The sequence below is a fragment of the Macrotis lagotis genome, chromosome 6 (genome assembly GCF_037893015.1).
Source record: "Macrotis lagotis isolate mMagLag1 chromosome 6, bilby.v1.9.chrom.fasta, whole genome shotgun sequence".
NCBI classification, from domain to species: Eukaryota; Metazoa; Chordata; class Mammalia; order Peramelemorphia; family Peramelidae; genus Macrotis; species Macrotis lagotis.
In genome coordinates, this window is record NC_133663.1 from 169229600 (window position 1) to 169301688 (window position 72089).

General features: G+C 34.2%; 2 protein-coding genes across 7 annotated transcripts; both read left to right on the top strand.

Annotated features, from left to right (window-relative positions):
• The first annotated feature begins 387 nt into the window (after positions 1-387).
• Positions 388-27562, top strand: ERCC5 (ERCC excision repair 5, endonuclease). 4 transcript variants are annotated; one of them, XM_074191994.1, is made up of 16 exons: positions 388-538; positions 1009-1619; positions 4246-4421; positions 4877-4992; positions 5758-5844; positions 7434-7494; positions 9275-9418; positions 10092-10299; positions 10733-11896; positions 13026-13282; positions 14500-14619; positions 15863-16076; positions 16785-16929; positions 19577-19777; positions 21223-21307; positions 26586-27561. In XM_074191994.1, the coding sequence occupies exons 2-16, from the start codon at positions 1532-1534 to the stop codon at positions 27174-27176; spliced, it is 3657 nt and encodes a 1218-aa protein (XP_074048095.1). In that variant the 5' UTR covers positions 388-538; positions 1009-1531; the 3' UTR covers positions 27177-27561. The 4 variants fall into 4 exon arrangements, with proteins under 4 accessions (XP_074048095.1, XP_074048096.1, XP_074048094.1 ...); XM_074191993.1 differs by lacking the exon at positions 388-538 and having other exon boundaries at positions 609-1619; XM_074191996.1 differs by lacking the exons at positions 388-538; positions 1009-1619 and adding an exon at positions 4701-4783 and having other exon boundaries at positions 4336-4421; positions 26586-27562.
• Positions 27563-33841: 6279 nt separating this feature from the next.
• On the top strand, positions 33842-58268 carry LOC141491255 (protein-lysine methyltransferase METTL21E-like). 3 transcript variants are annotated; one of them, XM_074192002.1, is made up of 6 exons: positions 33842-33941; positions 34159-34240; positions 35198-35272; positions 49901-50067; positions 51401-51518; positions 53311-58268. In XM_074192002.1, the coding sequence occupies exons 3-6, from the start codon at positions 35206-35208 to the stop codon at positions 53712-53714; spliced, it is 756 nt and encodes a 251-aa protein (XP_074048103.1). In that variant the 5' UTR covers positions 33842-33941; positions 34159-34240; positions 35198-35205; the 3' UTR covers positions 53715-58268. The 3 variants fall into 3 exon arrangements, with proteins under 3 accessions (XP_074048103.1, XP_074048104.1, XP_074048102.1); XM_074192003.1 differs by lacking the exon at positions 34159-34240; XM_074192001.1 differs by lacking the exons at positions 33842-33941; positions 34159-34240 and having other exon boundaries at positions 34693-35272.
• Positions 58269-72089: the final 13821 nt, after the last annotated feature.

Here is a 72089-nt window from a genome sequence, read left to right on the forward strand (position 1 = left end):
TAAAAATATTTAACCGCTATCTTTTTTTGTTTTTACAATCAGCTTTTTTTTTCAAAACATTATTCGAGGGTGGCAAGGTGGCCCAGTGGATAAAGCACCGGCCTTGGAGTCAGGAGTACCTGGGTTCAAATCCAGCCTCAGACACTTAATAATTACCTGGCTGTGTGGCCTTGGGCAAGCCACTTAACCCCATTTGCCTTGCAAAAACCCCATCATTCGGAGCCATTCCTTTTAGGAGGAAAAGCTTTTTTTTTTCAATAAGTTATCATCAGAATATTAATGAACATGCTTATAAAGATCCTTTTGTGATAAGTATTAAAAACTTAAGCTACCCCTCTTTTTTAAGTTTTTAAATTTTATTTACGTTTTTTGAAGCTGCCCTCTTTAAAAGAGTGCTACAAGGAGGCGTTTAAAGGAACCACGCATTCCTTCGGACACGTTGCTGTCCTACAAGACTGGTGGCAGCCAGCAGAGGCTGGTGAGGGACGGGAGTGAAACAGGCGAAAAGGAAATAAGAGCCTGCGAGAAAGGTTAAGAGGTAAAAGTTCCGGTTCGGAGGGCGGGTGGGGGAGGGGAAGGGGAAGCGAGGAGTAGGTGGGACGGTTTTGAAATAACTGAAGAAAGAAAAGGTAAAGGTGGGGGAGGAGAATAAAGGCGTCCAGGCTCGGAAATGGGTCTTTTGAGGAATGCGGAGTCATATTGGCTTGGCACTCCAGCGAAGCCCGGAAGTAATTCAGGACTTGAACACTCAGTGGCAACCGGAAGGCGGGATTAGGGGAAAAATCCATACTAGATGCGACGCAAATGCGAGGCGCGCTCCGAATAGAGCATCCGCCCTGGAGTCAGGAGTACCTGAGTTCGCATCCGGTCATAATACTCACTTAGTAATTACCTAGCTGTGTGGCCTTGGGCAAGCCGCTTAAACCCATTGCCTTGCAAAAATCCTTTTTAATAAAAAAAAAAGAGAGAGGTGTGCTCGGTACTTCTTCCGGAAGTTTCCATTTGTAGGACGTCCTCTCTCGTATCTCTGCGTGAAGAAATGCATCCTGTGACGGCAGGTGGCGATTGGAGAAGGGGGAGTATTAAGGCGGGACTTCCGTTCTGAAAGGAAAAGGGAGTGACTTCTTGAGGAAGCCGGAAGTTCTGAGCCGAAGTCGGGTTTCTGACGCCCCACCTTGCAAGGTGAGCTGCTGGGGACACCTGGTGGTCGTTTAATCCTTCTCGAGCCTTTATGAATAGTTCAACCGGACAGTGAGGAGTTAAATTAGGACTCAATTTGCGACGCGGAACACACAAAAAAAAAACAGCTTTTTTTTTCCTCCCGAGAAGCCGGGAGTAACTCCTAAGTTAGGAATGTGCCCGGAGGTCAGTTCCTGTTGGGCCCTGCCTCTCCCTCCCGCTCCAGGAGGCCGGCCCCTGAGGACGCCTTGACATGCCCGAAGGGAGCGCACACCACAGAGCCTCAAACATCCAAAACGCGTTCTTGGGAAAAGAGACTTGCAGAAAGGCGATTTGAGAAAAGGCAGGCGCAATGGGAGTCCAGGGGCTTTGGAAGCTGCTCGAGTGCTCGGGAAGGCAGATAAACCCAGAATCGCTGGAAGGAAAAATTCTTGCTGTTGGTATCCTTAAAGTTATCCGTGTGCTTTTGTGAGGCAGGGAATGCTTTCGTGGACTCCCAGCCCCGCCACTACACCATTTATTTACTTATAGTGTTTTTTTTTCTTTTTTGGCAAGGCAAACGGGGTTAAGTGGCTTGCCCAAGGCCACACAACTACGTAATTATTAAGTGTATGAGGTACATCATTTATAAAATGAGAAGTTTAGAGTAGGTCTTTCAGATCTTTTCCAAACACAAAATCCTACAATTCTGTTGTATCCTACTCTATAGGATACTTCATAACACATTATGTGTCTGACACATAATGAATGCTTAACGTGCGAAATGTTTTTTTTATCCCTTAGACAAATGATAAATGATGAATGGCATTTTTGACTTAGCATTAAAAGCATTCTTTACATCCCAATAACCAGATTTGCGCTTTCATTTTGCTATCATATTCAAAACTTCCTCAGCTTAAAAGTGAGGAAAAAAGAGACATAGTGAAGTCAAGTGCCTTGTCCTAGGTTACACATATTGTAAGTGGAAGAAAGCTGCTTTTAAATTTCATCCCTCTAAATCTAGATTCAGAATTCTTTTCACTGTACCAACATATTGCATGATTTCCCATTTTCTCAGTTCATCTCTATTGAATCATAGGATCGTTACACTACAGTTGGAAAGGACAACAGGAGCTTACCTAAAGCTATTTGAACTCCCACATTTTAGAGATGAAGAAAATGAGGCTCAGGGAGATTAAGTGACTACATAATGCCAAACATAATGTCAGAGGTAAAATTTGAACCCAGGCCTTCCCTCTAGAGTCACAGCTTTCCTTCCAAAATATGGGAGGGGAGAGATAATATTAGCTCATTTATTTTAAAAGCAAGGCTTTTGTGTAAATTGAGACTGAAAGAGGTGAAATGTATATTGTTGCCATATCCAGTAGTATTTTTCATTAGAACTGCAGACTCCTTGAGGGAAACTTCCTTAAACTTCCAAAAATGGTAAATGAAGGCACTATTCTTTATTGTCATTCAATTAGAAAACTAACTTGACTATTTGGGAATGCTTATCTTGCATTTTAGTTCACTTGGACAGGTCATTGTATAAAACAGGAGAAAAAAACATAAAAGAGTACACTTTGATTCTCTGAGCAATAAATTGTCACATTAAGAATAAAATTTAAAAAACTAGTTTACTCAAATTATTAATCTTTGAATCGAATTTGGAACTCCAAAGTTCCCCTATGAAAGGAATAACCAGTTTTACCAAATTAAATCCACAGTTTGCAGTAACCAAGAGGCTTTGGTAAAAGTCGCAAAGAGGCAGTTTTAGACTCAGTATAACTCCAACTGGAATTATTCAAGAATGACCCTAAGATGTAATACCTTCTTACTGGATATCTTCCATGTACCAACTGGATGAACCATTTGATGAAGAACTTAAAAGAGAAACAAAATGAATTCTGAAGAACTTTAAGATTTTGTGATTTAATTCTATTTCTAGTGACTTAGATGACCCTAAGCATGCTTTTTAAAATCTTACCAGTCATCAGCATGTGATTTGTGTAGTAGATGTTTGTTTTGTCCAGTTCTTGGCACAGGGGAAGCTCTTCTGTACATCTAGAGTAGGGTATATATATATATATATATATATATATATATATATATATATATATATGCATATATATATATATATATATATATATATGTAGGGAGTTTTTAGGGAGGTCTATTACCTCAGTTGTGAGAGCTTGCTGAGCTCTTTTCAGGGCTGCTTATCTACCTTTGGTATCCACCTATCACTCAACTCTCACCTGTGGCTCCGAGAAACTAGCATGTATGACTACACCCCAGTAAAACTGTCAAACCTGTCTGTGAGTTAGGGGAAATGTGATGATTTTCCTGGTAGAATGGGTGGGTGAGAAAAATTTGTTTCAGTGGCCATGAAGTGTCTAGAGCAGGTACTTTGGAGGGTTCAGAGCTTGGTTAGTTATTGAAGACTCCAAAGTTGTCCATGCATCCTGGGCCAATGCATTATCTTCACTTTGGTCCTTACACTGGGTTTTGTTGACTGTTGAAAAAGAGTGCACCTATTTTGCACAAAGGTGCCTTTGTGCAATTCTGCCTCATTTAAATCAAATTTATCCTTGAGTCAGAATTTCACATTACAATGTTATTGATCCTCTTCAAAAATGTTAATTTTGGGGCAGCTAGGTGGCACAGTGAATAGAGCACCGGCCCTGGCGACCCTGGCGTCAGGAGTACTTGAGTTCAAATCCAGCCTCAGATACTTAATAATTACCTAGCTGTGTGACCTTGGGCAAGCCACTTAACTCCATTGCCTTGCAAAAAAAAAAAGTTAATATTTTTGTCTTTGTAATAAGTTGTGCTTTGTTATTTATTTACAGAAACACAAAGTAAGTTTAAAAACATTATTCTATAATAATGTAAATTAATTGATTAAAATTAGGCTTTTGTGTTCTGCTTTCACAAATGATTTAAAAAGCAAAAGGCCAAGTAGAGTTAGATGATTTTTGTATTTAAAATAATTATAAATATACGTTCATATTGTAGGTGATGTCATTGAATGTCAAGTATATATTTCAAAATTATAAAAGTGTTTTCCATTGATGATTCTTATAGATATTAGCATTTGGTTGAATCAGGCACTTAAAGGAGTCAGGGACAAACATGGAAATTCAATAGAAAATGCCCATCTTCTTACTTTGTTTCATCGACTTTGCAAGCTGTTATTTTTTAGAATTCGTCCAGTTTTTGTTTTTGATGGAGAAGCACCACTATTAAAGAAACAGACTTTGGTATGTGCAATTTCTTTTTTTAATCTCTATCTTTCTTAATTCCCGTGACGTCCATTTCCATCTATCATATCCTCTTGGGGGTGGCCATATCTCTAGACTTCATTATTACTTGTAATTGCTTGTAGAAGTCTAAGACTGTGGAATTCTCTTTTCTGATCACAGATCCATATCTATTTCTCTCACTACTTTACTTTTCTTAAACTTGCTCTTCTTCTTAACCATAAGTTTCATAAACTGTACCAACTCTCTCTTTCTTGCCTTATTCTTTCCTCCATTTAGAGTCAATAAAAGTGGTTGGCAGTCGTGGAAAAAAGCAGTGCATTGTTCTGATGAAAAATCAGAACCACCAAAATCACAACAAAGTAATATAATGGATTTTTCTTGTGTTTTTTGGAATGTTACTGAAAGCATTTCAGAGCCAATTTGTTCTCTGCCATAAAATTATCTCTTTGTAGGCTAAGAGAAGACAAAGAAAAGATTTGGCATCCACTGACTCCAAAAAAACTACAGAAAAACTTTTGAAGACATTCTTAAAAAGACAAGCTATCAAAACTGCTTTGAGAGGCAAAAGGTAAAATTTTTAATGTGTATGAAATTATGTAATATCATTAGCTGGCTGTCCACTTAATCTTACTTCAACTCCCAACTTGTAGCAGACAGAAATCTTATATTTGGGCCACAGCACAGTATAGTGGGTATAATGAGTAAGAAAAGCTGGGTTTTAGGGTTCCCCTACTGCAGGTCACTTAATCTCTTTTAATCTATTTCATCATATGCCACATGGAAGTAAAAATTATTATTGGGCTTATTTAAGTTTGTTTTTAGGCACCAAATGAGATTCTTTAGAAGAAATTTAATATAACATTTAACATAACATTTAAAACCACATTATTGGTTATCTGCCAAATTTCTTGTTGTGAGGGACCTTGGACCTTCCAGGGTGGTGGATATAAAGAAGAAAGGAAACCAATACTTATTAAATACTCACTCTCTGACCAATACTCTGCTCAGTTCTGGGAATATAAATATAAGCAAAAAGAAATACAAAAAGATGGAAGTGTAGCAGTGCTGTTCTCAGTACTCTGTATCAGTTTTTCTCTTGTTTCCCAGAGCAATAGCAGAAAAGAAAATAGCTTGAAATATTGTTTTAAAGAGTAAATATACTTTGGTTTCATAAGTAGTAGCAATAGGCATATTAGATCTTTCATGGGAGAAATTGGTTACTTTTTTAACTCGTCAAGAGAAATGAAAGTAAGGATATAGTATGATTAGAAAGATGGTTTTTTGAATTTAAGGTTCTAGTTTTTTTTAAATCTCTTTAAATATTTTCTTTAAGAGATGAATTGCTTCCTAGTCTTACCCAAGTTCAAAGAGAAGATGACATCTATGTTTTGCCTTCCTTACAAGAGGAGGAGAAAAATAGGTAAACAATTTTTTAATTTTAAAAAATAAAAGTTATAACTAATGTTTCAGTCATAACAGTTTTAACCTTAATCTCTACCAGACAAAACCAAATGAGAATTAACATTCTTTTTAGAACTATATTTACAAGGTAAGTCCTTTAGAAAATTTTCTGTTGTTATTTGTAATACACTATTTGTTTTCTTAGTGGAAGACTTTCTTATTCTTTGATTGGAAAATACTTAATTTTTATGATTGATGTTTAACAGACTATGCTCACAATTAAGAAGACTTCTCACAAAAAGGATTACTGCCTTGTAATCTGAATTTCAATAGAAATGATTTGTGATTTATTTTATTTAATTTTTTAAACAAAGTTTCCAAATTTTAGGAAATTTTTGAGAATATGTGTCATAGTATTTATTTAGAATTGGATTAAAGTGTTTAAATTATTAAAATGCAGTGAATGTACAGTATGTGAAAACATTTAACAGAATAACATACTCTGAAAATCTGTTTTATATCCCCTTGTGTGAGAAAACAACTATCTCATGATTTCTTGCGTATAAGAATTTTAATTGTTCTACGGTATTTCAGAACTTGTTGACCTGATAAGTTGTCATCTTATTGTGATTATCCCAAAATTTATAAATCATTTTGGCAGATTTTCTCTTTTCCCTCTTCCTCTCATATACATCACCATTCTTTCACAATGTTTCTTTTGTCCATATCCTCCTTTTCTTTACCATTGCCATCTTCTTAAATCCAGACTTATACTTTTTCAGAAATGGTTCTTCCTGTCATGCAATCAACCACATTCCTCAGTCAGAATTTTTATATTGTCACTCATTCTGCTCAAAAATCCTTAAATAACCCTTCATTGCCAATAAAATTAAAACTTTTTACCCTGGTATTCTTGAATTTCTGCAATCTGATCCCATACTGCAGACTGTTTTCCTAAAATTATCAGATAAAATTGATAACTATAGGCACAGTACTTCAGCCAGACTTGTGGCCTCACTAACCCCCCCCACCTCTGCATCTATCTCTATCTCTGTCTCTATCTCTATCATCTCTATCTCTATCTCTATCTCTATCTCTATCTGTCTCTACATCTACATCATCTACATCTATATCATCTATATCTATCATCTATCAATCATCTATCATCTATCATCTGTCCTCTACATCTACATCTAATCTTGTGTGTTCTGTCCCTAGTTTCTTGGTTCTGTGTTCTTTGTTCCTGGAATACCCCTTCTCCTTTTCAAATCCTACTCACTCTTCAAGCCTCACTTAGTTCCATGAAACCTTCCCTTCCTCTATTATGTATACTATTTATATTTTCACTCAGTTATAAATGCTATCTTGACTTCAGTGTGTTTCTTGCATTGTTTCTTAGTTCTTACATTTCTAACTTTTCATATCCTATCTCTTCCAAATAGATTATAAAGTCTTTGAGGACATGTATCATGTATACTTTGTGTTGTCCACATCATATAGTACAGTATTATCTATATAATTGCTCACAAGTACTTATACTTAGTGTGTTTATAGAAAATATTAATATATATTAAAATTTCCATCCTTGTTTGTTAATTGAAATTTTAGTTCAGAAGAGGAGGATGAAAAGGAATGGCAAATAAGAATGAGTCAAAAACAAGCATTACAGGTAATCAAAAATACCCTTCAAAAACTAGAAATTTTTTTTATTGGAATGGAAAAATAAGCAACATATATGACATGTATTTGTAAAAAATGTATTTTTAAAATTAAAACATACTTTTTCTTGTCTGTTTGGAACAATGTATAAAGTGACAGAATTATTTGCAGTTGAATTTACTCCCAAATTTATTAGACAGAGGTATTAACATTCTTTGGTAGTATAATTGTCTTTTGTTGTCAATAATTCAAGGATTTATGATTTTATCATTGTGCATATTCATTTCACTTTATGTAGATTGTGAATACATTGTAGATTATAAGTTTTCTTTCTGAGTTAAAATACATAGTTTTCTTTAGCTTCTGTGGCTGAAAAAAAATCATCGTTTGGGAGTCAGTTTTATTTGTAGTCACTTATATTATTTCTTGGACTACAAACATAGAGTTCATTATCAAATCCTTTTCCAACTTTGTAGGCCTTATGAAAATTTGTGTTTCCCTGGCATAGTTTTTCATCAGTCTGGACCTCTTGACTAGTAGGGAAGCTATGAATTACAAGCTTAATTATTGCATGGCATTTCATTCTGGGTGTAATTACAATTTTCTGTCTCTCATAAGAAAGATTTTAAAAATTGAGAGAAATATGATTAGAGGAGGTAGATTGTTTCTGTAGGAACATAGATTTTATAGTCCATATGTTCTATTGATATCCATGCAGTGTTGAGAAATAGAGACAAGTCCCAGTATACTGGGGAGATACCTTTTGGAGGATTTATTGGAGGACTTGTAACCTTAGGAACTGTATTGCTTGTTCTGGTTTTCTTTGGATGTCTTACATTGTCTTCAACATAATATAAATGGTTCATTGAAAATATTTGCCTCATCCTGTATCTGAATCCTTCATTTTTTGTTCTCAGAAGAAGTTAACATGTATCCTCACTTGTGCTCCAGAATTGTGGTTGGTTATTGCGTTGACATTGTTTTGAAGTCTTTCAAAATTATTTTTCTTTATAATATTGTATAAATTGTTCTTCTGGTTCTAAAGAACTGATATTATAACATAAACTTTTTGTCTCTCACTTCACTTAGTAATTTTCTTTGCCCACGGTTGACCTTAGTGATTGTTTGTTTTGTTTTTTAATATTTACAAAAAGTGCTATGTTTAATAGTGCCAGGAAAATACTCATTCACATGTATGTCCATGTGTCTACATGCTTGCATGTACATACATCAGAGGCAACATGACATAAAGACCTGGGTTAAGGTTGTCAGTTTGATTCTCTATTGTATGATCAAAGGCAAGTTACTTTTTTTTTAGGGTTTTTTTTTTTTTGTCAGACAAACAGGGTTAAGTGACTTGCTCAAGACCACACAGCTAGGTAATTACTAAGTATCTGAGACCGAATCTGAACTCAGGTACTCCTGACTCCAGGGCCGGTGCTCTATCCACTGCGCCACCTAGTTGCCCCAGCAAGTTACTTTTTAAAGGCCCAGGAATCTGTTTAAGACTAACTTATATTTAAGTGACTGATCTCCATTGGAGGAGGAAATTTCTATGCTGTGAATTCTCCATATTGTTGGAGCTAGTGGTTTGAATCACTCTTGTTAAGATCCACCCCTTATGTATCTGTTTATATATACTGTATATGCTCCTCCTCAGTTTGAGTGCAAAACAAAAGTTTTCATTCTAATTTATTTTTGTTATTTTTATATGTTAAGAAAATCATTTTGTAGATGGACAGTATTTTATAGATATTTAATTTCACAGCATTATATTTTAATACATATAGGAAGAGTTCTTTCATAATCCTCATGCAATAGACATTGAATCTGAAGACTTCAGCTGTCTGCCACCAGAAATGAAGCATGAAATCTTGACTGATATGAAGGAATTTACTAAGCGAAGAAGAACATTATTTGAAGCAATGCCTGAGGTAAAATATATAGTCTATTCATTCTTTGAATAATTTTATCTTTGCCTAAAAAGAAATTAAATATATCTTATATGAAAATTCCCATCTAGCACACTTAGAATATTCCTGAAGTTAAATTGGCTGTCAGGAATTTCCCCTCACTCAAAAGTCTTTAAATAATAGATAGATGGCTACTTGCTGGGCATGTCATGTGAGGGATTCTTCTTGATCGGGTATAAGTTGGACTAGATGGTTCCCAAAATCCCTTCCAACTCTGAAATTCTTTGATTCTGAAAGAAAACCATTTTTATGCCTAAAGTTAAATTTTCAAAAGCCTCATTGATTATAATACATATTTAAGAATTTTTTTGTCTAGTTCTTACTATTTTTAATGTTTTAAAAATAAATTTGTAACCTTTCATGGAGTCATAGGAGAATAGATTTAGTTCTAGAATCATTTGATGGAATTTAATCCTATCCCTTCATTTCATAGAGAGTTTTGGACTTACTCGGTCAGCTGGGTAGTGTGGGCCAGAATGTCTTTATTCTTTTTCCTTGTTTTTATCCAGATTTAATTTTTAGTAATTTAGTGAAATAACATCATTTACAGAAAAATATCACCTATGATATTTATTGGATTTTGGGGAAATGCAGTCATATTGTCCCTGTTTAAATTTTTTTATTTTGCTTTAAGGAGTCCAATGACTTTTCAACATATCAACTCAAAGGCTTGCTTAAAAAAAACAACTTGAATCGACACATAGAAAATGTACAAAAAGAGATGAATCAACAGCATTCGGGTGAGATTCAAAGACAATATGAAAATGAAGGCGGTTTTATGAAGGTGGTGGAATCAAGAAAAGTAATTTCTGAGGATACTTCTCATTACATCTTGATAAAAGGTATCAGTTTTAAGTTCATAATTTGATGACAAGCTGAAATTTTAACAACAAAATCTATCTTTCATCAGTGAATTCTGTAAATTATAGTCCAGGAGAGTAAGATTGGTGAACTTAATGAATTCTTATCTGCTTCACAACAAAATTAGTAAAGCTGTTAATGGGTTCAATTCAACAAACATGTATAACTTAAACTATACAGAAAGAGCACAGAGTAGTTGAGATTTAAAAGCATACTTATGACTAAGCTACTGCTTTTCTTATTGATGTCTCCTTTGAAGTCACTGAATGTGGAATTCAGATGTTAATTGCTATTTTCATGAACTTAGATGCTGAAATTAACTCCGATAAACTCCTGTTTTTATTTATGTTAAATTATGTTGTAACATTGTGACAATCAATACATATTAAAAATCTCTCAACTTTTTTTTTTAAGGCAGTCAAGCTAAGAAAACTGAAGATATGGATACTAAATCCAGTCTTCCTTCTTCTAGTAAAATGTATAGTCCACATCCTTTTGATGCAAAATCATCATCTTCATTTGAGAAGCTGAAGATAGAGAAAGACTCATATACTGATGCTGCAGCCCCTCCTTCCCCAAGGACTCTATTAGCTATCCAGACTGCCATGATGGAAAGTAGTTCAGAAGAAGAACTGGGGAATGAAAATGAAAAGCAGTTCAGCATGAAAAAAACACATGCATCTCCTGTAATAGATGAAGGCTCTGTATCACCTAGAACTCTATTAGCAATTCAAGGAGTTCTTGATGATGATGATGATGATGATGTGAAAGCAAATGATAGGAAAACCTCTCAGAATGAAGTGTCAGAAGTTAAAGAGATTCTTATAAATAGTTCTGAAGAGGAAGATGAGTGCTTTAAAGTTAGAGAAAACAAAGGAATACAATTTGCAACAGTGTCTCATTCAGAAAATGTGATATTTGCACAAGGTGATGATTGTAACATAAAGAATGAATACACATCTGTACCTGTATCTCATTCATCAAATTCTGTGCTTTTTGGAAAGGAAGAATCTGTTGTTATAGAAGAACCAGCATCACTAAGTCATTCAGCAAATATGGTTTTGGGGCCAAATGTTAAATCTACTTTTAAGGATGTAAAAGAATTAATTCTTACAACTCCTTCAGAGAGCATAGTTAGCATAGATAGCAGTGAATCTGGGGTTGAAGAAAGGAAAGACCCCAAAGTGACAATTCAGTTGACAAGTACAGTTTTTGTATCTGAAGATAAAGAAAAATCCATGATTCCTGAATTAGAAAAGAGTATTTTCATATCCCCAAATAAATATGAGTCCTCTGTTTTGGCTATTTCTAGTGATAAGGAAATACAGTCTAAAAAAAATCAGTCTTCTGAAATTGAAACTAACTTTTTTCAAGAAGTGAATGACTTACAATCAGTAAATGCCCCTTTGATGGGAGTAAGTCATCTTCTTGCTACAGATAAAACTATAGAAAGCTGCAAGTCCAGTAAACATGAGAATTTAGATGATGAAAAGAATGAATCTTTATCTCAAGATTTAATTTCAACACCAGAGACTGTGTCATTGACACAAATGAACTCAGAAGAGAGTGAATCTGATGGTAGGTGGGAATTTTTTTTTAACCTTTAAGTTTTTAGTAGGAGGCATGAAAACATGTTGAAATAAACATCTGATTTAATTCAAGTTCACATTGCTTGATAATGTTAATTCAGTTCAACATACTTATTAACAGTGTACTAGACCCTGGCAATATGACGTGTACAGATAAGTGAATATAAAGTAATTTGAGAGAAAGAACAGGCAGCAGGTGTTGTAAACACAATATACAAATACACCATGCATTTATTAAGTACTACATGGGTCAGGCATTATACTAATCACTTAGGGATGTTGCCTGAGCTGGTCTTTGAAGGTAGAGGCATGGAGGATAATGTTCCAGGCCTAGGGTTAGCCTGTGACATCTGATGAATAGCTAGTAAGCCAATTTTGGGAACTTGGAGTGTGTGGAGGGCAAGAACTTTGAAAAGCTAAATTGGAGCTGGTTTCCTTCTCTGGAGGAAATTAAAAGAAAGCAGTGCTAGTTAGCTTTAAAAATTTTCTGTCTACATAGTACTAAAATTACTATTTGAGAAAATTAAATGAAATATTTTTTAAATGATCTTTTAAAATATTTCATTCCAGTTTGCAAAAAGACAAATTGATACAGTCTTTCTTATTAGTATTAATGTTTTTCCCTTAAACTTTTACTATTAAAATGCAATTCTTGCTTTTCATTAGTGGATATGTGATTTAAATGCTAACTATTAAAAAAAAAGATAAGTTTTTCATAGTAGTACCAAAGGGCAACTTAATGTAACAAGTGATAGAGATGATCATAAATGATAAAATTAGGCAATTTTAATTACTTGAAAATGAAAAGCTTTTTTATGAATAGAATCAATAGTAAAGGGAAGGAGGCCTTCAAATGGAGAAAAAAAAATCTTTTCATTAGATATTTCTTAAATATCTTATCCAAGACATGTAGGGAGGTAATTTAAATGGAAGACCATTTTCCATTCAATAAGTGGTTAAAGATATGAAAAAAGAAAAGAATTGCAAATTATTAACAATTGAATCAAAATATCAGTTTTTTAAAGAAAAAACTTTTGAGGAAAACTTTTACAAGTACTTAAAATTGTTTCAATTGTCAAATATTAATGTTGAAAAAAATTACCCTCATTTTGGAACAGGTAGTTTCATTGAAGTAGACAGTGAAAATAGTAGTGATGAACTTCAGACTGACTTACATGAAGTATTCAGGCCTCTCACTGAACATGGGGAAAAGTCTGTTACTGAAGAGAAGGCTACAAACAATGAGAGCAAAGGAGCAGTTGGGACTACTGAAAACCTGCTAAGTCCTGAAAGCATGGAATCTGTCAAGCTACCAAAGGAAGGGACTGAAAAAGAAAAAGATGAGATGATCAATGAATGGCAAGATATAAATTTGGTAAATAGTTTACTATTAAAATGAGCTTCAAGTAAGTAATTGGTTGGTTTTCAAAGATTTATTGGATCAGCACAGCATGCTTCATTTCTTTTTGCTGATCATTCTCTTTCAGGTAATCATGATATTACTGATAGATTCTACATTTCCTTTATTTCTGTGCTTTACTTAGTGAAGAAGTGCCAAAAGTATTGATTTTATTCTGGAAGTCCAATTGTAATTCTTTATCAGGAGAAAAAAACATGTTAGTAATTGTGAGGATTAAAGATGTCCAACTTACAATAAAAGAGACTAAGGCAGCACTCTGAACTAGTGGCACTTTATTAAAGGATCCCTCTAATGAAGTGACCTCAGATCTTTCTCACAATTTGAGGTGTCCCCCTTCTTCTTTTTTATTCTTATTTTTTTAAACCCCCCCTTCTTCTGTGACCTTGTTTTTATAGAGTTTGATATGCCCAAAATGTAAAAGAGTCATGATGAAATACAGAATATCATTGATTGATAGACCTTGGGTCATAGGTTAGGTGAAGTATGGACCTCTCTAGTAAGTGGTTATAAGATGGTCCCTGGCTCATGCTGGACAAGAAAAGAGAGGTCTGGAGTTATAAAAATAAATTGGAGGACTTTCTTTGTAATTGAGCCACCTCTACCACACTTGGCTTGGTCACCATGAAAAGGAAAAATAAGGGTAGAGGACCTCTGGTTAGCTTCTTGTGATTAAGTAAGTGAACTCCCAATTTTCAGCTCATAACTCTAGGCCCTTATATACAGAAACTATAATCACTATCCCTAAAGAATCATATAAATTGATTAATACTTATTGGAATAGAGTTGGAGTCCCAATGAATTATTTCTCACATAATTTCAGTGAAAAAATAATAACTAACTTTTATATAATGATTATTATATGCCAGGCACCATACTCAGCATGTCACAATTGTTAGATTTTATATAGTGCTCCAAGGTTTGGAAAACACTTTTTAAATTTTATTTTATTCTCAGAACAACCTTAGGAGACCAGTGCTTTTATGATCTCTATTTTGCAAATGCAGAACCTGAGGCAGACAGAGGTTATGTGAACTGGTATTGGGTCAGCTATTATGTGTCTGAGACTGGATTTAACCTCTGCCTTCCTTTCTCCAGGTCTAACATTCTATGCATTGAACCATCTAGTTATATTAAGTTAGACTTATATTACCTAAAATATAATTCACATGCAGGAGGAACTGGAAGCTGTGGAGAACAATCTTTTAGTTGAACAGAATTCACTGAAAGCTCAAAAACAGCAACAAGAACGGATTGCTGCAACTGTAACAGGACAGATGTTCTTGGAAAGTCAGGTAGGTTTATTCTATTGGATATTTTTGCTTCAATCAATAACCATTTATTTAATATATTCCACTTGCCATTCACTGTGCTGGGTGCTGGAGATAAAAAAACATAAAGATGAGTCAGTCCCTGTTCTCAAAGAGTTTATATTCTACTTTTACAATACATAGGAAGATGGATAGAGAAATGTTCTTTGCATAGTTATAGGCGTGGTGAGTGAAGCCATAATGCAATGGATTGCCTTGCCCTATTTAGTAACAGTGAACAGTATTGATTTCAGTGTTTCCTCAGCAGGAGTTGAAAAGCTGGGATGGGGTTCTAATACAGTGTGAAGGCAGATAGTTAGATATCTATGCTGGCAAGGCCTTGGTATCTTGGTTGTTAGTGAGATAAGGCATTTTCTGGAAGTCTGGAACTGACTAATAATGATTTGTGTTTCAACACTGTACCAAGGAAATTTGACTACAGGATATTTTAAAGCTTAAGTATGTTGGTGAAACCTAGAAATGTAGAGCCATGTGGCTCAGGGAAGTGAAATTATCCTAAATCACAGTGGAAAACATTATAGCAGATAAAGTTTTTTAGCCCTGCTGCATCCTTAAAAAAATAAAAAAAAATAAACTGATATTTGTTTTTAAAATTTCTCTTATAAAATGTATTTTAAAAATTTTCACATTTCCCTTTGAAAAACAAAAAAAGTTATTGCTAACTTTTTTCTTTGCATAATCCTTATTGATGATAGAAGTTTCTAAAGTTGAGGCCTTGGAATGAGTCCTAAAGAACCTTAACTTCTTCCTAAGAAGAGTGGAATGATTGCTCCTATTCCACCCATGACTCTCATAGTTAGGATTGTCTTCAGTACAATTACAATATTCTTTTCACCACTTTTTGCTCCTGCTGTCTTTTGTGCCACTACCTTAGACTTGAACTCCATTGGAGATTATTAACTAACCTAATCCAATTACCCAAAGCAGCTATACAAACAAAATTGTTTTATAACATGATTATTGATATAGTAGTACATGTATATGATTTATAAATAAGTAAATATTGGAAGTATGTACTCAAAGTTTTTTTTTTTTTGCTGATAAAGGTACACAATCAAAAATGTTCAGAGGCAAGTAGTATAGATTTCCAGCATTTTTCAGAAGACGTAGTTTGGGAAATTGCATTAAATCAACTCTTAAAATAAAAATGAGCTCAAAGCAATTAGTATGTTTTTAAATGTCTCTATTGCATTCTTAATCTCAATAGGAACTTCTACGGTTATTTGGCATTCCTTACATTGAGGCTCCTATGGAGGCAGAGGCCCAGTGTGCCATTTTGGACTTAACTGATCAGACATCTGGAACAATCACTGATGATAGTGATATCTGGCTTTTTGGAGCTCGGCATGTGTATAAAAACTTCTTTAGTAAAGACAAATTTGTAGAATATTATCAGTATGTAGACTTTCACAACCAACTAGGTAAGATCTTAAAGGGTTATGTTTACTTATTTATTTGTTCAAACTCATTAAACACTTGTAAAATATCTATTCTTTGTATTGCACTGACAGTGTTCAAATGCTGAGACTATTGATTTATTTATTTTTGTAAGAGCTTAAAAAAGGTCCCTAGAGATAAGAATTGTACACCATATTGCTTTCCAAAAAAGTCTTCAAGTTTTTTAATGTAATTTACTTTCTGGGGACTGATGTGGCAATGTATGTTCATGGTGGCATTGTATGAATGTTAATGGTGGCATTGTATGAATAAACTTTCATATACCTTTACCCACAATCATAATGTTAGGAACTAGATTTAAGAAAAAATTGGAAAATGAAAATATTTAGTCTTAATTCAGTCTAAATAATTCACTGGTTAGATAGTAGGGATCTTGTTTAGAAAATTCACAGTTAGACCTAGGCAAAAGCCAGAGATTCTAGGATGAGGGAAACAGGTTAGTTATATTAATTCTATTAGACCAATGAATCCTGTATCTCTGGAACTGGCATACCAGGAATTGATAGTTAAAACTTTTCTTAAATAATCTAAAAATAATTATTTGTTCAGTAGCTTCTGTTTTAAAATTATGAATAGATTGTTATCTTAAAGAAATATGACTACTTAGCAGAGTGTCTTGCATATAGTAAGTGATCAAAAATGTTAATTGATTGATTGTTCTTATCCTACAGGATTAGATCGGAGCAAGCTGATTAATTTGGCCTATTTGCTTGGAAGTGATTACACAGAAGGAATACCAACTGTTGGCTGTGTAACAGCCATGGAAATTCTCAATGAATTTCCTGGACGTGGCTTGGAGCCTCTCTTAAAATTTTCGTGAGTCATTATTTAGTGTACTCTTTTTTTTTAAATAAAAGGCATATATGGATCCTTTTATTGGTGATTTTTAACTAAGAAGAGACAGAGGGAGCATTGAGAATAGAAGTGTAAAATGAAATCCTAAAAGATTTCTATTATCCAGAGGCAAGAGGAGGTGATTTAGTTTAGATTTAAGGTCCCAAAAAGGCATTATTTATGTCATTCTGCATATATGTGTGAATTTGAGGGACAGAGTGATGGAGGCTGGATAAAGGGTGAACCAATTTTCTTTTTCTGAGGAATAGAACCAACATTTTTTTATCCTGAGGAATATCACACTGCAAAAATTAGGCTCTGATATATAAAACATTAAGGAATTTTTCTTTCCTTACTCTTTCTTTCCTTTTGCTGCATATCATTGGGGGAGCCATTGTGTTTGGTGGTATTATTTAACTTCTCTTATGCCTCTAGTTTTTAGAGCAGTATTAGATCTCTGCAGCACACGGAATCAATTGTAATCTTAAGATTTGTACTTGGTAGCCATTTGTACTCAGCTATTTTTAAAGATCCATGACTAATGTCACTTCATATCAACTCTCACCTTGCCCGAGTCAGCCTTTAAAACATATTAAACTTTTTTGGATTATTAGAAATAAAAATTGAACTTGAAAGTTTTGACTAGTAGACCTCAGATTTATTACTTAAATAAAGAGTATTAGCCTTGATAATCTCTAATACCTCATCCAGATCTAAGATTCTAGAGTGCTGTGTCCTCCACAGCAGTTTTTGTTTTCACTGTGTCTCCTACTGATTATCTATGGCATACTTCCATTACCATTTTGGAACACTTCTTCAGTATGGCGTAATGTAAAGATCATTGGATTTAGAATCAAAAAGCCCTAGAATCAAGTTCTAGCTCTAATATGCTGATGTAGGTCTAGTTGTTATAGGTGGATAACAATTTCTCTCAATTTTTAATTCTATGAAATTGGAATAATTATATGTCTTATCTCAGTATTTTTGTGAAGAAAGCATGTTATAAGCATTAAAATGAAATATAAACATTTCTTTTGCTATTAATATTTTGTATTTTTACTGAGAATTCTAACATTTCATCACTATAGATAATGGATTAATTATGATTGTGTGTCATTGAATGTGTCTTGTTATTCCATGAGTGTCCTGTTTTTACTTAAGTAAATACCTTTTAAGATATTCTGTAAAGAACTTTAAAGATATTTTCCATCTGATATGTTCAAATTTTTATGTCCTATTTTAATTTTCCAGTTTTTCCTAAAATTGTTAATCTAATAGATAGATAGATAGCTTAGAAGTTCACTAATTATCTTGTAATGTGATCTTGACAGGATGGTTATTGACTCCAAATCATTTGTTACTTGGTTTACCCTCAATTCCTTCTTAGCAGGGCATCTGTTTAGAGTTGAACTACACTTAAAGCAGCTGGAATCTTGCTTACATCACAATTTTCTGACTTAGTTATTTGAGAAAATTTTACTATCAACAGTAGGTTGTACTAAGAATATAAGGATTTTTTGGTTCTGTTTTCAAGTTTTTTACCTATATTAATTTGTATCTATAACTTTAGTTTCAATTTCACCTAAATAGATACATTTTAGTACCATAATTTTATCTTTAAGTGAATTTAATTTCCTTTTACAAAGGAATATAATAATTGTTTATAGTTACCTTAGTTTAGTCTTTAGTTTCATAATTTACCAGATTTAAAAAAAATAAAATCACATACTTAAGAGCTTGGAGGGATTGTAGAAATCATTTAGGCCACTTTTATCATTTTATTGATGAAAGGGGTAAGGGAATTTGCAAAAGGCCACAGAAGCCGTAAATAACTATGCCAGGCTTCAGGCCAGGCCCTCAGACCCCAAAGACGGAGGCCTCTTTGTACTATACCATACTGCTTCCACACAGTTCCCTTCTTTCCTCCCTTGTTATTTCTAAAACAGGGATTACATTTTATGAATGGTTACATTTTTATTTATGGGTATGAGCTAAATTTCATTAATGAATTTAAATATATGTTATCTTATTTCTGATTGAAAATCCCTTAAGCATGTAGCATATTAATGGAAACTTGTGTATGAAGTTGTCAGATCACATAGACTGTTATGTTTCTACTAAAGACATAGATTGGCAGAGAGAGAGAGATAATTTGCAAAGTGATTAAAAGATGATTTTAGATTTTCCTATAAGTTAACAAATACTTTTAATTCCTATCTGGTACTTATCTTGTCTTTGGGATGTAAGCACTTTTGTTTTCAAGAAAAAAAAGAGCTAGACAAATGTTGCCTCTTTTTTTTAGTCCTCACCTTGCTACAGAGAGTAAAATGTAGATGCTTTTTAAGTACTACTTAAATCTGAGATGGCAAAATGACACCTCCTGTATATAAATACAGTTTTTGTCTTTTCCCTTAGTTTTGGGGGAGGAGAATAAATATATTATGAATGTGGAAATATTTATATATATAATGAGTATTTTATTTCTTGCCTTCTCAGTAGGTGGGGGAGAGAGGGTTAAATGAGGTAGAGAATTTGAACTGTAGAAAAAAATAAAATTTTAAAAATGCTAATAAAAATGTTATGATTTATTGAGTGTTTTATGGATAGTGTTTTTTTCTTTATGCTTCAGAGAGTGGTGGAATGAAGCTCAAAAGAGTAAGAAAATAAGACCCAATCCACGTGACACTAAGGTGAAAAAGAAATTGCGACAATTAAAACTTTCTCCTGGTTTCCCTAACCCAGCTGTTGCAGAAGCTTACCTGAAGCCTGTGGTGGATGACTCAAAGGGAGCATTCTTATGGGGAAAACCAGATCTTGAAAAAATTAGAGAATATCCTTTTGCTGCTTAAATAAAGGAACAGTGAATCAAATTTTAATTGAATTTTATTGAATTTTATTATTTTATTTTATTTTATGATATTAGCTATTTTGAATCCATAGAAGTGAATCTTAAATTGGATATTTCTTTGAATTTTTACTTAACATTCCAATATTACTGCATAATAGGTGCCTTCCTTTTAAAAATTGGAAATGATATTAAGGTTGTAGATATGATTTATGCTTTCTTAGGCCAAGTATGATTTATTCTAAAAGGGTAGAAAAGAATGCTAATTTTGTTCGTGTTATTTCCAATGCACCTCCCTGAGCACAGCAATAGTGATAAATTTAGGATTGTACAAGTTACATGATTGTAATGATATTAGGAAGGAAATAGTATCAGATGTCTATATTGAACCCCTCTGGCTTATTTATTTCTTATTTTTGCTAGGCATTGAGAGTGTTCATAGAATTATAAGAATTATAATTCATATAACTATATAATTATAATTATAATTATGACTTAGAAATGAAAGTATTCTTAGAATATCATCTAGGTCAACCTTTTCCTGAAGTCCAGAGAGTAAAATGACTTGCCCAAGGGCTATCTGGTTAGTAAATACCAGAATTAGAATTTGAATCTTGGACTTCTGATTGTGAACCTCACTCATGTACATTTTATGGTTCAAGGTTACCCTTCATATTTAGTGCTTTACCTACTGTTAAGTGAGTCACTTAGAGCAAAGACATGAAAAAAATTTATGGATAACTACATGTTTAAATTAAACATGGATATCTATTCCATGTTTAGTGAATTTTCAGTGTCAGCCTAATGGCTACAGACCCAATGAAATAGGATGGAAAGAATTATAAGAAGTTATATTATTCATTTTATTATCAATTATAAAGAATATGATCATTATTCATTTTATTAATCAGAGTTGTACAAGCAACAAAATTGTCAACAATTTGGTCTCCCTAGCATATCATTTGTATTTACAAAACTTGCTTGGGTGTTGTTAAAAGAAGCATTTCTCAAGGAATTCTAGAAATTCAAAGGAAGCTTATTATCAACCTTTGATTTTTAATTCCTTAGAGAAAGATTGGTATGAATCCTTCATTCTTTGTAGAGATTTGTTTTGTTTTGCTTTCCTTTCATGGAAAAATTTGTATTTTGAAATGGTTTTTATGCAGTTGGATTTGTTTTATCTGAAAGAGTATTAAGTAGAAAATGATACCAAATACTTTATATGTTGTCATACTTAATTGACATATATTTTTTGACCTTACTATTGTAGTTAAAATATGCATTTTAAAATATAATTGTAATTTCTTAATTTCTTAATATTTGACATTTTAAAATATAATTTTGATTTGATATTGTAGCGGTTCCTTTTGATCACCTTGTTGTAAACAACTTTTTTTAGAAAAAGAATTTAAAACCTTAACAACCTGCATGTTTTGTCAGCGTTATTTTGGTTGGAACAGAACAAAGACGGATGAATCTTTGTTACCAGTACTAAAACAGCTGAATATTCATCAGGTAATGATTATAGTGGACTGTTTGACTGTTTTATAACTATGAGTGGGAAGTTCAATTGAGTCCTCAGAAATTATATTAGTTTTCTAATTGATAAAAATATCAAATTACTATTTTACATTATTTCTTTGATTACTTGAGGCAATATTGCATAGAGGATAGAGTTGGACTTGGAGCCAGGAAGATTTTCCTGCTTCCAATATATCCTAAATGATCTTGGACAAGTCATTTATAATGTTGCAGCACTAATTTTCAGTTCTTAATCTTTCAGTATCAAAGCTCAGGATAAGATTAAAATGTAATTGGGTAATGTGTGACAAAATGGATAAAATACAGTACAACATATATAATGTTAATTTGCAGTTTTCTAAGTCAGTTTCTCATTTGGAATCCATTTCTATTTGAGTTTGACGCTGGCTGCTCTAGGCAACTCTCTAAGACTGTAAGTTGCAGAGAAGGTAGAGACCCACTTTGAAGTATTGGAATTTTCCTCACCCAGGACTTCCATTTATCAGTGAATTCACATCATATACTGTTAAAAATTAGGAATGCATTGTATTAAGAACATATTGGAAAACCTGCAATTGATGACCTTCATGACCAACCTTACACAAAATTGGGAATTTTATTGCATTTTTCTGTTATTTTTTTTTAAGATTCTCCTTTGTATTCATTCATCATGTTAGTGACTTAGTGTATTGACTTGCCCAGGTGTATTTGTAGTTATAATGCCATAAGATTTATAATTCAAATATGCCTTTTTGATCATCTAATTCAGTCCTCTGATTTTAAAGATGATCAAAAAGGCATATTTGAATTATAAATCTTATGGCATTATAACTACAAATACACCTGGGCAAGCCCCAGAGAAGCAGAAAGAGAACAATTTATAATCTACTTCCTGAGAAGGGGAGATTTTTGTGCAGCAGGGCATCCTATCAGTTTCCCCTAATATCTGTATATGGATAATGGATTTTTTAAAAAAAGCACAAAAAAAAGCTTATGAGTTTAACTTGGCCTCTATACCATTTAAGGAACTATTAATCAAAGGTGATGCTTTCTATCTTAAAACTTTGTAATTTATCTTTATTTAAAATCAAACTATTATTGTGGCTTGATTTATTTAGATCTTATTTTCTTTAATTATCTTTTTTAAAAGGTATTTTTAACATTCATTTTTTTAAAATTGTGAAACAAATTTTCTTTCTCCCATCCTTCCCTCATTTGTTGAGAACACAAGCATTATGAATGAAAAGCAATGCAAAAATTTCCATATTAATTATGTTGCCCCCCCACCCCAAAGCAAGAAAAAATAAAGAGAGTGAAAAAATATAGTATGATTTTACACTCAGTTCAGTATTTCTCTTTCTGGAGGTCAATTGTATTTTTCATCAGGATCCTTTGAAATTGTTTTGGATTAATGCCTTGATCAGAGTAACTAAGTCTTTAATGGTTGAGCATTGTTTGACTTTTACTATTACTATGTACAGTGTTCTTCTGGTTCTGTTCACTTCAGTTTGAGTCAGTTCATATAAGTGTTCCTAGACTTTTCTGAGACCACCCAGTTTATCATTTCTTATAAAACAATAGTTTTCCATTACAATTATACACCATAGCTTGTTTGGTCATTCTCCAATTTATGAGCATTTTCTCAATTTCCAATACTTTACCTTTACAAAAAAGAGGTGCTATAAATAATTTTGTATATAAATCCATTTCTGTTTTCTTTGATCTTTTTGGAATATGGACCTAGTAGTGAAGGTGTTTCTGGGTCAAAGGGAATACATAATTTTGTGGTATTTTGGACATAGCTCCAAATTACTCTCCAGAATGTTGCACCAGTTTACAACTCTTCATTGGTATTCCAGTTTTCCACATTTCTTCCAGCATTTATCATTTTCTTTTTCTGTCAGATTAGCTAATCTGATAGCTGTGAAATGGTAACTCAGAAATGTTCTAATTTATATTTCTTTAAGTCAGTAGTGATTTAGGGCAGTTTTTATTGACTATAGATTAATTTCTTTTTCTGAAAACTGTTCATATCTTTGACTGTTAATTGGGGAATGATTCATATTCTTACAAATTTGACTCATTTCTCTATATATTTGAGAAACAAGACCTAAATCAGAGAAATTTGATGAAAAATCCCCCCCCCCCCCAGTTTCCTGTTTTCCTTCTAATATTGGCTGCAATGGTTTGTTTGTGTAAAACTTTTAAAATTTAATCAAAGGCATCCATTTTACTTCTTATGATGTACTCTGTCTTTTGTTTGGTCATAAGTTCTTCCTTCATCCATAGGTATTTTTCCCCCCATGCTCACCTTATTTATTTATGATATCACTCTTTATATCATTTACCTATTTTGACTTTATTTTTGTATATGATATGAGATGAAATGTTGGCCTGTCTGGTTTCTGTCAAATTATTTTCAAGTTTCCCAGCAATTCTTGTCAGATGATGAGTTCTTAACCCAAAGGCTTGAATCGTTGGGTTTATCAAACACTAGGTTACACTTATTTCTGTGTTTTTATACCTAATCTTTTTTACTAATCCATGTCTATTTCTTTGCTAGGACCAAATTGATTTGATGATTACTGCTTTGTTATATAGTTTGAAATCTGATCTTGTTAGACCACCTTCCTTCATATTTTTTCATGATTTCCTTGATATTTTTGACTTTTTTGATCTTCCAGAGGAATTTTATTATTATTTTTTCTAGTTTTATAAAATATTGGTAGTTTGATTGGTGTTGCACTGAACAAGTTTTAGAATAGAATTGTCATTTTTATTTTATTGGCTCAGCCTACTCATAAGTAGTTAACATTTCTATATTTTTTTTGATCTGTATTTATTTGTATGCAAAGTGTTTTATTATCTCCCTGAGTTTGTCTTGGCAAATAAATTCCTAAATATTTTATAATGTCTGCTGCTATTTTTAATGTATTTTCTTTTTCTATTTATTGATGCTAGACTTCACAAATACTAATGCTAATGATCTATGAGGGTATATTTTATATCCTACAATTTTACTAAAGTTGTTAATTATTTCAAAGTGTTTATAATTGATTCTCTAGGGTTCTCTAGTACACCATCTTATCTTCTGTGAAGATTGATAATTTGTTTCTTCATTACTTATTTTAATTTCTTCAGTGTCTTTTTCTTGTCAGTATTTGAGCTGGCATTTCTAATACAATATAGAATGATAGTGAATATCCTTACTTAATTCCTGAATGTATTGGGAAGACTTCTAGCTTATCCCCATCACAGACAATACTTGCTCTTGGTTTTTGATAAATATTACTGTTTATCATTTTAACAAGACTCCATTTATTTTTATCCTTTATTGTGCTTTTAATTGAAATAAGTGTTATATTTTGTCAGAAGCCTTTTCTGTATCTATTGATAAAATCATGTAATGTTTACTATTTTTGTTAATGATGTGTTCAGTTATAATTTTCATAATATTGAACCAACCCTGCATTCCTGGTTTAAATCCTACCTGGCCATAATATATTATCTTTATATAGTCTCCTTGCTAGTTATTTTATTTAAAATTTTTACATCAATGTTCATTAGGGAAATTGGGCTATATTTTTCTTTCTCTATTTTTGCTCTCTGATTTAGGTATAAAATTATATTCGTGTCATAAAAGGAATATGGTAATACTCTTTCTCTGCCTATTTTTTCCACATAGTTTATATAGTATTGAGAGTTCCTTAAGGAACATTTGAATGTTTGTTAGAGTTCTCTTGTAAAACCATTTGGACCTATGGATTTTTTTCATAGAGAATTCATTTATGGCTTGTTCAATTTTTTTTTTCTAAAATGTTTAAGTATTCTATTTCCTCTTCTACTTAGCAGGGCAGTTTGTGTTTTTGTAAATGTTCATCCATTTCACTTAGATTGTTAGATTTATTGGCATATAATTGGGCAAACCCAACTCCCAATATATGCTTTAATTTCATCTTCATTGGTGGTACATTCACCCTTTTGTTTTTTGATACTCATAATTTGGTGGTTTTCTTTTAAAAAAAACAATAAAATTTATTACTTCAATTTTTTTTGCCCAATTTTTTTAATGTCTTTGATTTTTAGACTTCCCATTTTGGTGTTTAATTGAAGGGTTTTTTTTTCTAGTTCTTTTATTTGCATGCCACATTTATTTATCTACTCTTTCTCTATTTTATTGATGTAAGTTTAGAGATATAAATTTCCCCCCTAAGTACTGTTTTGGTAGAATCCCACAAATTTCGGTATGTCGTCTGAGGGTTGTTATATTTTGATGAAATTGTTGATTGTTTCTTTGGTTTGTTCTTTGACCCATTCATTCTCTAGGATTAGATTTAGATTCTAATTAATTTACTATTACATCATTGTTTGAAAAGGGTGCATTTAATATTTCTGCTTTTGTTTATGAAGTTTTTATGCCCAAAGACATGGTCATTTTGGTGAAGGTACCATGTACAGCTATCACAAAGGTTTATGCCTTTCCTTTTTCATTCATTTTTCTCCAGAGGTCTATTATATCCAAGTTGTCTAAAAGCAGCCACTGGGGCCAGATCCTACTACCAATCAGCATAAGAGCTTTGACCTGATTTTTTTCTTACATAGGCAAGTTCTCACTTCCTTGGAAGTCTGGAGGCCTTCCTTTCCCAGGGAGTTATTTTATTGGTGCTGACTTAATGCAGATACACTATTGGTTTAATCTACTGCAATTCAGAAATTCCTAGTTCAAGCAGTCCAATGGCCTCAGTCTCCCTGGTAGCAAGGATTTACAGGCCTATGTTACCACGTCTGGTGGCAATATTTATTTTTTTAAAATCAGCAATCAAGAGAATTCACAGAGAAACAATATAACCAATATAAATTGTTCCCAAAGGATATTTAGCTCTTTTTCTTTTGAGGAGGATTACTATGGCTTTAGAAAATGTGTTTCTCGGTAATGCTTGAGATGTTATCCAAAGAAACAGTGAATAGGAATACATCTGGTAGATGATGTGTATATAAACAAAGGTCTTAATTAGCAGAGTCAGTGCAGGTGCTGTCAGTAAAACCTAGAAAGTAAGGTTTTTTTTTTTTTTTGATAATCAGGAAGACCTAGAAAATAAGATCTACATTAGATATCTACCTATGATAGAATTGACTTCTTTGAAAGGCAACAAATTATTATTTTCTGAAATAGTAATCAGGTGTGATTCACTGGTGTTCACATTATCTTTCTTTAGTATAGATAATCATAAACTTCACCTTCTCTGATTTGTTTTTGTTTCTTCTTTTATAGACACAGCTCCACATTGATTCTTTCTTTAGGCTGATACAGCATGAGAGGCAACATGTTAAAGGAATTAAGAGCCAGAGACTCAACAGAGCTGTGACATGTATGCTCAGGAAAGAAAGGGAAGAAGAAGCTGGTGAAATAGAAGCAGCTACTGCTGCCATGGAGAGAGAATTTAAATCGCTTGAAAAAACAGAAGACAAAAATGGGGAAAAAAATATAGAAAATAAATTGGAAAAATCTCACAATTTAAAAAGAAAAGTGCATTCCGGTGCCAATCAGGAAAATAAATGTGGTGGAGGTGGTTTTGTTGGGGAAACCTATTTCTCACAATCAATTGATATATCTTTAGGGGAGGATTCTGAAAGTACATCTTCAGATAAAATCAAGAGGGGAAAACCTAGTAAGCAATCAAATATCTCTTCAAGTTTTAAGGAGATAGCACAACATAATCCTGAGAAGAATGAAGAAGGGACTAGCAGTTCTAGTGATGAAGATGGAAAGGGAACACAAATGGTTATGGTGACTGCCAGATCTGTGTTTGAAAAAAAAAAAGGGAAACAAAGAAATACAAGGGGGAAGAAAAGAAAAACATAAAAAATCATAGCTATCAGTTTTTAGCAATGAAAATCATATTAGGGAATATATAATGGACTGGTTTTATAGTCAAGATGAGCTGGATTTCAATCCTGTCTGACAGACACATGTTGACCATGACTCTAGGTGAGTCACTTGGTGTCCCAGGCAGCTATTTAAGACTCAAGTTTTAGAATAGTTGTTACTCTGTGTTGGTACAGTAATTTTCTTTACCAGAAGTTACTTATGCTCATGAAGTCACAGGTCTAGATTGATCTATCTATCCATGTGTGTATATATATACATATATATATGTATGTATATATATGTATATACATATATATATATGTGTGTGTATGTATTTATAGAGAAATCAAGTGTAATAAAATTTTCTAATGAATTTGTTAGAGAAAAATAAAATTCATCAAACTAATCTGCGTTGAAAAGTTTTGTTTTTATATTTTTTGATTTAGATCTTAAAATCTTCCATGGTTTTGTTATATGCTTTTTATAGGTCAATAGGTCTATAGCCTCTAGACATTTTTTTTGTCTCACAGAATTTTTAACTTTATAACATTGTCGTTCCATGCTTACATTCATCTGAATATTCTCACTCTCACATATGAAATATGTTAACCTTAACCTGAATTCACATTTTTTTTTTGATTGTCATTCTAGGATGGGGGTTGAAGAAGAGATCCTTAACAGTTGTGAAAAATAGGATACTTTTCCCCACTTGTCAGTTAGATTAGAAGGACAGAAGGAAGTCCACTATTGGATATTATTTGTAAACTTTTGATTGCAATAAATGCTGTAAAAAAGTCCTTATTCATTGTATATCATCCTGGTCACTTGAATGTACCACCATTTTTTGGTACTATGATGGTGGCTTACACCTATTTAGTACTTTTATTTTGAGAGTGCTTTACCAACATTTCATTTGATGAAGAAACTGAGGTTCAAAGAAGCCTAGGATCTTTTAAGTGTCTCCAACAAGAGTCAAATATGGTTCTGCACTTCTAAGTCCAGTTCTCTATTCACAGTTTTCATGGTGGGCAATGATAAATGGGGTGTGTGACTGAGGACTATATAAGTGATTACGGCTATATTGTTTAGCATCTTATCAATAACTTTGGCAAATAATATAAATTTTCAGATTTTTTTTTTTTTTTAGCTGGGAGGAATAGCTAATATGTTGTTCAGGATAAAGTATTTGAAGAGGCTAGCATGGAACATCAACAACAACCAAAATTAGTATGAAATTTAGTAGTGATAAATACAAAGTCCTGAACTTGACTTCAAAATGTTAACTGTACAAGCACAGTTTGGTAGCATATTTTACATTTTAGTTTTTTTTAAAACTCGAGTTTAATTTTAATTCAAGAGAATCAAAACATTCACGTGTTCTGTGTAACTACCTCATTGAGTTCCTATGTCTTTTCATTGTTCCTTACTCTTGGTGACTTACACCACCCCACAATTCCTGAAATGGACTCGTACTCATATTCTCCATTGAAGTTTCTGATTCTGATTTAGGAACTACCTCTTTTACTCAGTCTTCTTTAAGCCTAATTTTAACACTCCCATTGAATACAGACTGTAGCTTAAATTTATCAGCACTTTGCCTAGGCCTCATTTTTTAATAATTGTATATACATCTTCAACTTCCACCATTTCCCTCTACTTCTATTCACATGTTGCTGAACAAAGATGGAAAAATTCAAAATCATGTTGACTGGGTCTACTATAATTTCTATTATATAATCTTTATGATGGTTAGTACTGAAGTAAGACAACCTTTTTGTTAGGTGGTACAGTGATTAAAGAGCCTGATGTTAGGAAGACCTGAGTTCCAAGGGTCTCAGACACCAGCTTTGTGATTCTGAGTAAAACACAGCCTCTGTTTGCTTTGGTTTCCCTGTCTGTAACCTGGAGATTGTAACTGCACCTATCTCCTAGGGTTGTGAGGATCAAATGAAATACTTGTGAAGTGCAGAAATGCTTAGCAGTGGAACATATTCTGTGTGTGTGTGTGTGTGTGTGTGTGTGTGTTTGTGTGTGTGTATTATATATATATGTATATATGTTTATATGTAATTATTTTTTTAATGTTAGCTATTATTATTGATTAGCTTCCCTCCTCACTCAGGGAGTATTTCAAACCTTTTCATTCCTTCCCCCAACTTTTATCCCCACCCTTTTCATTGAGGATCTCAACTTATACTTCACTGAAAAACACTGAGGATGGGGCAGCTAGGTGGCACAGTGACTAGAGCACGGGCCCTGAAGTTGGGAAGGGCCTGAGTTCAAATCCAGCCTCAGACACTTAATAATTACCTGTGTGACCTTGGACAAGTCACTTAATCCAGTTTCCTTGTAAACCCCCCCCCAAAATAACTTTTTAATAATAATGATGCCATAACCAAAGTGCAATGAAGCAACAAGTGTTGACATTTAAAAAAAAACACTGAGTACATTCACTGAGAATTGCCTCTTTTCTTTTCCTGATTCATATCACTTAGATATCCTCCATCCCTCTCTCGTATGAAGATATAGTCATTCTCTTAGGTAAGGCAAGCCCTTCAATATGTACTCTTGATTCCATTCCTTCCCATCTTTTTCAGCATATCGTCCTCTCATCTTCATTGTCTTTACTTTCTAATCTCTTCCTATCTGCTGCCCATGGACTTATATATTCATATTTCTCCCAGACTTTATAGAACTTCAATTTATTTACCACCCCACTTCCAAGCTACCATCTTTTATATCTCTTCTTGCTATATTTGTTAAAAGAACTGTCTTCACTTCTTTCACTTTTAAGCCTTCTACAACTAAAAGCCCTTTCCTCAAAAATTACTAATAATATCTTAATTACCTTTTTTTCAATTTTCACCCTTTTTGACCCCTGTGCAACCCAGGACACACTGTCAATCTCATCTCTTGGATTCTTTTCTCTCCAGGTTTGCTTGACATTGTCTTCTCCTGGTTCTACTCTGGCCCATTTGTTGTTCCTCACATAAAGTACTCCAACCTCCTCCATTTCTAGGGCTGTAGCTCCTCAGTTTGGCCACTTAGCTTCTCTAGCTTTCTATGAGTTTCAGATCTAATCCCATGTTCTGCAAAGGGCAGTTTCCATTCCCAGCTCCCACTACTAGTACCTTCCTTCTGTTATTACCTTCTATTTATACTTTGTTTAGTTATCTTTCCATCTCTTTCTTCTATATGTCTGTCTAGCAATCTATCTGTCCATCTGTCTGTCTCTGTTTTCCAAGGTGTGTTCTCTCTCTCTCTCTCTCTCTCTCTCTCTCTCTCTCTCAATATCCATCATCTAACTAATCTATACATCTGCCTCTATTTTCTTTTTACCTGTTTTTCTATTTGTATATCTATTTGTCTGTCCATGTATCTATCCAACATCTAGCTATCTAGCTGTCCAGTCTCTCTACCTAGTATGTAGGTAGTTATACATAATTATTGCATGTTGTCTCCATTAATATATGTGAGCTATTTGAGGGTAGGAACTGTATTTTTACCTTTTTAAAATATCTCCCCTAGATATTAGCCTAGAACCTGGCAAATAGGAAACATGAAAAGAGTATATAAATGACTGACTTACTGAGTCTTTTAACTTTTCAAATACCTTCTAGGAGACTACTATTTGTTTGGAGAGATTTTTACCAGTATCATTTTCACAGCAAACCTGTTGGGGCTTCTCAAAATAGAAAATTGCAGCATTATGGTTATTAGAATCTAGAAGCTAAAACTACTCTAAATGCTATGAAAACTAAGTGGAGTTATTAACCATATTAAGTTAAATCCATCTCTTCCTGTCTTCTGAAGTACCCTGTAGATTTCTTAAGCCCTCTGTAAGTGGCATTTTTTTCTTCTCCATAAATGACCACAGACTTTTACCTTTAATAAATTCCCCAACAGAGAAAATCTTTGTTTAATTCTGGGGTCTGTTAGATAATACTGTAATTCTCTTTCTCAAATTTCTTGAATAAAAAATTATCAACTGGAGAGTGTATTATCCAATTTGATCACCAGGTGGCAACATTATCAAACAAGTCGCAAATGTGATCATCAACTGTGCTTGCACAGGCTGCTTCCCAAAAGGCTGCATTATTCCCATTACACACTAGAGAGTGCTCACCTCCAAGCTTTGAAGATTGCTTAGAGGCCACAGGACTGCTCTACTGGCATCATTCAAAATTTATCAGAGAAAGAGATTGACTATTTGAAATGTGACCACTGTGAAAATCTTCACAAGCCTCTCTCAGGGACATTGACAACCTGATTCACTGACTCTAATGATCAAGTTTTTTGTGACTAGGTGAATCATTAAAATACCATAGAGTGAATAATGGTATAAGATGCTATATAGAATAACTAAAGAAAGTGCTTCACTGCCACCCACTCTTCAGAAGAAAAAAATATTCATGATGCACTTTAAAATTTTTAATCTGCATTATTAACATTTTCACATTTCTTAAATCTAGAAACAATGCAGTAAATCTACAAAACAATAGATCAAACCCTGATTTGTGACATTTGCTAATTTTTGAAGTGCAAATGTGCATACTGAATTATTTAACTTTTGGTTCTCTAGACCTAGTTTGGACTGTCTCTAATGTACTCCCGTCACTTCTCTCCTCCCAACTCTCCCTAGGATTTGGAGAGAAGAATTAGGGGAAGCAGTTACAAGGGTGATAGGATGGTGAAAAGGAATCTTGCCAAGATTATGCAAATTTAAAAAATAGATGAAGTCCTAGTATGGAGTGATCTTTTACTGATCTCTTATGGAAACTGTCAACCCCATTCAGTTTTTTTCTTTGCCGATTGCCTTTGATCCATCTCATCCGATCCAAGTCCTCTGCCTCATGCACTCCAATATCACCTACCATAGTTCTCCAGAATCTGCTTATGAGTCATTGAACTAAGACAGCATCAATATAATCTTAGCAGCATCAAACAACAAATGCTGGCCACAAATGGCCAAACATAGCAAACTTTGCCACTAGTAGCATGGAAAGAATTTTCTGGAATAATAGGCCATAAATCTCTTTAAGATTAAAGAGAAAGCATATTTGGCGTCTGGATGATTTTATGTTGCTTCCCTTTCCCCCCTGGTGTCCCACTGATCTCTGTGATTCAGAACTTCTGGGTGGAGAAGTATATACCTATTAATTATGGTATCACAGTTCCAATCACTCATACCCACCACCCACTGTCAGCAGTCATATCATCTTATCATATCATCTAGAGTCTACAAAACTCCCTCTTTCAGCTCTTGCCTCCTTTCTTTTTCTGCTGTCCCCACCTTAGTTCAGGCCCCCATTAGCTGTCATCTGGTCTCTTAGAATAGTTTCCTAATTAGTCTGCCCAACTCTAATTTCTGTCCTTTTCAATCTATCATTCATTCATCTGGCAATGCCCTTTTACAGTAAAGATCTTCTCAGATCATTTCCTTATTCAAAAACCTTTAGTGAATACTCTCTTTAAGTATTGTATTAAGTGCTAGGACACAAAAAGAAAAGTAGAACAATCTTTGCTTTTAAGGAGCTCACAATCTAAAAGGAGAAGACAAAAACCAGTAATTTCATCAATGGATGATGGCTTGTGAGGTCTGTTATGGAAGCAAGACTGATAGTCTCAGGGTGTTGTTGCCTTATTTGTTAAATGATATCCTATTGCCTAACTCACTATATCTATCTATCTATCTATCTATCTATCTATCTATCTATCTATCTATCTATCTATCTATCTATCTATCTACACATATCTATATATACCTGTATTATGTAGGCAGCTAGTGGCACAGTGGATAAAGTATCAGGCCTGGAGTCAGAAAGAATCATTTACCTGAGTTTAAATCTGGCTTCAGACACTTAACCAGCTGTGTGGAATCTGACCAAGGCACTTAACCCTGTTTGCCTCAATTTCTTCATTTGTAAAAGGAACTGGAAAAGGAAATAGTAAAGTGCTCTAGTATCTTTGCCAAGAAAACCCCAAATAGGGGTCAGGTAGATTTCATGTGACTGAAACAAATGAACAATAACAAATATAAAGATTCCATATACATTTATATATCTCGTGACAACATGTTTGATATATAGAAGTATGTTCTGTGGAAAGAACACTGGCTAATTTAGTCAGAGTATATTGGTTCAAATTCCACGTTTGCTACTTAATATTTGAGTGACCTTGAGCTACCTTTCTGGGTCTCAATCTGAGTTGTAAAATGAAAGGATTGAAATATATGATTTTCCAGATTCCTTCCAACTCTAAAGCTATGAACCTTTGGTTTTATACACTTAATTATTTAATAAATTATATTATTATCATTATGCATGAATATGTCCTTCTTCCCCCATCACATCCTGTAAAGTGAAAGATCCTTGAAGCCAGGGGCTTTGTGTCCCCAAGGTCTATCAAAGTGCTTTGCAGGTAGTTGGCATATAATCAGTGTTTGGAGAATTAAATTAAGACATGCTATTATTCTGAATTAATCATTCCTTATGTAATGTCCTGTGGTTCCTCCCTAGCTTCCTTGCTCCTAGATATTCCAGGCCTTCAGTGCTTTACAGCCAGAGGCACCCCAGCTGCAGCTGTCATTATCCTTAATCCCTTCTCTGAGGTCTCCTTGCCAACTTTTTACAGTACTAGCTCATTTTAGTGCTGCTCTCTCAGGGGTAATCAGTGGTCTCATCAGGAAAAAAAAAGAGAAGAAGAAGAAACTGTGGATGATCCTGTATGCCTTCAGGAAAACATGACTGAAACATTTGGGTATGTTTAGACTCACCACCAGATCAATAAGCAGTAGGCTTAATGCAAATTTACAGTAAATGGAGACCACTTTGTTTACTGAAAACAGGGAACTAGGAGTCCTAGTTCTGCCACTGATTAACTGTGTAACTCTAGATATGTCTGTAATTTAACCACTCTTGTTTCCTTGTCTATGAAATATAGGGGAGATAATTCCTGTCTCCAAATTAACTTACAGGGATGCTGTGAATAGGAAGGTGGCTCTGTGGTTGGAGTTGTGTGAAATCTTCAGGTGAAAGGTGATGCTATATCACTGCAAGGTAGTGTAATACAAACTTGTTAGAGACCCAAGTTTGAGATGGAAACTAGTAAATCAATATGTCCTGAAGTTTCAGTGTTCATGTTGTATTCTAGGTTTGAGAAAAAAAAACACATTTTTGGGTTCTGAGGAGTCTTTAGCCAGGAGAGAGAGAGAGAGAGAGAGAGAGAGAGAGAGAGAGAGAGAGAGAGAGAGAGAGAGAGAGAGAGAGTGTGTGTGTGTGTGTGTGTGTGTGTGTGTGTGTGTGTGTGTGTGTGTGTGTGTGTTGGTATTGGGGGAAAGAGAGAGGGAGATGAAGGTGGGGATGCAGAGTGGAAGAGGGAGGAGAGGGAGAGAGAGAGAGAGAGAGAAACAGAAAGACAGGGAGAGACAGACAGACAGAGACAGAGACAGAGAGAGATGGAGAGACAGAGAGAAGGAGAGGGAGGGAGAAGGATAAGGGGAGGGGGAGAGAGTAGATTCAAATAGAACGTTTGGATATTGAGCTACATAACAAGGTAATGGATAGGTAGAGGTAAGGACAGTTTCGTTTGACTGCCATAAAGAAAACTTATGTTGAAGCTGATCCTGGGGTTTTTCTAATCTGAGAGCAACTTTCTTCTTTCTACTGGCTTTTTATTGCTGCTAAGTTTATAGGGCTTTTATTTCACTAGACAACACAAAGATGATAAATCCCTATAGAGGTCTGTTATGAATGATATGTCTGTTAACCTTCCCACCAAGAACATCTAAAATGTCTAGGTTTGTTGACTCTTTTTTTAAAAGCCACATTTCTATGGGGCAAAAATCTGTTTGGATTAAAAAAAATCTTGTCCAGATAATAATTTGCAATTTTAATTTAGCCTCTTTTTGTTGCAATATACTAGAAATAAGAGGAAATTGAATAAACTTAAATGTTCAGTATTAATTTTCAATGACTTGCTATTTTAATAATTTCATTGCATGGTATTTTATTCAGTCTACAGAATGGAAATGAAATCACAATACAATAATTTATTAAGTGATGAAATAATGGAACCAGAAGCTCATGGAGGTAAATAATGCTTCTTTTTCATTCTATTTCTTTTCAAAAATTCAGTTTTATTTTGTTTTCAGTTCCAAATTCTCTCCCTTTTATTTTTTCCTCCTCCACCCATTGAGAAGGTAAGAAAAACAAAATCTTTTACAACTCTATTTCATTATATTTCTTGATCAATGCTAAAAAAATAGTAATTGGAAGAATTCAAATTTTATCTTTAGAATATTTACTAATTTTGTTGATGACAAAGAACAAGCACTTATTAAATATCAGCCATTGTCAGTCACCCTTGGCTGGGCTGGGGGGTGGGAAGGAGATGGGTGGTATAAGGAAATAAGCATTTATGTAGAATCTACTTTGTGCCAAGTGCTTTACAAATATTGTCTCATTTCATCATTAAAACAGCACTGAGAGATAGGCATTATTATCATCCCTATTTTACAGCTGAGAAAATAAGGCCAACAGAAGTTAAGTAGACTTACTTACCTAGAGTCACATAGCTAGAAAGTGTCTGAGGCCAGATTTGAAGTTAGGTCTTCCTGACCCCAGGCCCAGTGGTCTAGCCATTGAACCACCAAATTGCCTTTATATAATGCTGAATAAATATTTATTAAGTAATGTCTGAGCTGAGCACTGGGAATGCATTATGCTAGGTTTTGGAGACCCAAATACAAAGATTGAGACAAGGCCTCTTCTCAAGCTGGTAGGACAAGTGCATCTATAAGCATGTAAACAGAAGCATTCATATGAAACACATATAAACACAAGTATATATAAATGTGTATATACTTATTTAATTACTTAATTAAAAGTATTCATCTTAGATATAAAGATAATAAATATAAATAAAAATGAGATAGGGAGGAAATAATTTCTCAGGGGGATCAGGGAAGTACAGAGAAGATAGTGCTTGAGCTATGTCTTGAAGGAAGAATGAGATGGGAGTGCTTTGAAAGTATGGGAGAAGACCAGTGCAAAGTCATGGCAACAAAAATTGGAGTGTTGTGTGTAAGGAACAGAGAGATAGTGTGACTATAACAGAGTTCCAAACCTGGAAGTCTAAAAGTACTATGGTGTCTTTGACAGAAATTAGGAAAATGTGGAAGAGAGCTGGGCTTTGAAGGAAAGATAATGAGTTCTCTTTTGCATATGAGTTCAAGAAGTCTCCAAGACATCCAGTTCCAAGCAGCCACTAAGCAACTGATGATAGAAGACTGGAGCTTGGGGATGGGGGAATGGGAAGAAACTAGGGCTGGATATATTTGTCTATGAGTCATCTTCTTTAGAGATAAGTAAGCCCTTGAGAGATGAAGGATGAGGTCTCCAAGAGAGAGTACAGAGAGATAAGAAAAGAGGGCCCAGGGGCAGAGCCTTAGTGAATATCCTTAGGAAATATGATACAGCAAAGAATCTCAATAAGAAACATCCAAATCATTAGGAGAAGAATCAAGAAAGAGTACTATCATGAAAACCCAGTTAAGAGAGAGAATCTGGTAGAAAATGATCAGTGAGGGGCAGCTAGGTGACACAGTGGATAGAGCACCGGCCCTGGAGTCAGGAGTACCTGAGTTCAAATCCGGCCTCAGACACTTAATAATTACCTAGCTGTGTGGCCTTGGGCAAGCCACTTAACCCCATTTGCGTTGCAAAAAAAAGCAAAACTAAAAAAAAAAAAAAGAAAATGATCAGTGTCAAAAGCAACAGAGAGGTCCAGAAAGATGAGACTGAGAAAAGAGTATAATTTTAAAATCAAGAGATAATTAGTAACTTTGGACAGAGAAGTCTCAGTTGAGTTAGAAGGCAGAATGTTAAGGGTCTTTTAGCATATATATATGTATATATATATGTATATATATAATTATAACTAGCATTACTACAATTATTTTTAGATTTAATGCCTACTTGATGTCCATTTCCAAAGCACTAACGATATTGAAACTATAAACTGATATATGTGTATGACTTTTGAATATCTTGTTATCTTAAGCAATCAAGTCTTTCAAGATTGGCTAAACAATATAGTCATATTATACATTATAAGAGCAATTTAAGTTTTAATAAGATTGAGACTAAATTGTTGTATAATTAACTTTTTAATGTAAAAATACATATATGTTAAAATGTCAGCCTGAAAAATAAGTACTTATTTGGTAAAAAGATACACATATTATAGGGTCTTTCCTCCTCAGTTCAGTTGAATCTTAGAAAGCAAGGGACAAATAGTAGAAGTAATGTAATGTTAATATATGAAACTAAGTGTGAAAGCGAGCCAGCATCCTATTATCACTGAATAAAATGAGAAAAAGTTTCCCTAGCTGCATTGGGGAGGGGAGTTTCGAATTGGTCATGTTAAGATTGCCCATGCTCATGGTGGATTCTGTATGTATTTGTGGTAGAGCATGCTCTAGCACCTAGATTCTAGGTTTTTGGGGGAGCAGGATATTTTATAGCATTTTACCATGCTATCTTGGTAATCATATTTTCTTTGTTCTAATTGTATCTACTGGCTGACTATTAAAGACAAGCTCATCCTGGTGGAACCCATGAGCTGGAGTTTTAGGATTTTGATATTCCCTGGGGACTGAACCTATCTTTGTGAATGTGAATGTGAATGTGAAGTAGTAGTAGTAGTAGTAGTAGTAGTAGTAGTAGTAGTAGTAGTAGTAGTAGTAGTAGTAGTAGTAGTAGAACTATCACATTTATAACTTCAAAAATGTATTTATATATCATATTATGTGCATTATATAATGAATGCATATAATATAGTAAATATATTTGATAGAGGAGAGACTTTGGGACCACGGACAAATAATAACAACTACCATTTAAAAAGAGCTTACTGTTTACTAGGCTCTATGATAAACATTTTTATATTTATTATCTCATTTGATCCTCATAATAATTTTTTGTGGGAAGGTGCTACTATTATTCCTATTTTACAGAATGAAGAAACTGAAGCAAATAGAAGTTAAATGACTTGCTCAGGATCACACAGCTAGTAAAAATCTGAGGCTGGACTCCAGTGCAACCAACTATAAACTTCTGAGTTGAAGAGCAATTGTACAAATATACTGAGAATTCTCTACATGAGTCAAATCAGATGTCCAAACCCCATTACCCCACCTTATCCCCAATCACTTTATACTTATGAATGTTGGCCTCACTTTTAGACTGATTTATAGTTAAGTAAGCAATATGTAAGCATACTGGAAAATAGAATTGACACTGGATTCAGAGATGGCATATTCTACTTCAGATATTTATTACGTGTGTGACATTGAGCAAATCAATCAACCTTCCTTGGCCTCAGTTTCCTTATTTGTAAAATGATGAAGGTGGACTAGATGTCCCGAGTTCCTTTTCTCTGGGCTTTTGTGATCTTTTGATTTGCCTTCCAGAAGCAGGGAGAATTTTAATTTTGAATTGTGTTCCCAGTGCTATGTATTTGGAATTGATCCCAAATTTGGTGAAGATCTCAACTGTGATTGCATGGAAACACATAATTTTGTTATACCCACACAATCACTGACATCTTGAGACTAAAAGGACAATCACAACAAATATTGATCATAGTCCTGTGATTGACAGGAGTGTACAGTTATCATAGAAACCATTTCTCTATGTCATTAATAGGAATAATTAGTTTGAATGAGCTATTTTTCTCTATATATGTTGCATGGAATACTTCTAGGAACTGAAACTGTTCTTTTTTTCCTTTCTTTGGACTATCTTCACAACTGGTGCATCTACCTTGGTCAGGAGGTCTTCTCTGCTCAGGACAGCTGATTAAAAATGTTCAGTGTTAACCTGCCTGGGTTATTTGAAGATGCCCTATTGGAAATTTCCAAAAATTTCAGGAAATCTCCCATTGAACTAGTTTGGGTTATCTCAAATTTCTGAGGATATTATAAATATCATTAAATTGTGAACATCATTTTCTTAGTTATTAATGGCAGTTAATGAGAACAGCACTTTGGAAACTTACAAAGGAAGTATGAAACAATATGAATAAAGAGTTTTTAAAAATTACTCATATATATGAAGTATAGTTATAAAATAAGTATACAAGTATCATAGCAAGAGAGTTTGAATTTTTAAAAAATAATTTTATTTTTTAATGAACAAAACTTTATTCTTTCCTTCCTCCCCAACTACTGAAAAAGAAAGATTAGCCTTTTAAAATTTTTCAAAGTTATTTGTGTTTACTATGTTGATGTTAATCTGTAAATTGTTTTCCTGTTTCAGCTCATTTCACTTTGCATCAGTTCATACAAAGCTTCCCAGATTTTTCTGAAACTTTCTTCTTCATAAGTTCTTATATAGAAATAGTATTCCATTTAGCCATCCTCCAATCAATTGACAACCAACATAATTTCAGTTAGAGGGCAGCCAAGTGAAGTTAGTTTGGAAAGGTTTCTACTGAGAGGAACATGAAGTACTTTAAAGTACTAAAACATGTTGACTTTTCCTGCCCTAGCTCTGTTATTCTCAATATCTTATTCTTGGAAAGGGATCAGCAATCTCCTTAGCACTATGTGCCACCAGGACTCATGTTTCATTCTCACTTAAAGCCATCCATGAGCCATGAGACTTTACAAATTATTGCTATTTGAACACACATCAAAGATGGACCCTGTGCTGGAGACTTTATTAATTTTTTTCAATTAAAACTTTATTTTAATTCCTTTACACCCCAAAACATCAAAATCTCTATAACCACTATACATAGTCAAACAAAACTAATTGTACTATGCATTTTCTGAGCTCTCATTTTCTGGCACCATTTTGATAGATTGCTGTCTATGCATGTTAACTTGCTGCATTAATCCTCATTTGACCTCTTCAAGTCTCTCACACCTTCTACATTCTTGCCAACATTCAATGACCTCTATACAACATATCTGATAGAGTTTTGATGAAGCCACCGATGTTCACTATCTTAGATCATGACTGAGTTTATATACTCATTATGGATAATGTGGTGAGTTTCAATGTTTCCATACCTTTGAATAATTTTAGCTAATTTACTGACAAGATGCAGAATAAGGTTTTTTTTTCTATCAGGGTCATTACATGAAAAGGAATAAACTGTAAAAAGACTTTTTTTGGCGAGGTTTCAAGAATCTCAAGTTTGTGTTGATTTGTAAACATTTTTGAATAGCTTATGGTGCCCTCAGCAACAAGCATTCATTAAGCTCTTACTAATTCTCAGAGAAAACCCTGACCAATAAGATAGAGAGATGGCCTTGGAGTAAAGAAGACCTTGGTTCAAGGCCTGCCTTCTATAATACTGACTGTTTGTTCCTGGGCAAGTCACTTAATCTCTTAATATTTAAAGTAGCCTTCCAAGATTATAATATAAAGAGCATTTTCTGATCTGCACTGGTAGGGGGAGTTTCCTCACTAGTCTTTCCCTTCACTAATAAACTCACAGGTCTCCCTTGTTCCATCTTCCTTTTTCTTCTGTCTTCCCTCAGACTCCCTCCTCCTCACCTTCCCTAATGTGAAATCACTGTGCTAAAGTACTGGTGATGCAAAGAAAAAAAAACAAAACTGAATTTATGTGGGAGGAATATCTCGCATTTAAGGTATGCTAAGATAAATTCTGTGCTCCAAGTCACTACAGTGCACATACTTACCAATAAAATCTATTCATGTAAAAAGAACATTTAAAATATATTGAAAAGTTACAGATCTTCCTTTTTGGAGGGAGATATTTACTTTAATAGCTTGTTCCAAGGTGGTATTCCAAGACACAATGTAAGGTAAATTGTAGCAAAGGGAATTAAAAGTTCTTTTATTGCATGTTATTTGAAAAAAAATTAACTAATTTAGTTGATACTCAAATTTTAAATCTGTATTTCTTTTTTGGGCAGCTGGGTGGTGAGGTGGATAGAGGACCAGGTATGAGTCAGGACGACTCATCTTGATGAATTCAAATTGGCTTCAGGCACTGACTGTTAGACCTTGGCAAATCACTTAACTTTGCCTCAATTTCCTTTTCTTTTTTTTTTTTTTGTAAAATGAATTGGAGGAGGGAATGGACAACCATTCCAGTATCTTTCTAAAGAAAACTCCACATGAGGTTGCAAAGAGTTAGACAAAACTAAATTACATCTTACCTTTTCAAAACTATAAGGTTATTAATTTATTGTTTTCAACTCCATGCAAAGATTTTCAATATTCATTTTCTGATAAGATTTTGAGTTCCAAATTTATCTTCCTTCCTTTCCACATGCCTCTCCCCTCGACAGTGAGAAATCTATTATAGATTATACATATATAACTACATTTAACATATTTCCATTATTAGTCACAATAATCCCTTTCTATTTTCTTTGATAATAATGGCCTTCCAATAATAGTTGTAACATTATCTTTCATAAGCTTGTAAAAGAGTCAATTGGTAGGTCTAGAAGGACAGTGCTTTAGTCTCTGTTAAATTAGAATAGCAGCTACTGTTCATGAAGCTGAACAGAACTAAAGACAGACAATATTTGTGAAATAATTTCAGGAACTGTTTGAGAAAGAAGGACCTGAGACTTTGACATTGCTAAGAAATTCAGAGCTTTATCTTTCAGGTTGGCCTGTGATGTTAAATACTGACTTTTTTTATCTCCAGTTATTTGCAAGAGACTTTTGACATTAATCCTTAAATAGATGTCCCCAATGAATGACAGCTTCTTTCATCACTTAGAGGGATTTCACTTTGAATTTTGCACAGACTCAGATTTCCTCGAGAGTCTCCAAATGGAAACTTGAATTCACTTATGATGGTCTTTCAAGACATGCTTTAATGTATATCAGACAGAGAATTGAGCACTAAGGCATTTTTGTGAACTGAAGCTTCTGTAAGTCTGTGTTTTTGTTGGCATACTATTGTAGACAATAGAAAGGGCCCCCATACATGAAAACTTGTTGAAACCAAGCAAAGGAACTAAGTTCTGTATAGAATAGTCTTCAATTTTCCACTCAAGAAAATCATCTTCATAATATGATAAAACCTGCTAATTTTCACTTCTTGTACAAACCCTCTCTAATTTGCAGGAAAACAGGAGCACCTGGTAGTCTTTCCTCACATCTTGGAAAAGATTTAATAGCAGAGAGCTAGCATAAAGTCTCAGGTTTCTAAGACTTCATTACATTAATAAAATGTGCTATCACAAATAATTAAAATGTATTAACCAAAGAAATCCATGCAGTGAGTGATCCTGGTTAAATTTTACCTTCTTATCTGCTCTTTCCAGAACACCCATGTTAGAGATTGATTTATTTTTTGAGATGATAACATGATATTTCAGATTTGCAGCAACATCTTTTGCTTAGATGCCAGAAATCAGGATGATAGAAAAGGCACTGTTACACAGCTGAGGTAACAGATTCAGTGTGGAAGCTGAATTTGCAATCCCAGTTTACTTATTTCCAGAGGCCTAACAGCAGGTAACAAAAGGAGAGTCTAGGTAGAAAAGAATTTTTTTTCCTTCCAAAAAATTAGAGTAGAATCCCATTCATTTAATATAAAAGAAAATATTTGTATCTGAATTGAAAGCAGAGGAAAAACTAATTCATGAAAATGTCATTTGTCATGCCAGAGAATATGCAAACTTCAGGGTATATGCTTTTCATGCTGCTTTGGGAGGATAAAGTTCAACTTCCCATTTGAAGATTATTTTTTTAATTCTGAATTTTTAGAAATTTCCAGTCCCTAGAATTGTCTGTTTTTGACTTCAATCAGAACCAAAGAATATGAACCAAAATACTGCCCTTATAAGAAATAAAAGCAAAGGAACCTTAAAATCTCAGTGTGACAGAATAAAAGAAAATAAAGGCTTAAAACTTTATTCAGAATAGAGAAAAGAGCTTTGTCATTTTCTAATCCCATAAGTAATTCCAAGACACATTGTAGTAAAGAACTAAAGACCAATCCACTTTGGTCTCATGCTGTTAATAGGCTAATTATTTTTACAAGGTTGACTTCTTATGGGATGTCTATAGTATTCATGATAGCATTTAAATGCAAAAAGGAACATGAATATGAACCATTGTCAATTAAGTTTTATTCAACCTGCCTATAGCTTATGAATTCTAAGTATTATAATGTTTTCCATATAAAACATAACTTGTCCCTCATGGTTATAAAAGTTATTTTGAATCACTCTATATGATAAGCAAATTTGACCCACTGATGGGTATATATCCTGCATCTTTTTTGTGAAATACAAATACATTGATCCTAAATTATGTGACTATTATTAATTAACTTATTAATATGTTGTATTATTATGGAAATATGTCCCCACATATAGATGCAAAGGAGCATTATATGGTCATGCTTGGAAAGAAATAATTATATTTATTAAAAGAGGTTTTTAGGTGAAAAACAGGAAAGATTTTTGTCATTATCTCTGCAAACATCAGGATAGCCACACTGTTTTTGTCCAGCCAGCCCTTATAGGATAGTGCAGTGGCAGAGATGAGGTTACCTTGGCAAATGCTCATCGGCAAACTTTTTATATCAAAGACTCAGAACCTAGTGCTTCACTTGGGATTTAGTGTGCTCTAACTTCTATTAGTCCCTGAAACCTTAGGTGACATGTCAAAACACTGCTACTATCTAGAAGGAGTGTACAAAGGCCCCCTGAGGACAAGTTCAGATAAAGGTCAAGGAAGCAATTAAAGTTCTCTCTTTTTCCCTAAAGAAATGGAACAGCAGAAGGAGCCAGAAAAAAATCTTAGCAAAGACAAGTGAATATGGTAAAATGAAAGGGAAAGGTCAAATAAGGCACATCAGAGATGTTATCTGATGTCTGCCAGACTTGCTTCCTGAATGTGGATACAGCCAATTGTACAGGGGGGAAATGTAGAGAAATTTAATGGAAGATTTGGCTGTTGCTTAAGCATATCATTTTGCTATGGAATCATCTTCTTTGGGTAGAGGTTTTATAGTCTGGGATGATGATGGGTTTCCATGGGAAATTGTTCACTCTCTTGGCTTTTGCAGCAGTACTGTATTTATAAGAGGTTGGACAATTAACTAGCTTGGCAAGAAGTGGATGCTGTGGTTCTGGCCTTGGGAAAGGTCACTCCAGCAACAGCTGCCCATCTTCCCCTATCTTCTATTTCTCTTTGAAACAAGAAGTCCAACTAAAATTTTAATAACAGTGTTCTCCTGGGGACATTGTGTGGTTGCAAGTCTTGGAATGACACACAAGTCTATGGAGAATGGAAGTTAAGTTACTCAGATGATGATGTTTGTCCTTCATTCTCAAAGAAGACCATAGCATCAGGGAGGTGATGCCATGACAAGTATGAGAAGAGAGCTAGAATGAGGGGTCAGTGCTAAGTTACCTCACTTTCTGGATCCAGGGGCCAGATTTGAATCAGGACAACTGGAGATGAACCCTGGATGTGAGACCATTCAGGGTTAAGTGACTTGTCCAAGGTCACACAGTTAGTAAATGACAAGTGTCTGAATCCAGATTTAAATTCAGGTCCTCCTGATTCCAGGGCTGGTGTTCTGTCCACCACTCATGAATGGTGAAAGTACTTCGTATTGGTTCTTTTCTGTACCTGCAACTTATTGTCTCAAAGAATTTTCTAGAATACTGAGAAGTTGAATGACTTGATCAGGGTCAAGAAGTCAAAATTTTTTATATATATGTGTATATGTATATTGCAGACTTCAAGGTCATCAATCTATGAATGAATGAAGTGAGCATTTTGTTTACCATACACAAAGTATTGTAATTCTTCATGGGGATACAAATACTAGGAAGCAAAATGAGGTTAGATATCTCTAACCTCAAGGAGTTCATTCTAAAAGAAGACAATGGAGCAGTTAGGTGGCTCAGTGGATAGAGCACTGGCCTTGGAGTCAGGAGTCCCTGAGTTCAAATCCAGCCTCAGACACTCAATAATTACCTAGCCGTATGGCCTTGGGCAAGCCACTTAACCCCATTGCCTTGAAAAATCTAAAAAAAAAAAAAAACAAACCCAAAAACAAATAAAAGAAGACAACATGATCAAGGAGTTTTTTTTTTAAGAAAAAATCAAAGTGAATGACATTTGGAAGAAACAGGGTAATTGATTGACATGCTCATTCTAGAATGGTAATATTGATTGGATTGTTGCTCTCAGAACTAAAGTTGGAAGGTGGGTGCTTGAAAGAGGCAGAGATGACTGGAAGTATTGTGTGGTGGGTCTGGGTCTTGAATATAGTGAATATACACTAGTCAGAAGCTGAAAGTTCCCAAGGTGGGAGCTTGTGTTTCAGATTGAAGGTGGAAGCCAAAGTGTAAATGGCATAGTAGCCTTTTTAATTGACATCTTTTGTTTTAACACAATCTTCATTTCCAAATATGGTGCTCCACTGTCCCTGTGTAAAAAGCCTTTATGACAAAAAAATGTAAAAAAATTTGTAAAATTAATCCATAGATCAATCAAGTCTTACAGATATTCACTATTTAATGTCCAGAACATCTCACTTTTGAAAAGAAGGATCTTGCATATTGGATCTTGCCGCTAGCAGTAACATCTCTGCACTAAAGGGTATAGACATTTTAATTACTTTCTTAGCATAACTCCAAATTTATTTCTATAATGATTTCTATAATTGAGCCAATTCATAACCCCACCAATAATGTATCAAATTTTATAGTCTTTATTTGGCTCTTCAAACTTTGAATATTTCTATCTTTTTATAATCTTTGCCAATTTGCTAGATGTGAGATGAAATTTTGAAGTGGCTTTAGTGTGCATTTCTCTAATTTTTTATGATTTGGAGCAATCTTTATTATTAATAATTTGTATTTTTCATTTTAAGATTTGCTTAATCATCTCCCTTTATTACTTGAACATATCTTAGATTTCAGACTTTAAATTAAAGTATTTGATGCAAATTGATGCTGTTAATGCTTTCTTTTCTTACCCTACCTGCAAAAGTTTTTCAATTTCAGGAAAACAAAATTTTTTTCCTAATTTTTTGTAATTACTTCCATTCTTTGTTTGATTAGGATTTTTCTTTTAGCTATTTCTAGAGTTCCTGATAATGTTTTCTTCTGAATTTTAAAAATGGTATGATTTTTAACATTCAGGTTGCATATCCAATATGTGACATATAGTATTAGACATTTGTCTTACTCTAATGACTTCAAGTATTTGAAGGCAAATTATATAGAGGAGGGATTAGAATTATTCTCTTTGGCTCTAGAAAGTAAAACTAGGAGCAAGGGGCAGAAGCATCAAGTAGGCAAATTGAGATGACATTGAGGAAAACAAGAAAACTTCCTATTAGAACTGTTCAAAAGGTGGAATGGACTGCTTTAGGGGTTGGTGAGATTCCCTTCAACTATTGGAAATCTTCAAGTCTAAAGTTGGATCATTACTCGTTGGATATTTTATGATGGGAGTTACTTTTGAATATGTCTTAGAGTTGATAGTAAAATCCATTCTCACTAAAAAATTCTATTTGATTCTGTCCTTGTCTTCTAAATTCTGTACTCTATTTTTAAAAAAGATTCTGCACTGAACTCTGATACATAATCTAATTATATTTCTTGTCTTCTTTTAAAGTTTTTTCTTCCTTTCATGTCATTTCAGAGTTTTTTATTAAGAGAGGTTCATGGAACTCTTTTATGGGTTAAAGTTTTCTTTATAGCATGATATTTCAATTCAGGTTCATTGAATTTTTACTTATTGTTCCTTCTGTCTTTTTGAACATCTCTGTTGCTTTATCTGTCTAAAATTAGTTTTTCTCTTCTTTCTGCTAGTTTTTTTCTCACTTGAACTTGGGTTTTCCAGTCTTGCAATCCCATTCATTCATTCATCTCTGGCTTCTCACCTCATTCTTTGGCTTCTCTTTGAATTAAGGCACATAACTCCTAGGGGCTGGGATACTTAGCTTCCTTGAACAGGAGCTGTGGGAATCTGGCTAGCATTCCTGTTCAAAGGAAATTGGGCAAGCTGGCTAGTCTAGTTAGGGTTCCAGTCCATTTTCTTTTAAGCACAGAAACTCTTTCTGCATGCACACTATTTTGTTTGTATCTATGTCTTTATGTTGGAGAGATATGTAGAAAACAAACCATCAATTTGCTGGTCACAAGACTTGATCATTTCTATTTTATGCTGCTAGGTAACAGTTGCTAGAGCATCAGTACTAGAGTCAGGAAGATTCATCTTCCTGAATTCAAATTCATCCAGGTTCTTACTAACTGTGCTACTCTGGGCAAGTGATTCAGTTTCCTCATTTATAAAATGAGTTGGAGAAGGAAATGGCAAACCACATCAATATCTCTGCCAGAAAAACTCAAATGGAATTACAAAGATTTGGACATAACTGAACAACAGCAATGGTGTCCTGCAAAGAAATACAGAATAGAAGATATATCCCACTCCTGGTTCTGCTATTTACTGTCTATCTGATCTTATGTGAAATCACTGAATCTCTCTGGGCCTCAATTTCCTAATCTGTAAAATAAAAAGATTAGACTAAAAAAGGGTTACTTAATCTTTTTTTTGGGGGGGGTGACATAGATTCTGTTGCTAGTCTGGTGAACCCTATAGATTCCTTTTCAGAATGATGTTTTTAAATAATTGAAGGAAATGCTAAAGTTTAGTCAGAGATTAGTGAAAATGATGATGATGTATTTCTTTTCCCCATCTAATTCACTGACCCTCTCCCACTCCCCACCCAATCTATCCATAGATTCCTCAGTGCTTCATGGATCCAAGAGTAAGACTACCTGGGCTAGAAGATTGTCTAAATCAAAATCAACCCTAAATCAATGGTCTATCTCTTCAGAATCAGTATCATTTCTTTGCTAGCTTCTATCTCACATGTCCAACTGCCCATTGAATATTTTTATATTTATGTCCTTCTCAACCTCTAATATACTTTGTCTCTACAAATCACAAGACACAATCAATGTTGCCTTTTATTAAAGGTATCCATATAAATATATGGTTGTTGTTGCTCAGTCATTTCAGTAGTGTCCAAATCTTCATTACCCCATATGGGGTTTTCTTGGCAGAGATACTAGAGTAGTTTGTCATTTCCTTTTCCAATTCATTTTATTAATAAGGAAACTGAGGCATGCAGGGTAAAATGACTTGCTCAGGATCATACATTTAGTAAATATCTGGGGCCACATTTGAGCTCAGATATTCCTGACTCCAGACCCAGCACTCCATCCATGAAGTTGGATATCTAGTTGCTATAGAACAGGGATATGCATCCTCACCCTTTTTTCAACTGCATTGTTGACTTTTTGCTAAGTTATCAAACCAGATTTGGAAAGAGTTATAGATTTAAAGTCAGAGGATCTGGGTCAAATCCTGTGTCTGCCACCTACATGATGTTGACCAAATTACTTAAACTCATTGGACCTTAGATTGCTCTGGGGTCTAAAATATACAGGCTATGCTAGATCACCTTAAAGGTTCCTTCTACCGCTTAATTATTTCATAAGTCTCTTTATTATTGAATATATGGGAAAGTGGATGGTCTCAAAGAGAATGAGAGGATCATGACACTAAACACAAATGTTATCGTTTGTTGTTCAATCATTTCAATCATATCTGACTCTTTGAGACCCTATTTGGGTTTTCTTGTTAAAGGGTCCTGGAGTGATTTGCCATTTCTTTCTCTAATTTATTTTGCAGATGAGGAAATTGAGACAAATAGGGTAAAATGATTTGCTCAGAGTCACACATCCAGTAAGTGTCTGAGACTAGTTTCAATATCTGTCTCCAGGTTCTAGTTATTGTGCCACCTAGCTGCCCCAAATGTTATCTACTCAACAATTGTGATTATGATTGGGAGATATTTTCTGTTTAGGGCTTCCTTTTCATGTCTCTCAAAATATATCCTATAGAGAGCTAACTACTCTGCCAACTTAATGTCTATTTATTTATATGATTTTATGACTCATTGTGCCACCTACAATAGAAGATTAAAGAAGTATTCATAATACATGTACAAATTCAGTCTCTATTCATCATTAGTCATCACTTAAGAAAAATAATCCAATCAAAACTGAATTGTTAATCATTGCATCTAACATTCATGCCAGGGTGATTTTTCAAAGTAAGGTGAGAAACTAGAAGAAATTACTCAGCCACATCCATAAGGGGAGCAGATTTAACATAACTGAATGAATTTAGCATGATACTCCATAGCATGGTTTCATGTACTTACTTAGGGAGGATGACAATTTATTCCAGGTGAATAGATTTAATTCTCACTGAGTACTATTTCAATTCATTCTACTACTAGCATATTTTGATTAAGTGTTAGGAAAGTTGTAGGTGATTAATTTTTGTTATGGATTGACAATACTTCACTAATGATGGACAATTTTGTCATCAGAATGACTGTGACTTGCATGATTCTTTTTCATAATACATATTGTTGCATAGTTTCAAGTTTGGGGTCAATATTTTTTGCACTTAAGAGAAAAGTCAAGGAGGTAATTTTAGATAAGATTATATTTAATATCTCTCTGTACTTTCCAATTTCCCACTTGATTCCTAATCAGTCTATAAAATTATAGATATATTTCCTTTTTTATGGAGCAAAAAATGAAGTTATATTTAACATACTAGTTTGATAAAACTCCTTTTCTCTCTTGTCATTTTTACTTCCAGGGAAAAATGGAGAAAAGGAAAATAAAGAGGTAGTCTCAGAGATCATGGCAAGATGTTTTTTTCCATCTCTGATAACAAGCACTTCCTGGGAAGGTTTTCATTTTGCTGGACATGAAATAAGAATTACAGAAGCCACTGATTGCTATGGTGCTGTTGTCTGGCCATCGGTATTATTTTCAATATTTAAATTCTTTTTTATGAATGTAATAGTTCATTTTTCCCAATTGCATATAAAAACAATTTTTAACATTTTTAGAAAGATTTTATTTATTTTGAGTTTTAAAATTTCCCCCCATTCTTGATTCCTTCCCCCACCCCCCCACAGAAGGTAGTCTGTTAGTCTTTACATTGTTTCCATGGTATACATTAATCTCAGTTGAATGTGATGAGAGAAATCATATCCTTAAGTAAGAAAAATAAAGTATAAGAGATAGCAAAATTACATACTAAGATAACTTTTTTTCCCCTAAATTGAAAGTAATAGTCTGGTCTTTGTTCAAACTCCACAACTTTCTCTGGATACAGATGGTATTCTCCATTGCAGATAGCCCAAAATTGTCCCTGGTTGTTGCACTGAAGGAATGAGCAAGTCCATCAAGTTAACATTTGTTTTTTAAAAAAATTTGGGAGTTCTAAATTCTCTCCCTTTTTTTCCCTCCTGTCTCCTCTCCCGAAGATGGTAAGCAAATTGATATAGGTTAAACATATGCAATCATGCAAAACACATTTCCATATTAGTCATGTTGTGAAGGAAAACACAAAATAAACTCCATGAAAGATGAAAAATAGTATTTTTCAATCTGTATTCAGTAAAAAAAGATTTTTTTTATGTAGTAGAACAAAGATAGTAGGTATCATGATTCCCTGCTTCATCTTGTAACAGAAAGAGCACTAAAGGATAAATACTACTGGAAAATTGCTTTTATCGGTCCCATTTCTGATTTTTCAAGATTATTGACTTTGGCTTGAAGATCTGACAGAAAACACTGTTTAGATATTTAGTTTTTCATTATGCCAGGTGTTTTGCAGAAAATGAAATTTCCTCTTTTTATACAAAATTAGCTAGATTCATGGCAAATAATTAAAAATAAAATCATTCCTGGCCTTGACACTAATAGTCTTCTAAAAAGGCATCATACCTTCAAGGAAATGATTTTGAGGGTATTCATTAATCTGCTTCACTCTGAAAATTCCTTGTTCTCATCTCAAGAGCCCTTGTTAAAGTTATTCACTCCTCTCTCTTTAATACCTGATTGGACCTAATGACTAAATTTTAGACTTTTAGAATATTCCATGGTTTTATTCATAGTTTTCCTTAAGGTGTTTCGTTGTTTTTATTAGAATATTTTTTTCTGTTGTTATTCGTCTGAAGTGTGGCATATTTGCTCAGTTAGAGAGTCCATGCAAAGTATATTTTCTAGGTCAATAAAAGGAGAAATTTCATTTTCAGTTATGTTTTGCTAGCACAATATTTCTTTTTTTTTTTTCACTCCCTCACAGGCTCTTGTTCTCTGTCACTTTTTGGAAACAAATTCAAAGCAGTATAATCTGGCTGACAAAAATGTAATTGAAATTGGGGCTGGGACAGGACTAGTCTCAATAGTGGCAAGTTTACTTGGTAAGTTGGGTACTTTTGATTGGCTGGGGTGAGGGACTTTAATGAAAAATGACATCAGTGGCCATCACCATCTGGTGAAATATATTGTGCAGATATTTTTAGCTTTTCAAACACTTTTAATAGGCTTCATCAGGAAGGTCTACCAACTTAGATGTTAAGTATTAATGACTCCTTCAGAATGTTTTGTGAAGGCACAGTTATATGCCATCTTAGTGCTGTCACAGAAATCATAAAACAACAGTGAGTGGGCAGCATCCCCGAAAAAGTCTGACAAGTAGAAGAATGGAAAAGGAATTAGGGGCAGGCATAACTTTATGCCTGTTAATGATTCTAGCATGGTATGATTTGGTAGCCAACTCATGTCTTCCACACAGCTATACCTTTCCTTTGGGGACTGAATTCCTTCTTTCTGAAGGAACACCTGTTTCAACAGCCATGCAGAATGATTGAGAATGGAGTTTGCCTTCTCATAATGTGCTTTTATTTCTAGGTATCTGACCTGAAATTGTTTCTTTTGTTCATTTTCACTAGTACCCTGTTTTGTTGATTTCTTTCTTTCTTTCTCTGTTTTTTTTAATTCTAACTGCATGTGCTGAAGAAACACTTATTTTTTTCTCTTAAAACAACTATTTTTGTTGTCTTAGGTTAGTCTTATTCTTTTAGGCATGGGTATTGGTTTATCTTAATTTTGGTGATCTTTAGAAATATATACATCTGGTAATATAAAAACCTTGAGAGTACCCCAGGTTCTAGCAATTTTTACCATTCTTACTAGCTAAATGAAATTCTTAAAATCATGATCAATTCTTTGAAAAAAGCTGTCTCTTTCTGGCATTATTAGAAATAATTATAATAGCTAATATTTATATACTCCATTAAGGTTTGCAAAGTACGTTACATATATTATCTCTTTTAATCCACACAATTTTGTAAAGTAGTTGCTATTTTAATATCTATTCTGCAGATGAGGAAACTGTAACTGAGGAAAAAAAATCAATTTGTCCAGAGTTATGAAACTAGTAAGTGGAAGCAGTTGAACTCAAGTCTTCCTGACCTCAAGTCTAGCATTCTATCCACTCTTCCATCTAGTTGCCTAATTTTGATTCATGTCCATAAATTGCTAACTTTTGAGATAGATTTAGTAGAGTCAATGTTCATTCTTTTGAATGGACAAGTGGTAGTGAAAAATGAGAGAGGGATCCTTTAAATATGCTAGCTGAACTCATTTTGGTGAGGTTTGGTAGTCTTTGCTTAGATGAGTAACTGGCAAAGAATCACTGTAGTGATTTCTGGTTGCTACTCCTCCCGTCTTCTACCCTCCTTTCCATAGAAGAGGAACTGCCACATATTTTTAATACCATTCACTGATAGGACACTTTCTTTCAGGCTATAGTAGGCACATGGGGAAAGAGCTTAGATATTTGATAATAATAATAATAATAGTGGTCCTTCATGTTTGAAGAGAACCATGCCAACTATATTAATGGTATCATGACATGTTTATCATACTGAGAAGTATGTTATACAGAGATATCCTTCTCACCTTACTAAATAATATTTATCTTTTAGTCTGTCTTTGAGTACTATGGAAGTTGAATATTTTGAATTGTCAAATGGCATTCATTTGGTGAATGGATTTTTATTTCTCTGTATTGTTGGAGTACTTGGATCCTTGGGTAAGAATAGCTATTGGATCAGTATAGTCTCTCTGGATGTTTGTGGGTATGATTTTTTTTACTATTTTATCCTATTCTGAAGGGGTGATTTTCACCATTGTTCCTTTGTGTTATAGGTGCTCGAGTGATTGCCACAGATCTGCCCAATTTACTTGGAAACCTTCAGTATAATATTTCCCGAAACACCAAAATGAAATGCAAGTATCAGCCTCAGGTGAAGGAGTTGTCTTGGGGGATAGCCTTAGAGAAGAACTTCCCTAGGTCTTCAAACCATTTTGATTATATCCTAGCCACAGATGTTGTATATGCCCACCCCTTCCTAAATGAGCTCCTTATCACCTTTGACCACTTGTGTAAAGACACTACCATTATCCTCTGGGTCATGAAATTTAGGTTAGATAAGGAAAATAAATTTGTGGATAGGTTTCAGGAATTATTTGACCTGGAAGAAGTTTCTAATTTCCCTAGTTTGGATATCAAATTGTATAAAGCTATGAAGAAAAATGGTAGGAGAGTATGATACTCCCAGATAAGGATCTGAAAATACTGCCAACATACACCCAGGTGGAGAAAGGAAACAAAGGCTATTTTTCATTGGCCTATAATCTGTACCTCTATTTAATCTCCTTTCATTTGCTTCTAAACACTCTGCAATTTGGCTTCTGACCTCATCATTTAACTGAAATTGCTCTTTGCAAAGTTTCTAGTGATCTCTTAATTGCAAAATCTAATGATCTTTTCTCAATCCTGACCCCTAAATTTTCTGCAGCATTTGCTAAAATTGATCACTTTCTCCTGGGTATTTTCTTCTTTAGATTTTTTTGATACTGCTCTCTCTTTTTAAACATTTATTATTTAAGGCAATGGGGTTAAGTGACTTTCCCAAGGTCACACAGCTAGGCAATTATTAAGTGTATGAGGTAGGATTTGAACTCAGGTCCTCCTGACTCCAGGGTAGGTGGTCTATCCACTGAACCACCTAACTGCCCCCGATACTGCTCTCTTGCTTTCTTCTGGCTGACTTCATATTTGCTCCTTCTTGCTCTCCTTTGCTATTTCTTCACCCATGTCAAGCCCCACACTCTGTCCTGAGGCTCCTTCTTCTTTTTCTATATAACAAAGGGTCTTAATCTAGGGACCATGAAATTATTTAAAAACATTTTGATAACTTTTTAATGTAATTGGTTTCCTTCATAATCCTATATATTTTGTTTCCTTCATTTAAAAACATTATTCTGAGAAGTAGTTCTAGACTGACAAAGGGGTCCAATACTATGGGAAAAAAGGTTTAAGTCCCTCTGCTCTACTATCTCCCTTTGTGATTTCAATTCAAAAACCAAATCTATACAGATGATTACTGGTTTCCAGAAGGACACAGCTCCTTCCAGATTCCCTGGCTTCCTTAAGGACACAATTCAAAGTTTATCTTCTTCAGGAGGTCTTTCCAGTCCCCCTCAACTACTATAGCCTCCCTTTTAGAATTACCTTCATCTACTTTGTAGATGTGTTGTATGCATCTAATTACTTAGATGTGGTATGCTTCATTACAATGGAAGCTCTTTGAGAGCAGAAGCTATTTGAAGGGAGGGGTCTTTCTTGATATCTCCCACTGTCACAGTGCCTGACACATTAAAAAAAAAACAACACTTGCTTGAATGTTTATTGACTGCTTCTCTAATCGTATTTTATTTTTTCCTCAATTTATATAAAGACAACTTTAGCATTTATTTTCAAGATATTGAGTTTAAAAATTTTCTCCCTCCCTTCCTTCTCTCCCCTTTTCCTAAAATGGTAAGCAATTTGATATGGGTTATAGATGCACAATTGTGTAAAGTATATTTCCATATTAGTCACAATTGTGAAAGAAAAAAACAGACTAAAAGGAAAAATATGAAAAAAATAAAGTAAAAAATTTTGCTTTGAACTGCATTTAGAGTTCTTTATTTGGATGTGTATAACATCTTCCATCCTGAGTCCTTTATAATTAATTGCTATGGATCATTGCGTTACTGAGAAGAGCTAAGGCATTCATAGTTGATCATCACACAATGTTAGTATTACTGTGTACAATATTTCTTTGGTTCTTCTTGCAACAGTTCATACAAGTTTTTCCAGGTTTTTCAGAAATCTGCCTGCTCATCATTTTTTATTGTATAATAGCATTCCATTATATTCCTGTAATATGACTTGTTCAGCCATTTCCCAGTTGATGGGCATCCCCTAAATATCCAATATTTTTCCACCACAAAAGAGCTGGAGCTATCATAAAAAGAATGTATGTCCTCCCCCCTCCTTTTTATGATTTATTTGGGATACAGACCTAGTAATGGTATTGCTGGATCAAAAGGCATACACAGTTTGGTTGCCTTTCAGGCATAGTTGCCTCTTGGGCATAGTTCCAAATTGCCATTCAGATTGGTTGGTTGAGTTCATAACTCTACCAACAATGTATTCATGTTCTAATTTTCCCATATTCTCTCCAACATTTATCATTTTACTTTTTTGTCATTATCCAATCTGATATGTATGAGGGACATCTTGGAGTTGTTTTAATTTGTATTTCTCTAATCAAAATGATTTAGAGTAGTTTTTCATATGCCTACATATAGCTTTGGTTTCTTCAACTGGAAATTGCTTGTTCTTATTCTTTGACTATTTATCAGTTAGGGAGGGGGATGCTTCTCTAAATGAACCTTATGAACATAAAGCAGACTGTGTAATATCATGAGCAATCAGATGTTAAAACCTTAACTGAAATATCAAACTTTTCAAATGGTATAGATTATTATCTGAAATAAAGAGTCACATAGATCCTTAGATGGATTCGCACATGAGGCCAGTTCTTCTAGGCATTATTCTTGTGTCAAGAAGTTAAAGACAGTTTGTCTCATCTGAGACATCTTACTTAAGGACTTTTAGTTAAGCTTCTAGTTTAACTTTCCAGTTAAAGGATAATATATATAATCATTTTCAACAGTACATGGATTTTTGGGTAAGAAGAATATACCTTCCAAGTACTCAGTGGTTTTACTAAAATGAAAACTGAAAGTTTGTACTTCAATGGAATAGTCTGAAATAAATATGACTTTATAATAGACATATTTTATAAAATGATTATATTAATAATGATAGGTACACTATTGTTTTTTCTAAGGCAATGGGATTAAGTGACTTGCCCAAGGTTACACAGCTAGGTAATTATCAAGTGTCTGAAGTTGGATTTGAACTCAGGACCTCTTGACTCCAGGACCAGTGCTCTATCTGCTGAACCACTTAGCTGTCCTGATATACTGTTCTTTAGAGAAAAATATTTGATTATAGTGTTTTTGCCACATCAACTAGGGAAGGGGAAATGCATATTATAGTTGTTTCCTCTATTAGATGAAACTTTCTGGTAATCTATTGGAGTAGTCAAGTAAGTCTTTGTATTGCAGGATAAATAAGGACATTTCATAAGTCTCATGCTAATAAAACTAGAAATCAGATTTAAAGTGCTTGCAATATTGAGAGTTGGTATATGTTAGGTTCTCATCACAGTTACAATAGATATTTTAAAGACTACATTAAAGATATAAGGCAGCTAGGTGACATGATTAGAGTGCTGGATCTTGAGCCAGGAAGACTCATCTTCCTGAGTTCAAATTTGTCCTCAGACTCTTACAGGCTTTGCGATCCTGGACAAATCACTTAGCCCTGTTAACTTTCCTTTCCTTATTTATAAAACGAGCTAGAAAAACAAAATGGCTAACTACTCCAGTATCTTTGCTAGGAAAACCACAAATGGGCTCACGAAGAGCTGTACATGACTGAAAATGAGTGAACAACAGCAGCAGCAAGAACAATGTTAAAGGTACAATTCTGGTTTCAAATGCCCAGATTTATATAACTGAACTCATTTAAAGTGCTTCTATTGAATAAAGCTATATTTGAAATTTTGTGTGAATATGTACTGTCCTTTAAAGATTAGACTAAAGCAAAGCATTTTGGGGCAAAATACAAATAGAACTGAAAGTAAGAATTTTGTTCTCAGGGACAATTAACGTAGCAGTACGCTATTGTTGCAAGGTATCTCTACCTCCTCCTTTTCACTGATAAAACTATAATTTTTTTTATTAATATAAATATTTTATTTGTTTTCCAATTAAATACAATAGTAGTTTCTACCAATCATTTTTTTGCAAGGTTTTGAATTCTACTATTTTCCTCTTCCGTTCCTTCCCTCCCACCTCCCTGCAATAGTGGGCAATCTGATAGTCTTTACATTTGTTTACATATTATGCATAGATCAACATTGAGTGTGTTGAGAGAAAAAATATATCCTTAAGGAAGAAAGAAAATAGAGATAGCAAAATTATGTAAAACAGAAGACAATATTTTTTTAAATTGAAGATTCTTTGTTCTTCATTTAAACTCCACAGTTATTTTTATGGATAAAGATGATATTCTCCATCACGGATCCCCTAAAATTGTCCCTGATTATTGCACCGATGGAGTGAGCAAGTCCATCAAAGTTGATCAATACCGCATGTTGTTAGGATGTACAATATTCTTCTGGTTCTCCTCATTTCACTCAGCATCAATTCATGCAAGTATTTCCAGGCTTCTCTGAAATCCCATCCCTCCTGATTTCTAATAGAATAATTATGTTCCATCACAATCATATATCACAATTTGTTTAGCCATTCCCTAATTTCTTTGCCACTACAAAGATGCTATAAATATTTTGTATATGTGAGGTTTTTACTCTTTTTCATGATTTCATTAGGCTATAGATACAGCAGGGATATTGCTGGATCAAAGGGTATGCACGTTTTTATTGCCCTTTGGGTGTAATCCAAATTGCTCTCCAGGAAGGCTGTATCAGTTACAGTTTCACCAACAATGCATCAGTGTCCCAGATTTCCCACATCCCCTCCAACATTGATCATTGTCCTTTCTGGTCATATTGGCCAATCTGAGAGGTGTGAGGGTATACCTCAGAGATGCTTTACTTTGCATTTCTCTAATCAGTAATGATTTAGAGCAATTTTTCATATGACTCTAGATAGCTTTGATTTCCTCATCTGAAAATTGCCTTTACATATCCTTTGACTATTTGTTTTTTAACAAGTTTGATTTAGTTCTCTTTATATTTTATAAATGAATCCTTTGTCAAAAACACTAGTTGTAAAAATTGTTTCCCTATTTACTGCATTTCTTTTGATCTTGGTTAGAGTGCTTTTGTTACTGTAAAAGTGTTTTAATTTAATGTATTCAATGTATTCAAAATTATCTAACTTGTTTTTTATAATGTTCTTTATCTCTTTCCTTTTCCATAGACCTGACAAGTAAACTATTACTTGTTCTCCTAATTTGCTTATAATAATGTCTTTTATGTCTAAATCCTGCACCCATTTCGACCTTATATAGGGTGTGTTGGTCTAATCCTAGTTTTTGCCATACTATCTTATGCTTTTCCCAGAAGTCTTTATTTTTTTTTTTTATCAAAGACTGAGTTCTTATTCCAGAAGCTGAACTCCTTGGGTTTATCAAACAGTGCTTACTGTAATCATTTCCTGCATTCTCTTTTGATCTAAGCTATTCTATTGATCCACCACTCTATTTCTTAGCCAGTACCAGACAGTTTTTTTTTTTTTTAGGATTTTTCAAGGCAAATGGGGTTAAGTGGCTTGCCCAAGGTCGCACAGCAAGGTAATTATTAAGTGTCTGATGTGGGATTTGAACTTAGGTACTCCTGACTCCAGGACCAGTGCTCTATCCACTGTACCACCTAGCTGCCCCAGTGCCAGACAGTTTTGATGACTGATGCTTTATAATATAATTTTAGATCTAGTAAGGTTAAGCTGTCTTCTTTTGCATTTTTTTCATTAAATCTCTTGATATTCTTGACTTTTTGTTTCTCCATATGAATTTAATTTAGCTCACTAAAATAATTTTTTGGAAGTTTAATTGGTATGGCACTAAATAAGTAGTTTAATTTAGCTATCAATAAGCAGTTGATGTTTTCCTAGTTATTTAGATCTGATTTTTATTTGTGTGAAAAGTGTTTTAAGGTTATTTTCAATAGAGTTTTTGAGTCTGCCTTGGCAGGTAGATTCCCAAGAATTTAATTTTCAGGTATTTAATTTCCTCTTCATTTAACCTGGGCAATTTATATTTTTGTAAATATTTCTATATTTCACTTTGATCATCAAATTTATTGGCATATAATTGGACAAAATAATACTGAATTATTACCTTAATTTCCTTCTCATTGGTGGTGAGTTCAATTTTCATTTTTGATACAAGTAAATTGGTTTTCTTCTTTCTTTTGTTTAATAAAATTAACCAAAGGCTTATATATTTTATTGGTTTTTTCATAAAGCCAACTCTTGGTTTTATTTATTAATTCAATAATTTTCTTGCTTTTGATTTTATTAATTTCTCTTTTAACTTTTCATATTTCTAACTTGCTATTTAATTAGAGATTTTTAAATTTGTTCTTTCTCTAACTTTTTTTAGTTGGAGGCTCAGTTCATTGCTTTCCTTTTTTCCTCTATTTTATACATATAAGCATTTAGAGATATAATATATCCCCTAATGCCTGCTTTAGCTGTATCCCATAAGTTTTGGTATGTTGTCTCATTATTGTCATTGTCTTGGATGAAAACACTAATTCTTGCTCTAATTTGTTGCTTGATGCACTCATTCTTTAAAATGAAGCTAGTTTCTAATTAGATCTATGTTTATCTATCCATGAACCATTATTGCAAGTGATTTTTATTGTAGCATGATCAGAAAAGGATGCATTCAATATTTCTGCCTTTCTGCTTTTGAATATGAGGTTTTTATGCTCTAGTACATGATTAATTTTTTTAAAAAATGTTTATGCATTAATTTTTATTTATTTAAGGCAATGGGGTTAAGTGACTTGTCCAAGATTGCACAGCTAAGCAATTATTTTCTGAAGCCAGATAGCTGGGTACCACCTAGCTGTTGTCATGGTCAATTTTTGTGTAGGTTCCATGTACTGCAGAAAAAAAGGTATATTCCTTTCTGACCCCATCCAATTTTCTCCAAAGGTTTATCATGTCTAAGTGTTCTAACATTCTATTTACCTCCTTAACTTCCTTCTTGTTTATTTTATGATTAGATTTGTCTAATTCTGGGAGAAGGAGGTTGAGTTCTCCCACCAGTAGAGTTTTTCTGCTGATGTCTTCCTATAACTCATTCAGCTTCTCCTTTAAAAATCTGGATACTAAACCACTTGGTGCATACATATTTAGTACTGAAATTGCTTCATTGTCCATGGCACCTTTTAGGAGGATATAGTTTCCTTCCTTATCTCTTTTAGTGAGATCTATTTTTGCAGCTACTTTGTCTGAGATAAGGATAGCTACCCCTGCTTTTTTCACTTCAGCTGAAGCAAAATATATTCTGCTTCAGCCTTTTTCCTTTACTCTATATGTATCTCTTTGCTTCAAATGATTTTCTTGTAAGCAGCATATTGTAGGATGCTGCTTTTTAATCCACTCTGCTAATGCACTTACATTTTATTGGAGAGTTCATCCTATTCACATTCAAAGTTATAATTATTAACTCTTTATTGCCCTCCATGTGATCTTCCCTCTGTATTCCCCCCCTTTCCCTCTTATCCTCATTTCCCAGTATTTTGCTTCTGAATACCATCTCCTTCAGTATGTTTAAACACTTTTCCTCCCCCTTTCTCCCTTTCCCCTCTTAATACTTAAAAGGTAAGATAAGTTTCTAAACTCAATTGTGAGTTTGTGTGTGTGTGTGTGTGTGTGTGTGTGTGTGTGTGTGTATGTATTAATTCCTCTTTGAGCCAAATCTGATGAGAGTAAGATTCAGGTATTTCTTATCTCCTTCCTTTCCCCCCCTCTTGTAGTAGGTCCTTTGTAATTTTTCATATGATGTAATTTGCCCCCATTCAATCTCTTCCTTCTTCCTGTCTCTTTAATGACCTCCCTTTTAAATGAAACATTATTTTTAAATCATTACATCAGTCATGGATATTTCATGTATGTCCATTACTTCTGGCTAAGTATATTCCCTCTAATAGTGTTACAGTTCTCAAGAGTTATGAGTATCTTTCTCCCAGGTGGGGATAGAGCCAATTTCATATTATTGAATAATAGCTTTTTTCTTTTCCCCTTTTACCTTTTTTATGTATCTCTTGAGGCTCCCATTTGAAGACCAAATCTTTTGTTTAGCTCTAGAATTTTCATCAGGAAAAGTTGGAAGTCTCCTATTTCATTAAATGTCCATCTTTTTTCCAGGAAGAGAAGGCCCAGTTTTACAGGATAGTGAATTCTTGGCTGCATTCCGAGTTCCCTTGCTCTCCTGAATATCATATTCCAAGTCCTTTGATCCCTTAATGTTGATGCAGTCAGTTCCTGTGTATCCTGACTATGGCTCCTTGGTATTTAAATTGTTTCTTTCTGACTGCTTGCAGGATTTTCTCCTTGTTCTGATAGTTCTGGAATTTGGCCACAATATTCCTTGATGTTTTCATTTTGGGACCTTTCAGGAGAGGATCAATGTATTCTTTTAATGACTGTTTTGCCCTCTGGTTTCAGGATATCAGGGCAGTTCTCCTTTACTATATCTGAAGTAGGGGATCCAGGTTTTTTTTTCTCTTTGAGGTGTTCAGGAAGTCCTATGATTCTTAATTTGTCTCTCCTGAGTCTATTTTCCAGGTCTGTTGTTTTGCTGATGAGGTAGTTTACCATTACTTCTGTTTTTTATTTAGTCATTAGTTTCCACAGATTAGTTTCTTTTTTTTTAGAGAAGAGATTTCTTCATTTACCTTTTGCCCAATTGCATTTTTTTAGGTTTTTGCAAGGTAAATGGGGTTAAGTGGCTTGCCCAAGGCCACACAGCTAGGTAATTATTAAGTGTCTGAAACCGGATTTGAACCCAGGTACTCCTGACTCCAAGGCCGGTGCTTTATCCACTACACCACCTAGCCGCCCCCCAATTGCATTTTTGAGAGAACTATTTTCTTTTTGCACTTGTCCAATTACATTTTCAAAGGATTTGTTTTCTTGTTGTAAGATGTTAATTTTCTCTTGCATTTCTTTTCCCAATTTTTCTATTTGTTTTTTAAACTCCTTTCTGATCTCTTCTAAGAAGTCTTTCTGGGCTAGAGACCAATTCATAATCTCCTCTGAGGTTCTAGTCCTCTCTGAGTTAGGATCCCTGTCTTCAAGGTAACATTGAATAGACCTCCCCTCCCCCCTTTATGTTGGTCTTTCTTTATTTTGGGTCCTTTCCCTGGGAAAAACCCTAGGGTTTTTGTGTTGGTGGAGAGGCTGGGGGTGGGGAGGGGCAGCAAGAGCTGGATTGTCAGCAAAGGGTATGGGCTGGGTCCTAGGGCTAGGTAGTTAATCTATTTAATCCCCAACTAGCACAGGGAGAGATCTGCCTGCCTGCAAATAGCAGGACACTATTTGTTCAGGGAAAGTCTGGGGGTGAGGGGATTCAGCTGAAAACATGGGGATTCCTCTGGAAACACTGAGGCTCTTGGTCAGGGTCTTCTAGACTAGCTGAGCTAACTAGATAGCTGTCTGGGTCATCTGCTGGAGCTCTCTCACCTGCCACGCACACAGCAAACACTTCTACCTCTGTTCTCGGGTCAGTCCCCTGGTCTCACCCACTGCCCCTGTGCTGGGTCTCTGCTCTCTGACCCCAGCTCACCCATGTTTCCCTGTGACAGACCTTGTTGCTAGGTGTTCTTCTTTCTTTTTCCTCTGAGTTCTGTGCATCCAAAATCTGTTAAGAGGCTTGGTTCATGTTAGTTCTGAGGGAAAGTCAGGAGAGCTTAAAACAGTGCCTGGCTTCTCTCCACCATCTTGGCCGTAAATCAATGATGCTATAATTGTTAACTGATACTTTAGCTTCTCCCATTGTAAATAATATGGTGGGCATACCTGATAATAGGTTATACAATCATCATCAGTCTTCCAATGGGAATGATGAAGGAATGTTCAAGGATGTCCCCAGCTCCAGTATCCTTTGTAATGTCATGATTGAAAGTATACCTCCTGGCTATTCATATGTGGGAGGAGAGAAATAGAACAGATCCTTCCCCCCTATTTAATCTCTGCCAGTACAGAAATGTTTCCTACTTGGTCATATATGGGAGCAAGTAAATCCTATCTTAGACCTGTTGATTTAGTTCTATGGCCTCTGAGGAAGAAAGATGGATCTCTGTTCACTTTATGGAGGTCAGACTCCCCAATCAATGTCTGTTGGAAGTTTTCTATGTGGATGGACTTTGAGTCATCTTCAAGTTTCCAATATGGATAGGCATTACATTTTATCTCTAAAAAGGTTGAACTATGGTTGGGCTTTTGAAAGAGCAGATAATCTGGTACCATGATTTTTATAGTAATAATTATGTATCTTGTGTTTTTGTGAAGGATTTATTTTTTATTCTATAGATCTTATTATTGATAGGTTTATATGTTGTTGAACTAAGAATTCCTCTGACTATTCATACTGCTTTTTTAGGTTGTTTTATGCATTACTGAATTAAAATTTCCCTTTATAGTCTATATTCTGATAATTCATATTAAGTACATCTCTACAGTAAAACTGTGTAGTTATTTTGTGAGTTCAACTTTAATAGTATAGTAAAAGGTGGCAAACCTCACCTTTATTATCCCATTTTTACCTGGTACTTTTTCTATAACAAATGGTTAGATTCTAATATTCTTACCCCTTCTACCATTGTTTATAGCAGTATAACACTTGCAGAAGTCTCTGCTTGAGAGTCATTAAGCTGATATCTGTGATGGAAAGGAATTTCTAAGGCAGTGAGTGGACAGCTGGAGAGTGTATTGTAAGTCCACACTAGTCACCACAATGAAGCCAACCACCCTGATCTCAAGTCCATTAAAGGCTTTGGTTCTCAGGGCAGCTAGATGGCACAGTGGATAGAGCACTAACCTTGGAATCAGGAGGACCTGAGTTCAAATTTGGCCTTAGTCACTTAATAATTAGCTGTGTGACCCTAGGCAAATAACCACATTTCCTTGCCAAAAAAAACAAACAAACCAAAACCAAGACTGTGGTCCTCAGTTTCCTTTTCAGTAAAATAAGGAGCTTGGAATAAATTATCTCTAAGGTCCCTTTCAACTTTAAATCTGTGCTCCCATCATTCTGCAGTTGGTTGGGAAAATTCCTATTTTTTATTTGTCTTTTGTTTTTGCATCAGATTTATTTTTGAATGTATTCATCTATCCAATGAATCTATCCAGTGAAACTATCTAGTGAATCACACCTAGAAACCAAGATTATAAAAGAGGAAAAATAATCCAGCAAAATTAAACAACACATCAATGTAGAGACAATATTTCACCTCTTTAGTCTCCTACATTTAATGGAGAAAGGTACATTTTCCCAGCTCTTGCCTGCTACCAAGCTTGGTCATTGCAATTATATTAAGTTCAGGATGGGACTCTAGAAGTTCTCTAGTTCAACCCCTTTATTTGACAGAAAGTGGAGGCCCAGAGAAATGAAGTTACCTAGCCAAGATCACAGTTAAAGCAGATAGAATAGGTTGAATTTGAATCCATTTCCCCTAACTTCAGTACTCTGTTCAGTTTCCCTTTTTTCCTCCTTTCCATTTACAATGCTTTTACTCAGAATACCAACTAGTTCATAGGTTGATACTGAGCACAGAAACCACTCTGTTGTACCCTGTGGAGACATTCACTGACAGAATTCTTACAAAGTGACCTAATTTAAGTTTACAATGGGGATTCTGTACCAAGAAGACTAATTCTTCTTTGGTTACTGGGTGCATTGAAAAGATTCTGGGATTAAAAGACCTGGATTCTTGCTTCTTTTTTGAGTAGATATGTGACCTTGACCAAGTTGCTTAATTTTACCAGCCTCAGTTTTCTCATCTATAAAATGGGATAACCTATGTAATAGGATTTAGTTATAGTACAGATTAGTTTAGCAAATTAGCCAATCTATTTACCCCTCCCCAACAAACTTTAAAGTGCTCTACAAATGTAACATGGGATGTTGATGTCATTGCTCCCCACAATCCATACAAGAAACACTATAAATCATAAAGTTGCTTGTTGAATATAGAGTCAGAGATGGAAACTTTTGGAAATATCTCATTTTTTAAAAAATTTTAAATTAATACAGGTGTGTAAGAACCATCACAAACTAAAATGTTAATCCTGAAGGGGATTTGTTTGCCTGATGAACTTCTCTCCTGAAAGGGAAATAAGGCATCCTTTTCCTAAAGACAGCCAGAATTATATTGCCTGTGCCACCTTTCAAAGTTTCCCTTTTTTTTTTGTATTCCAAAGCAGTCATCCAAAACTCAAGATCTCCATTGTTTCATCCTGTTTACTGCATTCCTTTTTTTCAAATTGCTACACCCACACACTCCTTCTGTTTTCAGTGTGTCACCTAATTTTTGGGTACACATCTGTTCTTTATCTTTGGGTTGTTAGAGTTTCTTCTCCCTTTCCTGAATTCTAATTTACATTGATTTAATTTCAGCAGCCTCTATTTTGAGAAGCTCTGGACAGGTTTCTCTTAAGCCACATTGTTTTCACCTGCATCAAAGTCATGGACTGGTTTATATTTACGTCATCCCAGGGGAGTCTCCTTGTGTGGGATTTCCTTTTTTGGCTAGCTGGGCTTGAGTGAATCCCTCTAAGCCTCTGTTTAATTGTTCCAGTCTTTTTCTGAGGTTTTAGTAGTATGAGCATTGTTCACTATCTAGATTTTAGTAAAGAACATTACCTGATTTTCACTTCTTTTGTGTCAGAGTACAGACAGATTTCAGTTGTGTGCTGGTTAATGTTTTGATAAATATTTAACAATTGACTGAAAAAATGTATCCACAATACACTTTTAAATTTAATATTCACTATTAACATTTTCTCTATCATTTCCTTAAATTTAGACAATCAGCAAAACAATAAATCAAGCCCTAATCTGCACTATAGTATTGTTCTTGATCATTGCTGTCTATACCTCCTAGTTGTACTCTTGAATGCCACAGCCTTTATTAATAACCCTCACTGTACAAGCTAACCCCAGGAAACAATGGACTGGAACCAAAACCTTTGTTACAGAATTGACTAGTTTATTGTTTTTCATGTATTGCTATTTTTATCTTCTGCATTTTTTAGTAGCTTTTCTCATTTCATATCCAGACTCATGCCCTATCCTTTTGCTATATGAGGAATTGATGGACCTGTGAAATCTCATAACAGACTAAGCATCTGGTTGAATGAGCTCATTGAAAGTTGAACAGAAGAGCCTGCAGCAACACATTATTTTTGTCTTTACCGTCCATATTTTGGGAATTTGGTCTCTATTCTGGAGCAGTGGTTATCAAAGTGTGGTCCAGGGATCCCTGGCAGTCCTTTAGTCTCATTTGGGAAGATTCAAGTTCAAAACTATTTCATAATAATGCCAAGATGTTTTAATTTCTAATATGATAAAGATGGATAGATATAACTCACATTAACAAAAATACTTTGAGGTGTCCTCAGTAACTTTTAATCTCTGTTTTAGAGTATCACTGTGAACTTTTGGACCAAAGATTTTTAACATAGTCTATGAATTTATCTTTAGAATTAAAAAAAAAATTTGACAACCATATTTCATTATAATTGATTCCCTTTGCAATCCTTTGTTTTATTTTATGTTTTAAAATGTTATCCTGAGATGGAGTCCACAGGCTTTGCCACCTGCCAAAGCAATCCTAATGTAGGTCTTATAGGTGAAAGCATCATAGGATTTAGAGCTAGAATTGATTTTGGAGACCATTTTGTCACAACTCCCGCACTTACAAGGAAATACAGTGAAGAGATAGGTGAAACGCAAAGTCTAGTTAATTTGTTTTCAGCAGTGCTAGCTCCCATGATCATTTTTTAAAATGATAATATAAAGTAAAATGTATCATGAATGAATAAATTCTAGTTGTTTTAACACCTTGCTGTGAAAGAAAAGACTTGCCTTTTCAGTCTTTTTTTTCAACTTTTTGACTCTTCATGACCCCATTTGGGGTTTTCTTGCAAAGATACTGGAATGATTTGCATTTTCTTCCTTAGTTCATTGTACAGTTAAGGAAACTGAGGCAAACAATCACGTGACTTGTCCACAGTTCATAGCTAATAAGTGTTTGAGACCAGATTTGAACTCAGGGACATGAATCTTCCCTACTTTTGACCAGGCACCCTATTTACTGCTCAACCTAGTTGCCCTGAGCCCATTATGAAAATAAGAAGTATTCTACCTAATTACCTTGGCACTTCAATGTTTGGTGGGGATGCTCCCTCCTTTAGTACAGACTGTAACTCTTGTGGAATAAAGACCTTTCCCCAAGGGGTCAGATTTTACCTAGTTTTTATTTGACAAACAGTCAGTTATGTAACTTTAAAGCAGATAGGATTTGAGTACTATGCATTTTTTACATCCTGGTCAGATGGGGAAAGGAAACATCAGAATGTATTTAGTCAGACTTTCTTAGTAGAAACTGGGACATCTTGAAGTTACTGAGACAAAGGAAAAAGAACAAGAATTTGCTGAAACAAAGATAGACACTTGGGGTCATGTAAGAGGTGCTTAAGTGAAGCTGTTTTCTATAGTGAGTAAATCTCCTGAGCATAGGAAAGTGGAATATGCAGTGATCACTATGAAAAAAAATTGAACAACTTTACCAAGATTGAACAGAGTTACCAAGATAAGGAATAAAACTGTTGCTTATGTTCCTCTGCTTCAGGCCTAATGGAGGAAAGGTTTTTCAAAACTGGAATTTTTAAAATTAAATTGGTTTCTATAGAACTCATACATTCTTTCTTATCCTTCATGATCCTTGCTTTTATTTTTTTCATATCCTCCAAGGTGTTTGACACTTCTACTGGTTCTTCTAATATTGTATGCATGAAAATAATTGTTTGTATGAACACACCACTCTAGTGCTCTATAAAGCAATTAGTCAGCCTTTTCCATTCACATACATGCTCTTTGGCATCTTTTGCATCTTATTTTCAAAATACATTTTATTGATCCATTTTATCACTTCTTGTATATAAGTGATTGTTTATAGGGTATTTAACAACTGTGATGAGTTACAAAGATTGATTTTTGTTGCACTGTATACTCCAGGATTATGGAAAACAGTGTTTAGTACATTGCTATTAACAAATACCTTTGGTAGATTGATATCTTTTTCTCATTGTCCCTTACCTCACATATAGATAGAATACAACACCTGAAGTTGGGAAGACCTGAGTTTAAAATCAGCCTCAAGACTTGCTTAAGGTTTGTGACCTTAAGCAAATTATTTAACTTCTCTGTGCCTCAGTTTCCTCATGAAAAAATCACATTAACAATAGCTTTTACCTTACCTTAGAGTACTATGTTATCTATTATATATATATATATATATATATATATATACCTCCTCTCCAATCCAGTGAATCTTCTTTTGTTCCAATGTGACTTGTCTTGAAAAGCTTATAACACTTGCACTGTTAGCTCTCTTCTCTGTCTCATATCCTCTCTGATCTATATGTCACAACTGGGGTCAATCTGAGATGGATCTATGCTTGTCCTGGGGTCAAAATATGATTCTGGTCACATTGAGAACAGGTTATTTTACAAGCAATCATTGTAAGGAAAGTATTCCAGTTAAAAAAAATGCACTTTTGCTACAGCGAGTAACTTGGGATCACTGAAAATACTGTGTATTTCCTGACACTGATGGATACCTTTAGTGGATATATTCTGTATGTCTCTTTTTTAATGCCTCATTTTATTTTTGTGGCCTCATCTGTTTGAACTTTTCAGTGATGTCATATGTGTGGGAGACTTCTTGTTTAAGGACAGTCTTTAGGCCTATGCTTCCTTCTGCCAAGTCAAATACTTTTTAGGATTGTTGCTGCTCAACATGCAAAAAACCTATTCTCCCTGGATCCCATCTCTCCCCCCCCCACCTTTCTCTCTCTCTCTCTCTGTATATATATATATATATATATATATATATATATATATATATATATATATATATATATATATATGTTTGTTTTTCATATTGAAATGTTTCCCTTGGCACAGGGAGTTCTTATATTCCTCTCAGTCACTTTCATGATTACAAATGAGATGTGATCTCTTGTAGAAAATCAGGTATTATAGTATTCCCATTTCCTTCTTATATTTTTATTAAGGAAGTCCATACTATATGTGTAGGTAATAATAGTAATAATAATAATAATAATAATAATAATAAATAATATTAACTTGGTACTTACTATGAGACAGTCACTATACAAAGTGCTTTATAATTATTATCTCATTTGATCCTCACAACAACCCTAGGAAGGAGATTCTGTTGTTATTCCAATTTTACAGATGGGAAACAGAGAAACAGAAGTTAAATAGCTTGTCCAAGATCACACAATTAGTGTTTAAGATGTGGATTTGGACTCAGTTCTTCTCACTCCAGTCCTAACACTACTGTGTCAATGTCATAGGGTTTTTATAAATTAGAAAGGAGGCAAATGGTTTAGTTACTGTTTTTTGGGAGGAAAATGGAATGGAGTAATAATGTCTAAAACACAACTCCAATCATATCATTCCCTTACTCAATATATTGCAGTGACTCCCCATTACCTCTGGGAGTAAATACAAAAATGATTTGTTTGATATTCAAATGCCAACATAAATATGGCCCTTGTGTTCTTAAACCTTACCAAAATGTACTCTTTGATCCAGTGTCCCTGACTGTTCCATGAACAAGACTCTCCATCTCTTTGTCCAGGCATTTTCTCAGACTATCTCCCATACCTAGAAAGCACCTTCCCTCCTCTACTTCAACTACTGACCCCCCCCCCCCCCCCCCCCGGTTTCCTTTTAGTTCCAACTAAAACCCTACTTTCCATAGGAAGGTGATCCTGGCCCCTCTTAATTCCAGTGCTTTCCTGCCTTTAATTATTTCTGGTTTGTCCTATATATAACTAACTTTGTATAGATTTGTTTGCATTTTATCTCCTCCAGTTTTGATTATAAGCCCTTTGAGGTCGAGGTCTGTATCTTACTTTTTTGTATCCACAGGACTTAGGATAGTGCCAGGTATATAGTAGGCACAAAATAAGTGTTTATTGATTCATTGATTGCTTGATTGCTAGAGCCAGTTTTATTAGACTTAAAAACTGGATTGTTAAAATTTCAGAATAAGTATTTGCACCTCATAAATAATCAATAACTATAAATTAAGGCTATATTTATTGTTTTAATGATTATCTAGATTTAAGAAAGTATTAACAATACAGATTAAATCTGTGTATATGTTTGTGCTTCCTTTCCCCCATTTCCCTCATGGGGATCCCAGATGTAAAACATTTACCAGCACATCCTTGAATTGTTCCATAAGCATTACTTGAGCTCATCAGAAATGTGGTAGAAAGCTCAGATCGGTTGCCTGGTGACTGGAGGCTAACAATGATTTTGATGATGATGATAAGTGAAATATATAGATAAAGATGATATAAAATATAGATATAATGCTTTAAGGATTATAAAGTGTTTTATAGCCATCATCTCATTTCAACCTCACAGCACCTCTGAATATCACTTATTATTTATGCTCTTTTCATTTTTTTTCAAATCTTCCTTAATTTGATTTATAGTACCGTGAAAATTAGTCTCTGGGTACCTTTAAATTTTGGGAGTCTTCAGTACATATGCTTTTCAGTATTTATTTTATCAAGGCCAGCCAAATTTCCCAATTTTATTTTAAAAGCCTTGCTACTCCCTCACACAATGTGTCTTGTACCAAGATGGTATTTTGCCAGAGTATGAATATGGTGATTCTATTTTTATTACCAGAGAAGTACCGTACATCAGCAGGTCTTATTTATTTCATATCTTTTTGTTATTCTTTTTTTTTTCAGAGCTGTTAGCATAAACTACTTTCACTAGACCTAATAATGATCTCTCTTCTTCAACTAGTTTTAATTGCTCTGAGAGTCAATTCTGTTTGCCAACTTCATTGTAAGACCAAGGGAAATTCTTTTAAATATGAAAAAAGTAGCAGCACATTTATATACATCTATGTATACATTATATAAGTATGTTTTTCATACAATATATTATACACATATTTATAAATGTATGTACTTATACTACATACATACATATACTCTAATACACATAATATTGCACTATACACATAAGCATATAACATTCAACTACATCTATATAATACACCTATACATATAACACAATATGCTATATTCATGCACTACACACATATACCATATAAATATACTATACATATATAGACTATATACATATAATACACATACATGAACAAAAAGTCATGAACATATATTCTATGTATAGATATGTGTGTGTTGTTTGTGTGTGTGCACCTATACATCTCTCTTCTTTGATAAGCCTAGAACTACTTCACAAATAATTCTGATAACATGATTATTAACTATTCATGTTTTGGTATGTTTGTGTTTATGATGAAAAATTAAGTCTAGAATATTGCCTACTAGTCCAATTTCAGTATTTACATAGCTGTATGTTATATTCAAAACAATATGCTATTTAATTGACTAACAACACTAATATGAAAGCTACTTGTCAGGTGGCATTAGTTAGTACCAATTAATTCCATGGTTACATTAACTCCTTTCCCCCCAGGTTTCCTGTGCTGTGACATTACTGTTTACTCAGGACTGTACTTAGCAGTGCTGTGTTTAGATTTCTTCTGGGTCCACACAATATTGACTGTCTATTCTGTTGAATTGGCCTTTGCCCTTTATTATGTTTGACACTTTATTGGCCAGGCTCAAAGAGCAGTGTTCTTTCTCTCAATCACGAATTTGATGTGAGACTT

Coding starts and splice junctions, on each gene's coding strand:
- ERCC5 (XM_074191994.1), top strand. CDS start 1,532: ATGGGAGTCCAGGGGCTTTGGAAGCTGCTCGAGTGCTCGGGAAGGCAG. Junction 10,300..10,732: donor TCATTACATCTTGATAAAAG/GTATCAGTTTTA, acceptor TTTTTTTTTAAG/GCAGTCAAGCTAAGAAAACT. Junction 16,930..19,576: donor GAGCCTCTCTTAAAATTTTC/GTGAGTCATTAT, acceptor TTTATGCTTCAG/AGAGTGGTGGAATGAAGCTC.
- LOC141491255 (XM_074192001.1), top strand. CDS start 35,182: ATGGTATTTTATTCAGTCTACAGAATGGAAATGAAATCACAATACAAT. Junction 35,273..49,900: donor GGAACCAGAAGCTCATGGAG/GTAAATAATGCT, acceptor TTTTACTTCCAG/GGAAAAATGGAGAAAAGGAA. Junction 50,068..51,400: donor GTGCTGTTGTCTGGCCATCG/GTATTATTTTCA, acceptor ACTCCCTCACAG/GCTCTTGTTCTCTGTCACTT.